General features: G+C 38.6%; 1 protein-coding gene across 1 annotated transcript; it reads left to right on the top strand.

The window, feature by feature from the left end:
- Nucleotides 1–17,625: 17,625 nt before the first annotated feature.
- On the top strand, nucleotides 17,626–71,035 carry LOC127809824 (protein MAEA homolog). The gene is made up of 7 exons (XM_052348955.1): nucleotides 17,626–18,010; nucleotides 18,428–18,622; nucleotides 42,659–42,781; nucleotides 69,221–69,406; nucleotides 70,109–70,242; nucleotides 70,634–70,820; nucleotides 70,894–71,035. The coding sequence occupies exons 1-7, from the start codon at nucleotides 17,693–17,695 to the stop codon at nucleotides 70,993–70,995; spliced, it is 1,245 nt and encodes a 414-aa protein (XP_052204915.1). The 5' UTR covers nucleotides 17,626–17,692; the 3' UTR covers nucleotides 70,996–71,035.
- Nucleotides 71,036–72,089: the final 1,054 nt, after the last annotated feature.

Genomic DNA, 72,089 nt, shown 5'->3' with positions numbered 1-72,089 from the left:
CTTAGTTGGTAATAGCAATAGGTTCACCAACTTCTTTAAAATGAAGTTCTTTCAACTCCCATTGTCTACAATCACTTCACACACTTTATTCTCGATAGAACAAAGCGAACAGAAAATGTTATGACATTATCCCTCTTCCTTAGGAGATAAAAGGACTTGTTGCAACACCAAATTCAGTCTCTCCATTCCTTTTCAACAACAAACTCGACCCTATCATATTCATCATCCATTATTTCATTTTCTTCTTCTTCGTTTCTATGAGTCTTGAGTAAGTTAACCTACCTCCATTCTGGACAATTATTGGAGCGATACCCAGGCTTGTGGCACCTATAGCAAATATCTCTGATGGGTTTAGCTTACGGGTTCTCCTTTTGAGGTGGATTTTAGGCTGGACCTCTATTAGTAACCCTATTATTACTCTTAGCAACACCTTTACTAGGGTTGACTTGGGTTTGTTGTGGGATCTTTCATCTATTCCTCGGAAGGGACGATAATTGTTTAGTAGGTTGAGCAACCCTTTGATAATTGATTGCTCTCTTATCGGACTCCATCATTTCAGCCTTTAATGCAATATTAATGACTTCTTCTAACGTCCAAATATTTTGCATACCAACTTTATAATGCATACCATTGCTATACCTAGCTACCGTCTGATTTTTGGATTTTAACAGATTGTTACTTTTTGCCGGTCACATGAATTTGTTGGTATAGTCTAACACTGTACAATTGCCCTACATGCATCCCAAGTACATGCGATACAAAATATGTTCATAATCTGTAGGTAGTATTCGATCCATCATAAGTTGTTTCATCTGTTTTCCAGATTTGAATCCTACTCTTTCCCTATCTTTGGCAATTCTTCTGCAACATGTCCCACCACATGACAACCACAAATTTCAAATGAAAGCCACCATCTTAACTACTTTCTCCTCCAGAACCTCCAGGATCTCAACAAATCGTTCAACCTCCACTAGCCAATCTAAGAAATCTTCAATCTTTAGATTTGTCGAGAATAGAGGAATAGCCTTAATCCTACAATCATCTTAGGCATTTTGATTTCGACAATTGGGGTTTTAGGGAAGATCCTCGAGATCATCATCTAACTTCAAATCACTCTCTCCTATCGTAGGCCTCCTATTATTTCCTCGTGGACCATCAACATTAACAGTCAACTCTTTGATGTTTCATTCATTATATCCAATAAAATGTAACAATAATTGACAGATCTCCCCAATTTGAGTAGTGAGATCGTCAATCCGCCTATTTTAGGCATCCAAATTTGCCCTAGTTATTGGTAGTGGTGCGTTACCCTTGGGGAAAACTCAATGAAATGCGATGTAACGGCAACAGATTTGGGAAGAGGAGGCCAAATTTGGGTGAGTTAGGCAAGAATCTGAGTAGTGGTGGTCGGATTAGAGTGAGCGAGGCATGGATCTAAGTAGTGGTGGTTGAATTTGGGTGGTCGAATTTGGGTGTACGAAGTGGCAGCTTGCAACGGATCAAAGGTGGTTGTAGCTAGCTATGGTGGATCTGGGTAAAGCTGCTAGCGACGATGCAGATCCGAGCAGTGGTGACTAGCGGTTGCAACTATGACGGATTTAGGTAGAGCCATTGACGATAATGCAGATTCGAACAGTGGTAGTTAGCAGTTGCAGCGATGATAGATCTAAGGTGGTGACCAGATTTGGGTGAAGTCGCTGTTATTGGCACAGTTGGGCATTGCAACTAGTAAAGCACTTGACAGAACCGTGCAAGGAGATTTCAAGCAATTTGGGTGGAGTCACTAGTGACAGCATGGATCTAAGTGGTGGCAACGTGAAATCAGAGCTGAGTGGAAAATCTGAGGTGGTGGCATGTGGTTGCAATGATGGCGCAGATCGGCATTTGGTAAGAGGACCACTGGCGCTGAGGTGACGAGGAAGGCAAGATAATGCAGTAGATCTAAGCAACAGCGTGGAGATCTTCAGCCATGGTCGAATAGAGATGGTCCTTGCAACAGATGAAGTTGTGTCTTGGATAGAGGAGCTAAAAAAAAGAGTTGATGGTTTGTGATATCTCCTCCACCTTCACCGACGATGTGGCTACCACTTGACGCAACACGAAGCACAAGATTTCCAGTGAAATCCTTGAGAACACAGAAACTGGAATCCACTAGTAATGAAGAAAAACTCAAAGAATAATTTTATTCAAGCTACCCCTTATGAAGAGGAGAACATGTTTTAAATACTATTAGCAACCCTAAAACCCTAAAATGGACATAAAATTAAATAGAAAAAAATGTACATAAATTAAAATACTATTTGACTAATATTATAAAGTCTATTTTGAGCTTGAGCGCCAAATCCATCCCACATCACTAATGCATTGAGGATATATGGAATATCCCTTAGAATCCTAAGCATATTGGAAGAACATGCCTCAATCACAAGAAAAGCATTGTAAGGTTATCAACACAACCTTAACAAGCACATGATAACTAAGAGGATAAACATATCCTAAAGAATAAGACAATCTAAATTCTACAAATCAAAACTCAAATACCATCACTTGAGTATATGATCATTTACTTAACAATTTTGATGTCTAGCACTTAAACATCAAATATGAAATATAGAATACATTACTTTTAAACAATAAGTAATGTTTCCACATAAAACACATAGAAAATCACGAACTCCACAAACCACTCATGCATTATCCTTAGGATGACCCTAAAGAAAGGCATATACAAACATATCAATAAAACACATGGCCAAAACAATTTTAGCACATATGAGAATATTAATAGATAAACTATACTAAAAGACAAACCTATCAATATTCCTTGACCTTAAATATTCTCAAGGAAACCTCAACATATAATTTATCAAGATAAGCTTAACATATTCTTAATCAATATTCCAAATATATTAATAAGCCTATGAGAACATAACATAAAAAGATTTCTTAAGATAATTCTCAAAGCATCCTTAACAAAGAGAAATCCTTACATTAAAGTTTTGCATAAGATAACCAATCATCAAAACATTCAAGAACATAAAATTCAACACAAAAGAAAAGGAATATTGCTTCAGCAGGCTACCAACCCTTGAGGAACAAGTCAACAAACTCTTGAAAGCATGGTTCATTCGTGAGGTCTACTACCTTGACTAGCTTGCTAACATTGTAATGGTAAAAAAGCCCAATGGGAAATGCCGTGTTTACGTAGATTTCACTAACTTAAGTAAGGCATGCCTGAAGGATTCCTACCCGCTACCACGAATTAACCGCCTAGTGGATGACACTTCAAAGGCTAACCCAGAAAACAATTAAGCTATTTTGGATATGCAATGTCCCTTAGCATAAAAGGAGTTTAACAATTAACTAGTCGTTTTGTAGCCCTTATTCGATTTCTCTACAAATCCACTGAAAAGAGCCTACATTCTTCTAGGTATTAAACGGAGGAAGCAATTTCCAATGGGATGATAAATGTGAACAAGCATTTTAGGCATTAAAGGATTAGCTCCGGGAAGTACCTATGCTTACCAAGCCAAAACCAGGAGAGACATTGTATCTTTACATCAGAGTCAGCCAAGCAGCGATCAATGTAGTGTTATTAAAGACAATTGATCAGGTAGATTGCCTTGTGTATTATGTCAGTCGAGTGCTCCGTGAGGCCGAAATCCATTATCCCTATGCTAAAAAGTAGCATTTGCACTAGTTATGGCAGCTAGAAAGTTTAGGCCTTATTTTGAAGCGCATACTATTATAGTGCTTACTGATCAACCGCTACGACACATTCTTCAATAACTTGAGCACTTGGGGAGGCTCACTAAATGAGCCATCTAACTTAGTGAATATGATCTCTAGTACGAGCCTTGGAGAGCTATCAGGGGTCAAGAGTTGTCCAATTTCATAGTGGAATGCACTCACTCACCAAAGCTTGAGAAAGAATCTCTGCCTGAATGGAAATTATTTGTGGATGGTTCCTCAAATGTGCAAGGCAGTAGAGCCAGTGTTGTATTGATTTCCCTTGAGGATGTAGTTTTGGAGCACTCTTGGTGATTCACCTTTCCTAGTTCGAATAATGTTGCAGAGTACAAGGCCCTCATTGTCGGCCTAGCTATTACCAAAAAATTGGAAGTATAAAAGGTAATAGGTCACAACGACTCCCAGCTCGTAGTGCAATAGTTTCAAGGTACCTATGAAGTTAGGGATCCCAAGCTCACTTGGTACCTATAGAAGTTACAAGAGTTAGTGCAATTTTTCTATGACTTTCAATTGGTTTAGACTAATCAAGTCTTCAACCACCACGCGAACACATTGTCTAAGTTGGTAGCAGCAAGAGACACCCTTAGGTGCTTAATCCACATGGAAATCTTGCAAAGACCCAACATAAAAGAAAACAAAGAGGCAAAAGCGGTGCAGATCATTAAAACAACCAATGATTGGAGATTGCCCATCATGTAATATTTGCTCTCTGGGAAGCTTCTCGCTAGCCTCGCGGAAGCCAAAATGCTAAAAGTTAGGGTAGCTCACTTTGTGATTATAATAGACGATATTCTATACAAGCATGCCTTTTCTAAGCCACTACTAAGGTGCCTTGGTCCACAAGAATCATAACAAGCATTGACTAAACTACATGAAGGTGATTGGGTTAAACACCTTGGGGAAAGATCATTGTCTACCAAAATCAGGAAGGCGGGATTTTTCTGGTCTACTTTACATAAAGACGTCTATGTAAAGGTTCAAACTTGCGATAAATGCCAGAGGCATGTGCTACTGTCTTCTTTACCTGAAAGAAATATCCAATAGATTTTCCATCCTTTTCCTTTCGTGTAATGAGGGTTGGATTTACATGGTCCATTTCCTATCACTTCTGGACAGTGGAAATTTTTGCTTATAGCCGTCAATTATTTCACCAAGTGCCTAGAAGCAGATCCTTTGGCAAACATCACAGAAAAGAAGGTGGAGAATGTAGTATGGAAGGATATTATCTACCGCTTTTGAATCCCCAAAATCCTCAATACATATTGTTAGGATTTATGATTCAAAATGTATTTTCTCATATAATTGATATATGTTGTTTGTATGCATTTTGTTATATATTTGGGTTTCATCTTATGTTCATTTAACTAACATTTAAATGTGTAAATGATCTGCTGTTTATATTGTGGGCCATTAGCTATTGGGCCGAGATCTATTTTCTGAGCCAAGGCCATTTGTCATGCGGCCCATGCATTTTTTGCCCCAGCCCGGTTGCCTGCTGCAGCTATTTAAGGGCAGCTTCTTACCCTAATCTCAATAGATCTGCTTCTACTCTCTCATTTGAAACCCTAAAATCGGCCCTCTTGAAGTGAGACTCTCTCTCGCTTGTGAATCCTTCTCTTGTTCAATTGGCTTCGGTTTGTTGGTAAGATCACTCGGTAAGGTTGTATTGCTTTAATCTCTGTTGTTGAATCGCCTGAGGCGTGAGAGATTTGGTGTAACTGATAGATCAGATTCTTAACTCGATCTTGAGATCGGTAGAACAAATTCTATACTTGTTCTTGTATTTTGTTTCTGATTTCAGTTGATGTATTTGCAATACATTTTTATTCTTGCTGTGATCTTGTAATCCAGTTGTAATCGAAAGCTATTATTGGATTGACTAGAGGCAGAGCCTCTACCATGAGTAGGATCTATTGATCCGAACACGTAAAAGCTTTGTGTTCTTGTGTTCTTTCATTTTCTCGATTTTATGCTTGTTCTTGGTTGGTTTGGCCGATTAAAACAGGGTTAATACATTAACACATATCATGGCACATAGTTTGATTTTGATGCTTTATGTACCTTTTGTGGCAGATGGGGAATCCGCCTTTGTATGGCGTTAGTTTCTTATCCATAGGTGAAAGACCAAGCCGAAACAACTAACAATATCATTCTCTGCGGCCTCAAAACCCAATAAGATAAATCAAAAGGTGTTTGGGTGGAAGAACTCTCAATTGTCCTATGGGCCTATCGTACCACCAATTAGCGTCCACTAAAGAGACCCCTTTCAACCTCGTGTATGGAACTGAAGCCATCATCCCTATTGAGGTAGACATTCAGTCTCCACGCATCCTAGCCTTTGATGAGTAGAGACATCCAAAGCAACTGTTTGGTAACTTAGGTTTAGTGGATGAGTTAAAAGACCAAGCTGGCATTCGGTTGACAGCGTATCATTAGAGAATAACTAACTATTACAATGCCCACGTTCGAAACAGACCACTGTAGTAGGGTGATTTAACGCTTAGAAAATATGTTATCATAAGCACTCTCCACAAAGAAGGCAAGCTTGGGGCAAATTGGGAAGGTCCCTATAGGATTCAGGAAATGTTGGGCCCGAACACCTGTGTTCTCCAAATCCTCTAAGGAGAAACACTTGGCAAAACTTAGAACGCAACACACTTAAAAAAATACTTCACCAGGTAGAGTACATTCCATCATATTCTTGTAGGTGCGGTCCAAACAATTTGAACTGTGAGGGCACCATAAGAAACAATGCATGACACAAGCAGCACAAAATGTCAAGAATCCATAATTCACCTACCAATGTAACTATAAATGACTAGGTATAAAGCTACATTTGCCTCTATTCATAGTCATATATGTTACAGGTAGTGAGGGAAAAAACTTATTTTTGCATAACACGATGGGGTGCTTAATGGACACTACTGCCCTTCCTTGAGGTTGGCCTTTTCTTAAAGAAATTTTACGGGTTTCGTTGTCCTCCCTCCCACATACCACAAGGGCACACACTAGACGAAGAAATTTTCGAGCTCCTTAGCAAAGAAAAAACCAAGGAATAACGGTGATAACTGATAAACCCTAATGATATCTAGAAGTTTAAGGCAATTGAGAAAAAACATGGTGTGATCCATTCCCTCAATGGCCATTAAAGTAGCAATAACCCTCGTTAGCCTCAAGGTTCTTGATATAGTATTTCATCTTATAGCACGCAGTTCATTATCTATGCAATTGTTTTATCCCTTTCTTTTTTAAGGGGAGCGATGAGCCGGCATCCCAGTCATTGGGGAGTGGGGTCTCGCTTATGTGTGTACATGTCTATATGAGTACAGGTGTGCACAAAATGAACAGTTGTCGCTAAGGATAACTACAATCTTGCGAGTAGCTGTCAATATTGGGGGTATTCTATTCCTATATCGCACTACACCCATTCAGGATTAGACCTTTCTTAAAGAAATTTTACGAATATTGGTGTCATTTTTCCTATATTCTACGAGGGCATGCATTGGAAGAATAAATTCTCAACCTCTTCTGTGACAAATAAGTCAGGGAATAGTGGTAACAATTGTTAAATCTCGATAATATTCATAAGATAAGATGATCTCAAAGGTTGGGGTAAGATCCATCCCTCTAGCTGCGGAAATGGCAATAACAACAATCGCTAATAACGAAATACACGAATGCCGATGAAGTAATAGTCCTTGCATGCCCCTGGATGGCATAAAGGTGAGTAATCAGGTACCATCTTTCTAAGTACTCACATCTCTTATCACATATCCAAGTCTAGCTTAAGTCAGCCCATATCCTAATTCTCGGGTGTCAGGCACCCACATTTTTACTCTTTCATTTGTCTTTCAACCTAAGGTAGGAGTAGGGAGCCATTGTTGTAGGGTGCCCTAGAAAAACCACAGAAAATAACCTATGTATTCCTGAAGACCCAGATGACTCCTAAGAGTCTCCTGGGGTGGTCAAGCCATGGCATTTCATAACCCAAGGACTCCCTTAGAGTCATCCGGGACTAAGTTACTCGGTAGCTCCGAAGACTCTTCGGACCCACCCGAAGACAATCATCGGGGCACCTTCAACCTAAAGATATCTCCAAGCCTTCTTGCCTCATCTGATGCATCTTCCTAAAGAGTCTGAGGGCTCTCATCCATGGGCCCAGCCAAGTGTCTATAAATATTTTCCCATTCCATAGAAAAACGATCTTTTGGGGGGTAATTTATCTATAATCATACATTTTCTCTAAGATCTTGGTCCTAAAGACTTAAACTCTGGACTATGCCCTACCCGGTGAGGGGAAGATCTCCTAAAGACCCACAACTAACATATAGCTCACATACTATAATACCCGAGAAATTCTTGAGGTTATAAATGAAAGTTTACAAAGGTTATAAATGGAATTTTTGGAAGAGTTGGGCTATAGGGTACATTATCACAGTTTTGAGTGACTGAATCGATCGTAGGGAGTGCCTCAGACCCTAAATGTTTAAGAAAAATGATATAGTATCAACAAGTAATTCGAGACATGATTTTAGGTGTTAAAAGAAGTTGGATTAGGAACTGTTTTTGGTACAACTATGCATCAGGCTAAAAAACCAAATCAACGTAGGAGACTTCTAAAAAATCAATAGAGTGCTTTAAGAACCTATATCTTATATGTAGAATAACCCTTAAGCGATTTCGGGTTGAAACGAAATGACTTAGGGTCAAATTAATCAACCGGGCTTAAGTGTAATTTGCCAATTTTGCCCGATGGAGGTCAAAAAGATAGTTTTTCAAAAAATTTGAGGATGAAATGAAGAGTATAAAACTTGTGGGCCTTAGTGGTATTATTAGAAAGATCAGAGGCTTCAAAGAAATGGGCAAACTGAGATTGGAAGTAAGTTGGGAGGGCTGAAGTGATATTAATCAAAATAGGTGTGAAACCTACAAAATCGACAGTTGACTTTCTTGCCGCCGTTTCCAGCGATGGGATGGCCGAGGGTGGCTTGGGGGAGGTTGTATACGGCATGGGGAAGCTTAGGTGCCTAGCCTTGGCCTCTGATTGACCGAGTTGTGCCCGGGTTTTGCTATAAAATGGGGGTCGAGGGTTTCAATTTTTGGCACACAAATTGGTTAAGTTTTGGAGTGTTTTTTAAATATTGGTTAAAGGAATTTTAATCCTTGCATCAAGGGGAGGAATTCTGGAGATTTTGGAGGGTTTTCATCAAGGTTTGAAGCTGTTCGAAGCTTGGATGGAAAACCTAAGGCGGATGCTGGGGCCAAACCTGTAACCGGTCGTTTGAGGCCTTTTCCAGTGAGGTTTCAGGCAACCAAGGATGCCATCAGGATCGACTGAGGGAGAGCTTTAAGGGGGTGTAATCAAATTGGGCATCAGAGCAGTCACTGGTGCCTTGAAGCGAGGAAGAAGATCGATGCATGAGCTACGCGCGTGTGTGAGGCAGTGGGAGTGTTGTTCTCGAGGTTGACTATAAGGATGGGTGTTTGAGGTTGGCACACAAATCGATGTTATGCACGAGAATCAAGGTATTCTAAATACATTCAAGGTGAGTAGTTATATCCTAAAAACTAGGTATTTGTTCTACTTAAACATGTTATGAGTTCATGCAAAATGGTTTTGTTGGATGTGAACGATTCAATCGGTGATGGTTAGTTTCAAGTGGGAGGTTGGTCCCAAAACGTTTTATACATGTGTATTGAATTTTGTGCTATAAATGATGTTTATAAAATGTTATTTTATTTGATGCATTGAGTTGCGGTATGTGACATTGTCATGTGTTTTTGTTGTCCATATGGGATGTCAGCTTAGGATGTTGTTTGGATAGTGTAGCCGTAATTCCTTAAGGGTGTTGCCGGAATAACGTATAGGGGTATCTCGTGCTAGTGTGCATGCCGGGATGGCCACCTAGGGTTTCGTGCTAGGCCGTATGGCCAGAGAAGTTACACTAGGACAACTGGTTGTCCACATGGGATATGCGTTGGGAATGGGTAATGTTTTCGGAATACTTTTGAGTGGGAACCTAATCTCTGACGTGATTGTGGTAAGCCAGGTTCCTGCATTAATGTTGACCCTCCTGGGCTGGGACTAGTAACGATTATTCCCAAGCTGTCGGGGAGATGCGTTGACTTTGCCTCTCTTAAGCTAGGACTGAGTTATGTCAATGTGTCAATGTGTCAGTGTGGTGATGTTGCCTTTAGAGAGATTGCTCTTTCCCTTTGATTGGGTTAAGCGCTGTGAGGGATTTTCTTGGGGTAGGGCTTGTCGGGTTGTGTCGGTTTGTTTTATGTCTTGCATGCATTCATAGAAACGTATTTTGAACTCTCATTTAGATGATTCATCATCTAATGTGTACTATGTCCCTGGAATATTCGAACATTTCAGGTGAATACAGTGGTGCAAAAGGGAAAGGAATTACCGAGGAGTGACGATGATTAGTAAATGGTTTATAGTATGTCGTTTTTAATTATGTTGTACATTTTGATGACGTCATGTAAAACGATAGTTTGACTTTAAAGTTATGAATGAGATGGTTTTGGTTATATACCATTCGAGGTTTCGATCTAGCTTCCGTAATTGAGATGTTATACTCGTCTTAGTTTATTAGTGATTCTAAGTTAATATACTAAGAAGGTGTAACGAGATTATCCGGGAAGGATCTAGATGTTAAGTTTCTGTTGGAAAAAAAATATATATCCCCGAAATCTTATGTTATCTAACACCCTAGGAAAAGTGGGGTGTTACACATATCATCTACATCCTTGTATATCTCATTTCGAGCATCAGTGTCTGACTTAGGCATTGGAGGGCCCATGAGGGGAAGATCCTCTCGTGCCTTTTAACTATCTCTTTGATTACATACCCATCCGACGCAGTCGCCAAGGGTATTGTAACGCCCTACTTTTCAATTACACAATGAAGCAATATGATTTTCATTCTATGCTAATAACCACCTCGGGCGTTAATGGAAACCCTTAATCAACGGAAGCGTTGGATCGAACTTGCAAGCTTATCAAAGCTTAATAAAGGGGTTTCCACTAGATTTCCTTTACAAGCATAAGAAAATGGATACGACTTTCAATACTCCAAAAAAACACAACACATCACTATAGGTACTGAAAGTAAAGCAAGATCGCTACGGGGCAAGTAGCGTAGTTCAAAATTTTGAACCTTACCCCGATCTCGGGGATTGGATCAACGTCGAAATCAAATCATTCACAAATAAATAAATAAATCTAACCTTTAGATTATCGAGTCGTTCGCGGATTCGAGCCGTCCAAGCGTCCGGCCTCTAACTCGTGATACGCGGCACGCGTCCATTGGCAAGGAGAGCGGAATAGGAGTGCTAGCTCCTTCTCCTCTGCGCGGCTTGTGTATAGACAGTAAAAAAACGCCCACGTTTCAAATTGATGCCAAAAAGAAACAGGAATAGTGAATGGCAATACGTTTTTCAACTCTTGAAAAATGACACCAAAAATCACCATCATTTTGGGCAACCCATAAAATGATATTTATAAGGAAATATCCTAGGGTTTCTAAAACCCTAATGGATTGGGCTAGCCCATTAATTCTAATTTAATTAGAATCTTAAGTGGGCTTATTCTAGTCCAACTAGAAATATAATTAAATGGCTCAATCCTTTTATAGGTTAAATAAAATATTATGGCCCAAAACTAATTCAAGCCCAAATATATTTTATTTAATATTTGGCCCAAATCTAATTTGGTCCAAATATAATATTTAATATTTGGTCCAAATCTAATTTAGTCCAAATATAATATTTATTTTAATATTTTGCCCAAATCCAATTTAGTCCAAATATAATATTTAATTTAATATTTGGCCCAAATCTAATTTAGTCCAAATATTAATTTAAGCCCAAATATATTTTATTTCCTATTTGCCATTCCAACAAATAGAAAATTATTAAATTGATAATGATCACATGAGTTTTCTTCGGTCTTCTGGATATCTTCACTTAATAGAAAGTAAATCAATAACTCTTTATTGATCTCTTTTACCATGGCCATGGATTTAAAGTGAATATCCACCGAATGCGCCTTAGATACATCATCCTCTATCAAGGGATAGACGAGTCCCATCTTGGCTATGCACCCATCTCCATAAGCCTCACGATATGCCCAACGATCACCCACGTGCAGCCTTTATCTAGGCCCATCGAAACGATGTCAAAGCATATCGGTCTTCTTATGAGATGACCGTGACAACCTCAGGTCTAAGGATTAGTTACACCCATCTCGTATGAGAATTCCATCAACATTTAACCAAAATGGATTCTCATGGCGAGTCATGTCCAGTGACATGTTCTCCAACATTAGTCACCTATGTACTTGTCTAGGCATCCCCATGCCTATGGGTGTGAGTCCCCCATTGCTATCACATAGCAAAACATAGCACATACAAGTCTTACCGCAATTGTCAATGTCCATTCTTGACATTGCTACGACTTGGGACATTTAATGATGTCGAGAAACTGTGATGCATCATCTCACATCTTTATAGATTAATCACAGTATACATCATATGGACTTCTATCTAGTTTCATTCGGTTATTACAATAATAACAAGAAACTAATAGAATGACTTCTTGTGAATTTGAACAACTCCTTATTCAAATAATAAACATGATTACAATTGTCAGTGTACAACATGCCCAATCTGATTGGGTCTAGAGCACCTACACTAACAGGTACAACAACTGTAGGACACTTACACACACCTCTTACAATCTTGAGTATCCTAACAGTTATTTACAATACATCATTTGAACTACTAGGGTATATAATGAAATACAACCCAGAGCTAGTTGCAAAACCCCAAGCTAGCCAAGCATCACCTTTTTGCCCTTGCTCGAACTGGAACCTGGATCACCTGATACGTCTAATATACCTGGGACATTAAATATCCCAGGGGTATGAAACACCCGAGTTAGATTGTTACATCTAAGTGAGTGACACAAGAAAGGAAACCATGCATGCAAGAGCAATATGCAGTTATGCCAGAAAATATGCAGAAATAAGTATAAATCTTCCAAGATCATATCAATATAAGACCTCCCCGAGTCACCATCATCCCTGCCAGCACTCGTGTCAAACATCTCAGCCTTACCTCTAGGCTAAGCCCCACCTCTAGGCACATGATCGTGGTCTAACTCCTCACGCCTCACCTTTAGGCATAGCCCCACCTCTGGGCACAGGATTGCCCCCCCAATCATCGTGATGTTCCACCAACAAACTGCTAATCATCATGTTCAAATTTTAGACCCATTAACTAGCCACAAATACAAACACCGAGATGCGTATAAAATGGGCAAGATATGCTCAAAACAAGGAAACATGAGGTGTAAGGCACCAACCATGACATGTTGTATGACAAAGTAGAAGGAATATGATATACAAGTCACAACCACGCACGAAAGCTGTCATGGTCATACTCGATGCAACAAAGTAGAAAGCATATACTCGAAACAAAGGAAACATAAGACGTAAGCAATAAACCATCCACAAGTGAAATAAAGAGTGCTCAAGAAGGAGTAAGAAGCATGCACAAGAACCACTTACTTTGATTAGTTACCTTTGGAAGCATGGCTTATAACAAGCGAGAAAGGTTTTCTCGTGGTTTTAATGTCGTTTGGCACGATCTATGATGGTGGCCTGAACTTTCTGACGTGGCCTTTTTCCCCTCAATTCTCCACCGATTTCCTTCTTTTTGTAGAACTCTCCCCTCTTTCTCAAGAACAAGACCTTTCCATTTGCTTCCCTAAATTTGGCAGAGATACTTTTTTAGAAATGCTTGGAATGATTTGTAAGCAAACCCATGGCTTTATTTATAAACTTCCTGGTCCAATCACATGTTGCCACCATGCAAGGTCATTATGAGAATTCAAATCCTATCTCCAAATGGCCAATGAATGCTTTCCACATGTCCTTAAGGATAAGGTTTGAAGACTTTAGCAAATTTAGAGGCTAAGTAAACTTTTATGGCCAATCACGCGATGCTACCTCAGGGGGGTCATTATGAGTCATCATGTGACCTTATCTTATCTTCCAAGTGCCTAATGGTTGCTTGCCATGTTTTTTAAGGATAAGGTTTGGAGACTTTAAAGGCTAAGTAAAAGACTTGGAGAAGACCTAGGGAAGACTTTAAGCAAAGACTTAGACTTAGACTTTAAAATGATCCAAAGCTACATTTGATTGAAGTTTGAAATCCAAATATATTTTAAAGTTCATATCTTTTACACTAATTCTCAAGATTTTTGGTCAATTGCACTTGTACCTAAACTTCCATAATTACGACTTTACTCATTGCTTAGAAAATGAACTTTGTCTCAGGCATTACGTCATATTTGATTTCGAAAAAATCTCGGGTATTACGAGTATTGTTTAGGACCCTTCTTCAAAAACTCTTTAGGACAATCCTAACCTTAGTCCCCAAAGACTCTTCGGATACAACTGACCCCAAAGACCCATTTGGGTCCCCGAAGCCTTAGCTCTCTTAAACAATGGATCCAACCCAACCTTTATTAATAGATGTGTGTAATTAGTTATAATTGAATTGAATTGACCGAAATCACTAATCGAACCAAATTGAATTGAACTGCATGTAATAATCAAATCAAACTGACCGACTAATTCCAACTAACTGAAACCTAAACTGTGATAATTTAATCGAACAGAAAACAGAACTAATGCATAAAATAATCGAAGGGACCAAACATTAGTTCGGCCTTCCAGTTGTAATCGACCGATGATTCTAATAATCAGAACCGATCATTGGATTCTCACATTCGCAGTGATTCATGTATCCAAAAATGAGATTGATCTAACAGTTGATTTTTTGTAGATCTTAAAATTAATTTTATGGCAAAAAAACTCAAAAACATGTTTCTCAAAAAATGTCGCTGGCCATCATCCATGGTGGATTTTGACGATCAAAATCGACCATCAAATTCATTTTAGCTCAGTTACCCATATTCCCAAAAATCAAAAGCATCTAATGGTTGGATTTTAGTAAATATAGGTTTTAATGTAAAATAGAAGTTCCCGAAAAACTTACTGAAAGGCCTGAAAGTAAAGCAAGATCGCTACGGGGCAAGCAGTGTAGTTCAAAATTTTGAACCTTACCCCGATCCCGGCGATTGGATCAACGTCGAAATCAAACAATCACATACATAATAAAGTAAATCTAACCTTTAGATTTTTAAGTTGTTTGCGGATTCAAGCCGTCCAAGTGTCCGGCCTCTAACTGGTGATACGCGGCGCGCGTCCGTTGGCGAGGAGAGCTGAATGGGAGTGCTAGCTCCTTCTCCTAACAAGGCTTATGAATGGATGGGAAAATAATTGATTTTCAACTCTTGAAAACCAACAAAAATAAGAGGCATAATTTGGGCATCCCATAAAGGGCTATTTATAAAGAAGCAACCTCCTAGGGTTTTTCCAAATCCTAGGGGACATGGATTGGGCTAGCCATTAATCATAGTCCAACTAGAAATTAAAGTGGCCCAAATTCATTTATAAATATGTGGCCCAAATCTAATTCAAACCCAAATAATTAATATTTAATATTTGGCCCAAATCTTATTTAGCCCAAATATAATATTTATTATTTAATATTTGACCCAAATCTAATTTAGCTCAAATATTTAATTTAATTTAATATTTGGCCCAAATACTTTATTTGGCCCAAGTATTAAATTAAGCCCAAATTATTAAATTAGAAACTTCTTTCTAATTTAATCATTAAGTTAGAAACTATTTTTTAATTTAATCAATTGCTATTTTAGGAAATCTTTTCCTTTATGATGACCTCTCGTCATATCGACGTCATTACGTCTGTTTGTTCTTTTCCCGTGAGAACCTACGACGGCACAACTTCTTGCCGAAGTGTCCCACTTAACCATACGTCCGCTTTCCTAGTTTAAGCCAGGGACCATGCCTATTGCGTATAACTCATTAGGCTCTCGAATATGTTGGCAATGTGTCGGTACGAACACATAAGACAAGATTGGCCTCTAACAAGGCATCATGCCTACCCAATTATTCAGAAGGATTCATAATCCGCAAATAACCTTTCACGAGCATGGTTACCGTGTAATTCGATCCTCTCGTCAATGTATCTTATGTGATCTCAAGTTGGCAATGTGTTGCTTGATTATGATCACATAAGTCTTTCTTCAGTTATCCGGATATCTTTACTTAATAGAAAGTGAATCAATAACTCGTTATTGATCTCTTTCACCATGGCCATGGATTTAAAGTGAATATCCACTAAAGGCGCCTTAGATACATCATCCTCTATCAAGGGATAGACGAGTCCCATCTTAGTTATGCACCCATCTCCATAAGCCTCACGATATGCCCAACAATCGCCCACGTGCAGCCTTTATCTAGGCCCATCGAAATGATGTCAAAGCATATCGGTCTTCTTATGAGATGACCATGACAACCTGAGGTTAAAGGATTAGTTACACCTATCTCGTATGAGAATTCCATCAACATTTAACCAAAATGGATTCTCATGGCGAGTCATGTCCAGTGACATGTTCTTCAACATTGGTCACCTATGTACTTGTCTAGGCATCCCCATGCTTATGGGTGTGAGTCCCCAATTGCTATCACATAGCTAAAACATAGCACATACAAGTCTTACTGCAATTGTCAATGTCCATTCTTGACATTGCTACGACTTGGGACATTTAATGATGTCGAGAAACTATGATGCATCATCTCACATCTTTATAGATTAATCACAGTATACATCATATGGACTTCTATCTAGTTTCATTCAGTTATTACAATAATAACAAGAAACTAATAGAATGACTTCTTGTGAATTTGAACAACTCCTTATTCAAATAATAAACATGATTACAATTGTCAGTGTACAATATGCCCAATCTGATTGGGTCTAGAGCACCTACACTAACAAGGCCCATTTGCGTAAACGAGAGAGTACGGTGGTGTAAATCGGAGGGAGAGAGCGATGTAACCATCGTCAACGTTGAAGCCTGCGTCGCGATTAGTGTCTGAGGTAAAGAAGAAGGGTCGGCATCGAAGTCGGCGTTGGCGTTGTAGAACCCTTCGCCTTCTTGTAGGTGGTGGCTTCGACGAAAATAGCAACTAGCAATGTCGGAGGTAGAAAATAAGTGTCGTGTCGACGTCAGTAGGGGTAATGATGCCTGAGAGTCAGAGATGATGGGGAAGGGAGAGGGCTCATCGAAAGAAAGGACTGAACATCGGTTCGGTTTTTCTATTGGCGCTAGGTTCTGGCTGTTTAACCTTTTACTTTTTCTTTTATACTACACACAAAATGATGTTGTTTTGTAATTTTGGTTCGGTTTGGTTAGTTCGGTTGCTCAAAAAACACTAATTGAATTGAATCCGATGACCAATTTTTCACCCAAACACTAACCGACACCTAAATAACCGAATTGAACTGGTCGATTCAGTTAGTTTGGTATAACCGAACCTTTGCTCACTTCTATCTATTGATCTTTTAAGTGGCGTCCCGAACCTCACCGTTCTCTTAGGAAGTTTTGTTCTGACTATCCTCAAGATAAATAATTTTAATTGTTGTAATAAGATAACAACATATCTTTTCAAATTCTAACCTAAAAATTGAACCGAGATATACTTGATCCTAGATAAAAAAAATGACTATTTTTGTTCCATTCGATTTGATTTTTCGATCTGGACCCATATTTGAACAACCTTAATATGGCCATTCTATAAAGTTTAATGAAATGTATAATACAAATATATGCATCACAATTAGTCGAAAACGATGGACTTGATATGCCAAAAGGAAAACGGTGTCGTTTGGCTACCATCGAATATCGCTTCCTTCGCTTCCCAATTAGAATACCTCTGTCGTCGCGTGTTCTCTCTCTACAATTTGCCGATCTAACTCTCTCTCTCCAACCCGATGGAAATGGAAACGCTCCCCAACGGCAACTCTGCCGCTACCACCGCCCCAACCGCCGCGCCGCCTGCCCCCGCGGCGGCTGCTCCGTCGACAAAGTTGAGTCAGCTGGCGGAGTCACTGAAACTAGAGCACCAGTTCCTTAGAGTCCCCTTCGAGCACTACAAGAAGACTATCCGCGCCAACCACCGCATCGTCGAGAAGGAGATCTCCGCCGTCATTTCCGGCGTCTCCGACGCTGCCGAAGCCGATTTTTCCCGTGACGATGCTGTTCATCACCTCAATTCCCTGGTCTCCAGATTACAAGGCCTCAAAAGAAAGGTAAAATATTTATATATATATATATATATATACACACACGTGTATTACGCCAAACCCTAATCTTATTGTTGTTGCTGAGGAAGCGTCAAATTTATGACTGAAATTTAAGGTTTTTTTTTTTCCATTGGAAATTGAACTGAAGATTGGTTGGTTTAAGTTTTGTGGGCATTGAAACATGGCCGAAGTTGAGATCCAACAGTAAATTTCTTTCGATTCCCTCAGTTCTTGGAGAAATATAATTCAAACTCGGAGCAGCGGATAATCTGATTTATGAAGAACTCCAATTTTTTATTATTTAGTATTTATTGCAATCTCATTCTGGACATGCTTATCCGAACGTTAAACAAGGATTTGTGGATCTCAATTATTATTATTTTCTAAACCTTTCTACTGCATTTCAACATTTTTGTTAATCAGTTGGGGGAAGGAAGCCGTACAGAGAACTTGCAGGCACAGAGGTGCCGGGCTCGACTTGATCATTTAGAATCAGCAGATGCAGAGAATTTGTCAGAATGGCAAGGCACACGGATGAAGCGGATTCTAGTGGACTACATGTTGCGAATGTCTTATTACAATACTGCAATAAAGCTGGCGGAAAGCAGCAATATACAGGTAATGTTTCTTGCCATTAGATTTTTTTGCTATTATATGTGGGTGCTTCAAATGAATTAATTTGGTGTTCGCAGGACTTAATGTAGGTTAACATTTCAAGCATTACTAACTGCATCAGAGTTTACATATATGTATGTTCATATATCTATTTTGAGGACCCTGCTATGAGAAATTGTTTGAATTATATACATACATGCATACATATATAAACCTTTCAAACTTATTCATCAACATATGAATGAAATATGGATTTTCCAAGTTCTTCACATTTTCCCAACTTATTTTGAAAATCAGAATGAATTAGCTCATATCTTCTAGAAACCTGACTTCCAAGAAAATAAGCTCACCTAACCATTGTACACCTCAGGTTCACGCCCTTGCTGATTGTTAGATTTTACAAAATTTGGTCACTTGGACAATGACAAGTGCTTTTTCCCTAACTTATTCAACTACTCACCTAGGAAATTCAACTGTGAGATCAATTTAGGAAACCTGAGAACTTAGAGGGTTCACTGTGCAAACATACCTTCACTGACCAGGGCAAAAGTAAACTTAAGGATCAATTATCGAGTTTAGTAACTAGTTCACCTTGACTAACCAAAGGAAAAGTTGATTATTAAGTTCAGTAACCAATTACCTCAACTAATCAAAAGTGTTAAGAAGAATAGGAAAAATGCTTCTCTTCAATTTATTCATCTCTCACGAGAGGAATCCAATTTATATAGACTTCCTTACAAGATTAGGAAGTTGCTAAAAATTAGTTTAGGAAAGATTTCTAAACCTAGATTAGGAAACTATACAACTTTAGGATACAACAAATCAACCGGAGATATACTAATCTAGATCTAGAAGATACAATTCTAATTTTAGAAAATATATATAGCCCATCAATCGACCATCAATTAATCAATCAATCAATACCGATTGAGTCTTGTTCGAGATTGGGAACAAGGCTAGAATCCTTAATTACTGACACTCCCCCTCAAGATTGGTTATGGATATCATGCATCCCAATCTTGCTTGTCATCCTTCTAAACACTGCTGGAGGCAGACCCTTGGTTAGCACGTCTACTAACTGATTATGTGATGAAATGTAGGGTGTGTATATCAAATCACTATCCAATTTTTCTTTTATGAAATGTCTGTCCACTTTAACATGCTTTGTTCAGTCGTGTTGAACTAGGTTATGAGCGATACTGATTGCCAACTTGTTATCACAATAGAGCTTCATAGGTGCAGTCCATTCAATCCTGAGATCATTTAGTAAATTTTTTAGCCACAATAACACATACCTAGAGCCATGGATCGGAATTCTGCTTCAACACTTGACCTAGCAACCACGTTTTGTTTCTGGCTTCTCCATGTCACAAAATTACCTCCCAACATGGTGCAATAGCCAGAAGTTGATCTTCTATCTACAACAGATCCTGCATAGTCAGCATTTGTGTAGGCCTCTAGTGTCATGGCTTCTCCTTTCTTGAATAGAATGCCTTTCCCAGGTGCTCCCTTCAAATAATGAAGTATCTTGTACATAGCTTTAAGATGACTTTCTTTTGGATTGTGCATAAACTGACTTACCACCCCTACAACATAGGCTATATCAGGCCGAGTATGAGCCAGATATGTCTACTTCCCAACTAACCTCTGATAAGCTCCTTTGTCAACCATATTGTCTTCTAAGCTTCTCCTATGGGTTTCAACTGCCTTGCAGCCTAGCAATCCGGTTTCATTCTGGAGATCCACTATATATTTTTTGCTGGAAATGAATATGCCTTCCATTGAATGAGCTACCTCTATTCCCAAAAAATATTTTAATCTCCCCAAATCTTTAATCTTGAATTCCTTCACTAGACACTCTAATTTTGTCATACCTTCCTCATTATTTCTAGTAACAATAATGTCATCCACATACACAATAAGCACTGTTATTCCCCCTGTGGTGTATAAAAAGTGTATGGTTTCCTTGGCTTTGCCTATACCCCATGTTAAGCATTACACCTGTAAATCTACCAAACCAAGTCCGTGGGGATTGTTTCAGTCCATACAAGGTCTTTTTTAGTTTGCATACAACTAGTTCTTTTGTCCCATAATCTGGTGGTAATTTCATATATACCTCTTCTTCTAGATTCCCATGCAAAAATGTGTTCTTAACATCAAATTGATGCAGTGGCCAGTTTAGGTTAGCAACTAAGGAAAGAAGAACCCTAACTGTATTTAGCTTTGCCATGGGTGCAAATGTGTCCAAATAATCCACCCCATACACTTGTGTGTACCCCTTGGCAACTAATCTTGCCTTGTATCGATCTATAGACCCATCAGATTTATATTTCACAATATCGACCCATTTTCAACCTACCAAATGTTTTCCTTTAGGTAATTTCACCAAATCCCATGTCTGATTTTTTCCTAGGGCTGCCATCTTAGTTTCCATGGCATCCTTCCAATTCTTATTCCCTATAGTTTTAGAAAAATTTCTTGGGATAGGAATAATGTGTAGGCAGGTAAGAAAGGCTCTGTGGGAAGATGATATCTTAGAAAAGGAAAGAAATAGATGCAAAGGATGTTTAGTACATGCTCTAGTTCCTTTTCTAAGTGCAATAGGCCAATTCAGATCATATGTATCTGTTTTGGCTATGGATACAATACATGTTACAGGGCTATTATCAATAGTATCAGTTGAGGAGATACCTCGAGATGGCTCTGAAATAGTGGCAGAATTGTCAGTGTCACTTCTGGCTATGGAGATTTCAGGACTGGCAGGACTTGTAAGGGATGCTCGGGCTTGCATAGGGTTAGATTCAGGTTTCTTTCTCCTTGAATATACCAGTAGTGGGTGAGGAGTAGATGATGGCACCTCCTCTGATGACACTCCTACTGAATCCTTTAGATTAGAAGATGGGTTCAAGGAGAGTGACAAATCATGGTCAGAAAGAGATAAAGGAGAAATCCCACTAGTTACGATTAGATTCTGTTCTTGAGTACTAGAGGTTTTGAAGTAAGATTCATTCTCAACAAAGGTCACATTTGCATATACAAAAAATTTCTTTAAAGGAGGGTGATAGCACCTATAACCTTTTTGTGTAGAAGAATATTTAGTGAACACACATTTTAAGACATGAGGATCTAGCTTCCCTCTATTGATTGTAGGAACATGAACGTAGGCTGTGCACCTAAATATCTTGGGCTGCCAACTACTAGCCACATGAAAATCAGAAAAATGGTTAGTCAACAATTGAATTGGGCTATGAGATTCAAAGGTTTTTGATGGAAGTCTATTGATGAGGGAAGTGGCTGTTAGAGTTGCTTCCCCCCAATAATGTTTTGGTACATTATGGTGAAAGAGAAGGGCTCAAATAATAGCTAAAAGGTGGCCATTTTTCCTCTCGGCCACTCCATTCTGTTGAGGAGTGTAGGGACAAGAGGACTCATGAATGATCCCTTTTTGTTGAAAGAAAACAGATAGAGATAGGTTGAAAAAATCTCTAGCATTGTATACAACTTTAGGATACAACAAATCAACTGGAGATATACTAATCTAGATCTAGAAGATACAATTCTAATTTTAAAAAATATATACAACCATTCAATCAACCATCAATTAATCAATCAATCAATACTGATTGAGTCTTGTCCGAGATGGGAACAAGACCAGAACCCTTAATTGCTGATAAAAAGGAAAGTCAACTTAAGGGCCATGTCAAGTGTAGTGACTAATTCTCCTCAACCAACCAATAGGAAAATCAACTTAAGGGTCAATTATCAATTCTGGTAACTAATTTGCCTCGACTAACCAATGCAAAGTCCAGTATCAATTCTAATAGGGTCCCTACCCTGGCTACTCTTCACCAAACTTGTTAATTCTGAAGGCTTTACAGCTCAGTTTAGAAAATTTTGTATCCTGTTTTCATTATAACCAAATTTGTCATTTCAGCAGGAAGGACTTCCTTGATCACCTCATCCACTCCAAATTCTATTTCCATGATGGTAATCACATTCATAGATTATTCAACCACAAAATCAGACAACAACAATTGATAACAACTGGTCATTAATTCAGCAGTGCCACAAAAGCAAACTCTTCATTTTGCTCTTTGTATTGCCAGTACATCAACAAGTGCGATTCACGTTGTTTCACACATTGCATTGAAACAACTTAAAATTTGTTGACAACATTAATTCTTGACATATAAACTGATTGCGACAATAGTGGAAAAATGAGTAATCACTCAATCTCTTCATTGTTTTCAACAAGAAAATCTAGTCTGCTACTTGAAACCTGAAGTCTCCTTCATGATTCATTTCTCACATATTTTTGATGCATATACAATCTCACAAAATGGAATGAGCTTGAAGCTTAATATGATTCCTTGGGAACACACAATCAGATCATCAGTTTAAAAATAACATGTTCCATGAGTTCATTTCAGTATTGCAGTAACCAATACATCTATACATTCACAATTATATACATAAGGAAAATATATACAAGAAACATCCTAATTACAGCTTATATATATTCACAATTATTTTAGATTGATTGCTTTGCTGTCTTCCTTGATTACTGCCATAGAATCAACCATTTGCAGCCTTGCACCATTATGGTCAGCCTTTCCATAATAACCATATTTTTACAGCTGTAACAACTGCCTTTCCTACTATCTTTATTTGAGATTACAACACTCCCCCTCAAAATGATGTATGAATATCCTCCATACCTATCTTGGATATCATAATCATGAAGTCCTTGCTTTTAAAGGCTTGGTGAAGGCATCTACTAGTTGATGCCTTGACTGAACACATGGAATGCATAGTTGTCCATTGACTAGTTTCTCTTTTATGAAGTGTCTATCGATCTCAATGTGTTTAGTCCTATCATGTTGAACGGGATTATTAGCAATGTTGATTGCTGCTTTACTGTCACTATATAGTAAGAGTTGCTCCTTTTTAGGCAACCCTAGGCTCCTAGCTTTGTCATAACCATATTGACCTATAATAGTTCACTTACACCTAGGGCCATTGCCCTATACTCAGCTTCAGCACTAGACCTAGCCATAATTGATTGTTTCTTACTCCTCCATACAACTAGGTTATCTCCAACAAAGGTGCAGTATCTTGAGATTGATCTTCTTTCATTTAGGGATCCAAGCTAATTTGCATCCGTGTATCCCTCTACGTCAAGATGGTTATGGTTAGAAAATAGTAAACCTTTCTTAGGAGTTGTTTTTAGATACCTTAAAATCCTGTAGACAGCCTTCATATGAATTGACTTATGATTCTGCATGAATTAGCTTACAATCCCTACTGCATAGGCAATATCTTATCTTATATGGGACAAGTATATTAGCTTTTCGACCAGCCTTTGATACCTGCCTTTATTAGCCTTTTCACCTTCATCAGCTCTAAGTTTGTGATTTACTTCAATGGGTGAATCTGCAGGCTTACATCACAGCATACCTATCTCAGTCAATAAATCTAGAACATATTTTCTTTGGGAAATAAAGATGTGCTTGTCTGATCTGGCTACTTCAATTCCTAAGAAGTTCCTTAGCTACCCAAGATCCTTGATCTCAAATTTTTCCCCCAAGTATTCCTTCAATTGACTTATTCCTTCTTGGTCATTTCCTGTTGTTAACCTTAGGACTCTTAGATTATACCCTTAGGCGAGAAAACTCTCTCATAAACCCTCTCCAACACTCATAGATGTTGTGGAATTATAAGAACAAAAAATGAACAACAAAAAGAAATTAATATAATTGAAAAGATCAAACCATAAAGGAGACAACAGATTTATTCTAGTTCAAGCCAATTTAATTGGCTCTACATCCAACAGTCCAACACCCCAATCGAGTAGCTTTTGTTGAGAAGAAACTGATCAGTACAAAACCCAAGCCCTCGTACAATCTTATCACTCAAGTACAATCCTTTGTTCACTCTAAGAAAACCCAAGAACTCAATATATAAGTCTCATTTTCTCTAGAACAAAGATACTCACAATAGTAATCGAGAACTTGAAAAGAAAGAAGAAGATGATGCTCGACTGCTGCCTTGCCCTCTTATTTATAGAGGAAGGGAACCCCTTTAAAACTAATAACTATAGGAATTTATAGTTAAGACCCCAAAGTTTACATTAATTACACTTTGGCTTAAAAAACCCTGTCTAATAGCTTCCACTGATCTTCCAATCAAAAAACTCTAGGCCAACCTCAACACTTGTCACCACTATGACATCAACATAAACAATAAGAGAAGTTAGCTTGTGTTCCTTTCTTTTAAAGAAAATGGTGTGATTAACATTTCTTTTCTAACCAATCCTTATTACAACCTTGCTAAACCTATAAAACCAAGCTTTGGGGGGGACTATTTTAGACCATATACGGCCTTCTTTAACCTGCAAACTTTCCCTTGCTTCTCTGAATTGTTGAAAGTTGGTGGGATTTCCATGTATAATTTTTCTTCCAACTTTCCATGTAGAAATGCATTCTTTACATCCAATTGATGTAGGTCCCAGTTTAGAATAGCTGCACATGATAGAAGAATTCGTACTGTGTTCATTTTTGCTATCGGGGCAAAAGTCTCTTCATAGTCTACTCCATAGGTTTGAGTAAACTCCTTAGCCACCAGTCTTGCCTTGTATCTTTCAACTGTTTCATCTGTCTTGTATTTAACAATGAAAACCCATTTACAGCCAACTGGTCTCTTATCAGGTGGTAGTTTAATGAATTCCCATGTATTATTCTTCATTAGGGCTTTCATTTCCTCCACCATAGCATGTTTCTAGCATGGCCTACTGATAGCATGCTTCCAATCTATGGGTACTGTTACTAATTCTAAAAAGGATAGAACATTTTTATAGGAGGCAACAACAAACAAGAACAACATATCCAGCCTTTATCCCATTATATGGGGTCAGCTACATGAATTCTAGACTTCCATGTATTTTTGTCTTTTGTCATATCTTCATTTAGGCCTATACACTTCATATCAAACTTTAATGTCTCTCCCAAAGTCTTCTTGGGTTTGCCTCTATCTCTTTTTTTGACTAATTGTTCAATTTCATCAACTCTTCTCATATGAGCATCTCTTGATCTCCTTCTCATATGACCAAACCATCTTAGTCTAGTATCTCTCATCTTCTCCTCGATTGGCACTACTCCTACCTTATTTCTAATTTTATCTTTTCTTGTATGGTCACGCATCCATCTTAGCATCCTCATCTCCGCTATGCTCGTCTTTTGCTCATGCTGGTATTTGACTGCTCAACATTCTGAGTCATACAACAAGACTAGTCTTATAGCTGTCCTATATAATTTTCTTTTCAGTTTTAATGGGATTTTACTATCACATAACACCCCCGATGCATTTCTCCATTTTAGCCAACCTGTCTTAATTCTATGCATGATATCCTCATGAATTTCTCCATCTTTTTGAATCACTGATCCCAAATATCGAAAATGGTCTTTTCTTTGTAAGATTTGGTCTTCTAGTTTTATTATAACATCATCCACTCTTGCATTCTTACTAAATTTACATTCCATATATTCTATTTCCCTTCTACTTAACTTAAATCCCTTAGATTCTAAATTGTTTCTCCACAATTCAAGCTTAGTGTTCACTCCCTTTTTTGTTTCATCCACCAACACTATGTCATCTGCAAATAGCATACACCATGGCACTTCTGTCTGAATGTGTTTAGTGAGTTTATCCATTACTAAAGCAAATAAGTATGGACTTAGTGCAGAACCTTGATGCAATCCCACTGTAATTTTAAACGGTTCAGTATCCCCTCTGCATGTTCTGACCCTTGTCTCTGCACCGTGATACATGTCCTTAAGGGCTTGTATATAGGCTATTCGGACTCGTTTCTTCTTTAAAACCCTCCATAATACTTCTCTAGGAACCCTATCATAGGCCTTTTCTAAATTTATAAACACCATATGCAGGTCCTTCAGATGATTCCGATACCTTTTCATTAGGCGCCTCAGTAGGTATATAGCTTCCATTGTTTACTTACCAAGCATGAAACTAAACTAATTTTCGGAGACATTTGTTTCTTTTCTGAGTCTCTACTCTATTACTCTTTTCCAGAGTTTCATGGTATGGCTCATTAATTTAATTCTTTTGTAATTTTCACAATTTTGAACATCTCCTTTATTCTTGTATATAGGAACCAAAGTACTCTTCCTCCACTCATCTGGCATCTTTTTTGATTTAAGGATCGTGTTAAATAATTTCGTTAGCCAGGAGATGCCCTCTTCTCCCATGCATTCCCATATTTCTATTGGTATATTATCTGGTCCCACTGCCTTATAATTTTTTTATCTTTTTTAATGCTTGTCTTATTTCATTTGAATTTATCCGTCGATAAAATGTATAGCTCACATTCCCTTCGGAGTTATTAAGATGTCCCAACTCAACTCTTGTGTCCCCACCATCATTGAATAATTTTGTGAAATACTCTTTCCATCTCTCCTTAATCGCTCCCTCATTTACTAATACATTTTGGTTTTCATCTTTTATGCATTTCATTTGGTTTAGATCCCTTGTTTTTTTTTCTATTACTTTAGCTAATTTATATATATCCCTTTCTCCGTCTTTTGTATCAAGTCGTTTATATAGATTTTCATATGCTTTTGACCTTGCTTCACTAACAGCTCTTTTTGCTGCATTTTTTGCTTCTTTATAGTTTTTTAGGTTTTTTTCATTGTTGCACTAATATACAGCCTTATAGCAAGTTTTCTTATTTCTAATTTTCAATTGTACCTCTTCATTCCACCACCAAGACTCCTTAAGGTTTGGGGCTTTACCATTTGTCTCTCCAGAGACTATCTTTGCCGTGCTTCTTAGGGCAGTAGCCATTTCCCTCCACATTTGGTTTGCCTGTCCTTCTCCATTCCATTCCTTTTTACCCCTTAATTTTTCTTTAAAAATTAGTTGTTTCTCCCATTTTAAATCCCACCACCTAATTTTTGGATTTTGTTTTATGTGATTTTTTCTCTTCCAATTTCTTACTTGAACGTCAAGTACCAAAAGTCTATGTTGAGTTGTCAAACACTCCCTCAGTGTCACTTTACAATCCCTACAACATAACCGATCCTCTTGTCTCATGAGGAAGTAATCTATTTGGGTGCTTGATGTGACATTTTTATATGTGATTAAGTGTTCATTCCATTTTTTGAACCTAGTATTGGTTATGATGAGTCCATATGCTATAGCAAAATCTAGAATAGACTTATCCTCATTATTAATTTCCTCGAATCCATATCCTCCATGTACCTCTCTATAGTCGTTTCCGTCTCTACCCACGTGACCATTTAAGTCACCTCTTATAATCACTTTCTCTCCTCTTGGTATCATTTGTATAAGTTCCTCTAGGTCTTCCCAGAATTTTGCTTTTATCTCCTCACCTAACCCCACTTGTGGTGCATATGTACTAAAGATATTCATAGTCATTTTTCCTAGACCAACCTTCACTATAATAATTCTATCCCCTATTCTCTTTACATCCATTACCTCATCTACTAAGCTTTTATCCATAATAATCCTCACTCTATTTTTCGCTCGATTTTACATCTAGTTTCTGATAAGTTTTTGCATTTTTCCCTACCCATCTCGTCTCTTGAAGGCACATAATATTAATCTTTCTCTTAATCATCACATCTACCACTTCCATAGCTTTGCATGTTAATATTCCTATGTTTCATGATTGGATCCTTAATCTATGATTTTGGTTTTGGCTTTGACTTTGAATTTGATTTTGTTTTTGATTTTATTTTTTATTTTGGTTTTGATTTTGGACTAACTTCTTTACCCACATTCGTCCAAGCAAATGTGAGGACCCTTGCTCATTTGTCACTACATCCGGGCAAGGGTCCTTGCATTTGCTTGGACGGATGTGGGTAAATAAACTAGTCCAAAATCAAAACCAAAATAAAAAACAAAATAATATCATCAACATATACAATCAAGATGGATATTTTACCTTTCATTGACCTCTTCACGAATAGAGTATAATCGGCTTAACATTGAGAGCAACCATGAGACTTGATCACTCTTGTGAACCTATTGAACCATGCTCTTGGTGATTGCTTGAGACCATATAGAGATCTTTTCAACTTGCATATTTGATTCTTTGTGGTTAAGAGTCTCAAAACCTAGGGGAATCTTCATGTATACTTCTTCTTCTAAGCCACCATTTAGAAACACATTCTTTACATCAAGTTGAAGTAGTGGCCAATCTAAGTTTATTGCTAGAGATAGGAGAACTTGAACAATATGGAGTTTGGCAACTGGTGCAAAGGTTTCTTGGTAATCAACACCATAAAACTGGGTGAAACGTTTTGCAACGAGGCGAGTTTTATACTTGTCAATACTCCCATCTTCCTTATACTTTACAGTGAAGATCCATTTGTATCCAACTGGATTTTTACCTGAAGGCAAATTAGTGATTTCCCATGTTTGGTTCTTCTTTAAGTCATGTATCTCATCTAAAATTGTAGCCTTCTATGAGGGATCTTTCTAGGCCTCTTGGATGTTGTTGGGAACCTAGACTATATCCAAACTGGTAACAAATGCTCGAAATTTTGATGAGAAGCCCTTGTGCGAAATGTAATTATGAAGAGGATGTTTTCTGCATGATCTCACTCCCTTCCTGAGTGCAATGTGCCATTCCAGATCATTCTCAAGCGCCTCATTAGGTGTATTGTTAGGAGTAGTGTTACCTTCATTATTGAATCTAGATTGGACAGTTGATTAGGTTCAGTTATTAATTGGTGTTCTTCTTGATCTTGAGCATTTCCTCTCCTAGAGTAAACACGAAGTTCTATATTTTTTGGTAAGTGAACATCGGTAGGATTAGATGGAGGATGAGGCTCAATTAGTAAGGTAACATCAGTAGGGTTAGATGGAGGATGAGGCTCAGATTGAGGAGTATCGGTAGAGTCTGGAGACAACAAAGGAGTATGAACAAAAAGATTCAGAGCATCCCAAGACTGACATTCCTTGGTAAATTCACTCCCCCCTTGAGTGGTAGGATTGGGATAAAAGGGATGATGTTCAAAGAAAGATGACTTCCATGGAGTGAGTACTTTTGCGTGGAAGGAGAAAAGCACTATAGATAAATGTATTAAAGGATGTAGGAGAAGCAAGAACAATTCTGTATTCTTGATAGATATGCACGGTATTACATTCCCTATTAATAGTGAAGAAGAATACAACATAGGAAAGCTACATAAAAAGGAAAGATATGCTATACACCATACAAAGAAGTAAAAGATACAAAACAAGAATAGGAAATATCTAAAACAGGGCTCCTTTCTAAATTCTAGAGACAAGATTTGTTCTGATTTAGGAAACCAATTCCATTATTAATTCAACACTTCCTCTCAAGCTGGTGAATGAATATCTATCATTCTCATCTTGCTTACAAGTTCTTCAAACCTCTTGATAGGCAGACCTTTTGTTAATAAATTAGCTAGTTGGTTTTTTGAAGTAACAAAGGGTAGACAAATTTCTCTAGCTTCTAGCTTCTTTTTGATGAAATGGCAATCAATCTCAACATGCTTGGTGCGGTCATGTTACATTGGATTGGTTTTTTGAAGTAACAAAGGGTAGACAAATTTCTCTAGCTTCTAGCTTCTTTTTGATGAAATGGCAATCAATCTCAACATGCTTGGTGCGGTCATGTTACATTGGATTATGTGCAATGCTGATTATTGATTGATCGTCACAAAACAATTTCATTGGATCATGACTAAGAATTCGTAGATCATCTAGCACAATTTTCAGCCACAATAACTAAAAACCAAGAGCCATTGCCCGAAACTTAGCTTCAACACTAGACCGAGCTACTACATTCTATTTTTTCCTTCTCCAAGACACTAAATTTCCTCCCAAGAATACACAGTAGCTTGTAGTAGATTGTCTATCCACAAGAGAGCCTCCATAATCAGCATTAGTGTAGCCTATAACTTCCAATTTGTTCCTTGATTTGAATAATAGACTTTTCCCCAGTGTTGATTTAAGATAACAAAAAATTCTTTTCATTGCATAAATTGACTCACCAAGTTAACATCAAATCCAATGTCAGGCCTGGTGTGAGATAGGTAGATTAATCGACCCAATAACCTCTGATATCTCCCCCTATCGACCACTGGATTGTCAGTTGGTCCTAGCTTCAGATTAGGTTCCAAGGATTTACTTGCTGTCCTGCCACCTAGTAGCCCTGTCTCTTCCAATAGGTCCATGGTATATATTCTTTGGGAAAGAAATATACCATCCTTAGAGTAGATTCCCAAGAAGTACTTAAGTTTGCAAAGGTCTTTAATGTCAAACACACGGGCCAAATTCTCCTTCAATAGCTTCTGTTTATCACCATCATTTCTAGTGATAATAATGTTATCTGCATACATAAGTAAAGCTGTTAAGAGTATCTTTCTTTGAATGCTTGATAAATAGAGTGTGATCTCTCCTGCTTTGCCAATACCCCATTTCCTTCATAGCTTTTGAAAACTGATCAAACTCGGCTCTCGTGGATTGCTTCAGCCCATAAAGGGTTTTTTTTTTTTTACTTTGCAAACATGACCTGATACTCCATTAGTGAAACCAAGTGGTGGCTCCATAAAGACTTGTTCCTATAAATCACTATGTAGGAAGGCATTTTTTATTTCTAATTGCTTCAACTCCCAGCCATAACAACTAGCTAAAGATAGGAGGATTTTCACGGTAGTGATTTTTGCCATGGGTGCAAATGTCTCCAAGTAATCTATGCCATAAGTTTGTGTATACCCCTTAGCTACTAACCAGACTTTATACCTTTCCAATGTGCCATCAACATTGTATTTCACATTAATTACCCATCTACACCCTACAGATTGAATGCCCTTAGGTCTAGCACCATTTCCCACATTTGATTTTTCTCCAAGGCCCTCATTTCTTCATTCATAGCTTGTATCCAATTCTGATTCTATAATGCCTCTTCTACAATTTAGGAATAGCTATGGAATCAAGGGAAGACAGGAAACTTTTGTGTTTAGGGGAAAGCCTGTGATAAGAAATGTAATGGGCTATGGGGTGCTATGTGCAGCTCTTAACACCCTTTCTAACAGCAATAGATAAATCCAGATCACTGTGTATAGGGTCAGAAAAATCAGAGGACTGAGTTAGTTCCAAACCTGACCTTGGGACAGATGATGGGCCCTGCTTGGCACATGAATTAGGTTGATCCTTCCTCTTGTACACATATTGTGAGCCTTTGAACCTAACAGGAGATGTTCTTGGCTGGACTGATATTGGAGAATCAGGAGGTGTTTCCAAGTCTCTTGATTCTGCTGACTTGGGGTTAGGAGAAGTAGGAAAGCCAGAGGAAATAGGATCTGGAGAAGAATGTGGCTGATGTGGTAGAGATTCTAAAGAAGAGCCTTCCAAATTAGGTAGATCATGGTCACCAGCTATAATTTCCCCCTGAGGGCCGGAAGTAGGAGACTTACAAAAGGACTGATTTTCAACAAACGTCACATCTTTAGACACAAGGATCTTTCGAGTGGAAAGCTGATAGCACTTAAACCCTTTTTGGGTAGGAGAATAGCCAAGAAAGACACATCTAAGGGCTCGAGAATCAAACTTATCCCTGTGATATTTAGAGACATGAACAAAAGCCACACACCCAAACACCTTGAGAGGAAGAGAGTTATGGAGACCAATTTCTGGAAAGTGAGAAGAGAGACACTGAAATGGGGTAGGCTACAGTTAGCACTGCTTCACCCCAAAAAGACTTTGGAATAGAATGTTAATGCAAGAGAGCATTTAGGACATGCCTCATATTTCTACTGGGGGTTTTTCACACGAGAATTCATGGATAATCCCCTTTTGCTGGAAAGATTGATTGAGGTAATTGTTAAAATAGTCCCTTGATTATTAAAATATTATAATCATCACTCAAATTCCTACATTCTAATCATTTAAACACTTGTGTAAGTATAAAAAATATTTAGAAGTGTGGTGTGATAATTAAAAATCGTGATGGCAATATAATCACTCTTGGATGAATATTGCCAATTGAATTAAGCTCCTTATACAGTATAGAGAAGAGAAGTAAAAAAATATAGAAGAAAAGTAAAAAAAAAAAATGGTATTGGAAAACTGTAACAGTACTTGAGATGTATTGCAACTGTTGGTGGGAAGAAATAAGGATTAAAGATTATTTTTACTGGAAAAGTAAGACGGTCAACTTTATACTTTGGTCTAAAGAATTCTGATTACATTTTTATTTTTTGCAAAATTAGATAACTAATATTTGAAAAGACGTTAATTAAAGTTTTCCTTATTCTGCCCATTGTAGTTGCTAGTTAGCTTATAACATTAGAAAAAGGTAACTGACTAAAAAAATAAATAAATTAAAAATGTCAACCAAGATAATTGAATAAAAAATAAATAAATTAATAATGTCAACCAAGATAATTGAATAAAAAATAAATAAATTAATAATGTCAACCAATTTCGTTAGACTGTATTGATTGAAATTAGAAATTTTAAAAATTATTAGGACTTAATTGAATTTATTTGAAAGATTGGGATATTTATTATCTAATTTTAATTTGAAAAAAAGGAAAATTGGAATAAAATAAATCATTAGGGACCAAATTGGATTAAAATAGGAAGTTATATAGATTATGTGGGACTCAATTGAATTATGTTGTAAAGTTTGGGTTATAGGTGAAAAGTAAAAATGTAAAAAGTGACTTTTGCCTTTGGTCTTTCATGCCTTTGTACGGACTATACGTTTATAGTTAGCTCTTGTGTGTTAGCTCGTTGGAATAGTTAGAATACTATTGGTTGTTAGACATGTCCCATATTTAAAGAGAAATCTTTTATCTCTTGGAGAATTAGACAAAAATGGTTACTTTTATAAAGGAGTTGGTGGAGTCTTTAAGGTAACAAAAGGCTCTCTCATATGCATGGGAGTTGATCGATTTTGATTCCAGTTCTTGAAACTAGAATCGTGGGTACCCAAATTGGAACCAGTTTATCATTTCTTTAACTAACTATTTATTTTGAGTGTTTAAACGTTAGAAGGTGAATAATGATTAGAATGTTGGAATTTGAGTGATGATTATAATGGTTTAAAATTATAATCACTCAAAATTTCATTATGATAGAGCAAAAGACTCATTTGTCCTTTGTATTTTTGAATAAGCCAAAAAAAAAAAATCCAAAACTGTGAACAAGTATTTATCTTTCATTTTAAAGAACGTTAATAAAAGTTTTAGACAAAAAACGTTATTAGAGATGAGATGTGTTAGTCATTGGAATGTTAAAGATAAAAATGCAATGAAAATAAAAATTGTGGACTTAAATGTGATAATTGATAAAAGCAAAGGACATTTAATGTGATTTTTGTGTGGTGCATTTATAAAAAAAAATGTGGTGTGAATATATTTAGCCTTGATGAAATAGTGCACTTGAAATTTTGAAAATGAGAATATAAAAAAAATTGACATTGTGCATTTATTTTGAATATTTTGAAACCGAACTAGAATCGAAATCAAATTGAACGGTTCAATTTCAATTGGTTAGAACTTTTCCTTACATTACAAAATAAAAAAAGACTTCAAATCAATCAATCAATCTACTAGAACTTTTCCTTACATTACAAAATAAAAAAAGGCTTCGAATCAATCAATCCGCTGGAACTTTTCCATCTTCCCGCACACTCGACTGAAACTTCTGTCTGCTATTCACGCTCGCTCTCGGCCGGAACTTTTCTGTGCTACTCACGCTCGCTCTGACTGGAACTTTTCTGTCTGCTCTTTCCTCACACTTGCTGGAACTTTTCTGTCTGCTTTCCCTCACACTCAGCTGAAAGTTTTCTCTCTACTGTTTACTCCATCAGACTCGCTGGACTGCTATGGATAACTGTTTAATTTACTCCAACTCCAGCATATGTTTCATCTATTTACTTCTTCAATGTGGTTTTTTAGAATGTTTAACAATGTTCTTCTTTGTTTTGGAGTGCATGTACAGCTATAGAGCAGTTTTTATATTATTGTTGCTGATAGTGATGATTCTGATATGTGGCTGCATACTAGCATGGGTTCTGAAACTGGAAAGGCCTACCCCGATCATTCTTGTAAACTCGTAGCGCTTTGAGCTGTTGGGGACCCCTCCTTCTCCAGTCGAAAGGAAACTATTCTATCTGGATGGAGAATGTAAGCTAAACATAGCAGTGTAATTGGGGGGGGGGGGGGGGTGGCGCTGTAGATGGTTTTCTTTTCTTTTTTTTTTGTGAAAAAATGCAATGTCCATCACAACATCTTTTTTTGGTTGAAGCCAGCTGTTGATGTTTGTAAGAAGATTAAGCACACCATGTAAATGGTGATGGATGTTGCATTTTTGGATTGGACTCAAACATGTACCCCAATGGGGGGGGGGGGGGGGTGTCGGGGACCCCTCCTTCAGTACTTATCTGTTAAAAAATCCATGCTTGGTTTGAAACTAGTTGGACCAATTTTGAATTAACCCTTATTTAAGAAAGAACCCACATGTGGGCACAACCATATACTTGATACATTTAACACAAGTCAACATAACACCAATATAAACATTAACATTACTAACATGTTTGAGTTCAACCCAAAAATGCAACGTCCACCACCATTTACATGGTGTACTTAATATTCTTATAAACATCAACAGCCGACTTCAATCAAAAAAAGATGTGATGGATGTTGCATTTTTTCACAAAAAAATACGAGTTCACAAAAAATTTTAACAAAAAAAAAAAAAAAAAACCATCTACAGCCCCCCTACCCAAACCCCCATCCCATTGGGCTACATGTTTGAGTTCAATCCAAAAATGCAACATCCATCACCATTTACATGGCGTGCTTAATCTTCTTACAAACATCAACAGCTGACTTTAACCAAAAAAAGATGTTGTGATGGACATTGCATTTTTTCACAAAAAAATTCGAGTTCACAAAAGAGTTAGACCAAAAAAAAAAGAAAAAAGAAAGAAAACGATCTACAGGCCCCCCCCCACCCCTCCCCCCAACCCCCCACCCCATTAGGCTGCTATGTTCAGCTTACAGTCTCCATCCAGATAAAATAGTTTCCTTTCAACTGGAGAAGGAGGGGCCGCCGCCAGCTCAAAGCGCTGCGAGTTTACGAGAATGATTGGGGTAAGCCTTTCCAGTTTCAGAACCCATGCTAGTATGCAGCCACATATCTGAATCATCACTATCAGCAACAATAATATCAAAGTTGCTCTATAGCTGTACATGCACTACAAAACAAAGAAGAATATCGTTAAATATTCTAAAAAACCACATTAAAGAAGTAAATAGATGAAACATACGCTGGAGTTGGAGTAAATTAAACAGTTATCCATAGCAGTCCAACGAGTGTGATGGAGTGAACAGTAGAGAGAAAAGTTCCAGCCGAGTGTGAGGGAAGGGTAGACAGAAAAGTTCTAGCCGAGAGCAAGTGTGAGTAGCACAGAAAAGTTCCGGCCGAGAGCGAGCGTGAATAGCAGATAGAAGTTTCAGTCGAGTGTGCGGGAAGATGGAAAAGTTCCAGCAGATTGATTGTTTTGAAGCCTTTTTTTATTTTGAAATGTAAGGCAAAGTTCTAGCCAATTGAAACTAAACCGTTCAATTCGATTTTGATTCTAGTTCGGTTTCAAATTATTCAAAATAAATGCATAATGTCAATTTTTTTTATACTCTCATTTTCAAAATTTCAAGTGCACTATTTCATCAAGGCTAAATATATTCACACCGCATTTTTTTTATAAATGCACCACACAAAAATAGCATTAAATGTCCTTTGCTTTTATCAATTATCAGATTTAAGTCCTTAATTTTTATTTTCATTGCATTTTTATCTTTAACATTCCAATGACTAACACATCTCGTCTCTAATAACGTTTTTTGTCTCAAAATTTTATTAACGTGCTATAAAATGAAAGATAAATACTTGTTCACATTTTTGGATTTTTTTTTTTTTTGGCTTATTCAAAAATACAAGGGACAAATGAGTTTTTGCTCTATCATAATGAAATTTTGAGTGTTTATAATTTTAAACCATTATAATCATCACTCAAATTCCAACATTCTAATCATTATTCACATTCTAACGTTTAAACACTCAAAATAAATAATTAGTCAAAGAAATGATAAACCGGTTCCAGTTTGGGTTCCCACGATTCTAGTTTCAAGAACCGGAATCAAAATCAATCAGTTCTCATGCATATGAGAGAGCCTTTTGTTACCTTAAGAACTCCACCAACTCCTTTATAAGAGTAACCATTTTTGTCTAATTCTCTAAGAGATATAAGATGTCTCTTTAAATATGGGACATGTCTAACAACAAACAATGTTCTAACTATTCCAACGAGCTAACATGCAAGAGGTAACTATGAACGTATAGTCCGTACAAAGGCATCAAAGTCCAACTTGAGTGAGAATCATGCTATGAAACAAAGGTAGGATGTTACTGATGGTTGTTTTATCTTTAAGTAAATATACCCAAGTCATTCTAGTGCAGTGATCAATAAACGAGACAAACCATTTAGCCCCAGAACAATTGAGAACTTTAGAAGGCCCCCACACATCAGAATGCACTAAGGAGAAAGGAAATAAAGAGAGTTTATTTCTAATAGCATAAGGCACCCGATGATGTTTAGATAATTCACACACATCACAGTGAAAATTATTGATATCTAAACCTTGAAACAGATTTGGGAACATGGTTTTTAATAAAGAAAAAGGTGGATGCCCTAATCTAAATTGTTGAAGCTAAACATCAGATTGAGTAGAAGTGAGCAGGAAGAGCAGGCTAGGTTAGGTTGATCTCTTACAGGTGACTCACTGCTCCTTTGTAGGTAGTACAACCCATTTAGTGCCTTAGTGGCGCCAATCATCCTCCTTGTGGCTAGATCCTAAAACACACAATCATGAGGTGAAAATATCACACGACAATTAAGGCTTTGAGTAAACTTATGAACTGAAAGTAAATTAGTGGAGAGGCTAGGCACATAAAGCACATGTTGGGCAGGTAGAGAGGGGTTCAAACATACATTCCCTTGCCCAACTATAGGAATAGTGGTCGTTAGCTACTGTGATATTTCTGGAGCAGGTTTTTGGTTCATAATTTTCAAACACTTTCAGGTTAGGTGTCATGTGATCTGTAACTCTAGAATCTAAGATCCACAGTTCATTCCTAGGTGTATATGAGGTAATAGAGAGTTCAGAATTAAAGCACATACTTGCTTGAGCCAAAGAACATTCTCCTTGAAGAGTCTTTAAGAAAGATTTCAGTTTCTCGATTTCCTCCGCATTCAATTCTCCTAGGTCTGAGAAGACAGTAGATTTAGCTTTCTTAGTTGGCTCCTTTGCTTCTTTGGTTGAGAGGTATGCTTTTGCTTGGTTCTTAGGCTGCAAGTTCTTGAATCCTTGTTATGATGAGGAGCACTAGGATCCTCTCAATTCAATGCTAATCTCTCACACTCTTAGTCGAAATCAAAACCAACAATAGAAATAAGAAACTAAAATGCAAGAACAAAATTTAATTGAGATAGAAACAACCAAACCACACAAGTAAACAAGCGCAAGTTATCTTGGTTCGGATTGCTTGAAAGCAACCCTACATCTAGCCTCTTCGATCCAAGAGCAATCCACTAGAATGAATGAAACCAGTACACTCCCTTTCACACATACACACGAGTATAGTCAATCTTGGAGATTACAAAGTCTATCTTTCTTCTAGCTTTTGTTTGCACACACTGCACTCGTACACCAGAATGAATGGTCACCCTCAAACGGCTGCCCTATGACTTCTATTTATAGACATTATGGGCGGATGTTACAAGGGAAATAAAAGACTACACATTTCCTATTATAACCCCCATATATAAGTACTTAACTATACTTGGAATAATTTGTCGCTTGACGTAGCGTGTAGCTCGTGTGTGAAGAAAACACCAAAATAAACCCTTGAAAGAACAAACTTCAATGACCAAAGCTTGGCTTTCAAGAAGAAACAAAAACAAGACTGTTTTGCTAAGAACACCCAAATAGGTTGCTGAAATTTGTATTGAGAAAACTTGATTACAAACTCTAGATCCTAGACATATTTATAGTATTTGGATAATCCAAATCCATCTAATATTTGTAAACAAAATCTAATTAAAATTCTAATAAAAATAAATCCTAATCAAACATGAAATAGAATCCTAAATTAAGTAGAAACATGAAGTAGAATTCTAAATCAAGTAGAATCCTAAAACATATGAAGTATTAAAATACTATTCTGGTGCTACTATTCCGGCAATCATAAAGCATATGAAGTATTAAAATACTGTTGTGGTGCTACTATTCCGGCGTGGTCGGCTTAGCCTTGGTTTGGGCCGGGTCTTGATCAGTGTCTGTATCATTTACCTCCACTTGAGAAGAATTCGTCCTTGAATTATGATCCGGGTATGATAACTCAACATTGAATGTTTTGGAAATACCCATATGATTAGGCAAATCCACAACATAAGCATTATCATTGATCTTCTTTGTAATATTGTAGGAATCATATTTCTTTGGCTTGAGCTTGTTCTGCTTCCTTGCTAGAATCCGTTCCTTCTTTAAGAATATCACGACTTCATCTCCAACCGCAAATACCTTGTGCTTCCTATGCTTGTTAGCTGCTGCCTTGTACTTCTTATTCGCCTTGTGCAACTTTTGCTTGACATCTTCCTAAACTGCTTGAACGTGCTCGGCTAAGTCACTAGCTGCAACACTGAAACCTGGTACCTTTGGCAATTTTACCAAATCCAATGCATGATTAGGAACTTTCATATATACGATGGAGAATGGTGATCTTCCTGTTAAGCTATGCACGACATTGTTGTAGGCAAATTCCGCTTGAGTGATGACTAGGTGAATGGTTGTGGGCAAAATCTAATTAAACGTGAAATAGAATCCTAAATCAAGTAGAAACATGAAGTAGAATCCTAAAACATATGAAATATTAAAATACTGTTCTAGTGCTACTACAATCCTAAAACATATGAAGTATTAAAATACTGTTCTGGTGGTACTATTCCGGCGTGGTCAGCTCAGTCTTGGTTTGGGCCGGGTATTGATCAGTGTCCGCATCACCGCTTGATACTACGAACTTCACTGGTTTCTTCTAGGGCTTAAACTCAATGCAAACTACAACAAATCTCCACCATTACCAAGAGTGTAGCCTAATCTTCACTCCTGTGAATCTGTTCTTCACATGGACTTGCATAAGATACGCTCATTCACAAAGATAAACATGTAAGAGTCTCAAACAATGATGTAACTTAGACATAGGTATTGCTTTAGTAAACATATCCGCAACATTTTCTTCTCCTACTACCTTTATCAAATCTATTTCCTTTTTTTCAAGTATTTCTTTGATAAAGTGATACCTAATATCAATGTGCTTTGTTCTCTCATGGTGTGCTTGATTTTTAGCCAAGTGTATAGCACTTTGGCTATCACACTTTAAGATTGCCTTAATATCTCTCCCTAGGAATTCACTTACTAAACCTCTCAACCATAGGCCCTCCTTTATAGCTTTTGTAACAGTTGTATACTCAGTCTTGGTGATTGAGAGGGCCACTACCAATTACAAACTAGTTTTCCAGCTTATGGTTGCATTCCATAGCTTAAATACATACCCAGTAGATAACCTCCTTTTGTCCAAATCTGCTGCATAGTCAGCATTAGTGAATCCTAGTATATTAGGCTCATCTTTTACACTAGTTCCACCATAAACTAAAGCTATGTATATTGATCCTTTAAGGTACCTAAATATCCACTTAACCACAACCTAATGCTCCTTACTCGGATTAGCCATGAACCTACTAGCAACACTCATAGCATGGGTTAAATCCAGCCTAGTACACACTATACAATACATAAGGCTACCTACAACACTAGAGTAGGGAATCTTGCTCATTTCTCTCATGCTCTCTTCATCACTAGGTGAATGGTTGTGGGATAGCTTAAAATGTTGTGCAAAGGGAACATTTACCTCCTTTGCATCATGCATTTGAAATCTCTTAATCAATTTCTCTAGGTATGCCTTTTGGAATAGCTGGATTAACCTCTCTTGTCTATTCCTTACTATTTCAATCCCTAAAATCTTCCTAGTCTCTCCTAACTCCTTCATCTCAAAAGCTGATTTGAATTGCAGCTTTAACCTATGAATTTTCTCATTTGATTGACTAGCAATCAACATATCATCCACATAAAGGAGGAGATAAATAGAGATTTTAGATGAAGTATGCTTAACATAGACACAACAATCAAAGGCACTTCTATTGAAGCCTTGGTTGATCATGAATGTATCAAATTTTATATACCACTGCCTAGGGGACTGCTTAAGTCCATCTAAGGACTTCTTTAGCAAACATACTTGCTCCTTCTTACCCCTAACCTCAAATCCCTTAGGTTAATCCGTTAGAATTTCCTCTTTTAACTCACCATGAAGGAATGTCGTGGTCACATCCATCTGCTCTAGGCTTAAGTCGAAATGGGCATTCATAGCAAGCAAGATTCTAATAGAGGTATGTCTCACAATCGGTGACAAATCCTCATTAAAATCCACCCCAACAACTTGGGTGAATCCTTTTGCAATCAACCTAGCTTTATACCTAGGTTTTTGCTCCTGACTAGTCCCTTCTTTAATCTTAAAGAACCACTTACAACCTACCACCCTTTTATTTAAGGGTCTATCAACCAAAATCCAAGTCTTATTCTTAGTCAGAGATTCCATTTCTGATTTCATGGCATCCAGCCATAACTTGGAATCCTTTGATCTCATAGCCTCTTCATATGAAAGAGTTTCATCTCCAGCTGTCTCTTCTGCACTTAACAATGCATAGGAGACTAAATCTGAATACCCATACCTTATAGGAGGTCTAACCTCCCTCCTTTGCTTGTCCCTTGCCACATTGTACCTTCCTAAACTAGGGGAACTATCTGAACCTGAAGGTCCAGCACTACTTGAAGGTTGGAACCTCTGAGAACTTGAGGGATCATCACTGCCACTTTGCTGAAAGCTATCTAAGGTAGGGGAATCAGGATCAGCACCCTGCTGGTCCATGGACATAGGGAAATCAGCACTATCAGTGTGTTGATCTGCTGCCAAATCCATGGGATTATCCATGGCAGCATCATGATCTTGCTGTTCCACCTCAACAGCCTTGGCTTTTCCCTTCCTATCCTTTTGAAACTCTACCTTATCATCCTTTAAGAAAGAATCCTCCCTGAATGTCACATCCCTACTCACCAAAGTCCTTGGCAATCCTTCTTCTAGGTCCCATAACTTATATCCCTTAACCCCGGCTGGATAACCTATAAATAGACACCTTTTGGCTCTAGGCTCCAATTTCCCTTGCTTAACATGTGTATAAGCAATGCAGCCAAATACCCTTAGATGCTCTAAGCTTGGCTTATGGCCATTCCATACTTAGTAGGGTGTTTTAAACCCTATTGCAGCCAAAGGTGACCTATTAATAACATAGGCAATTGTTGTAATAGCTTCTCCCCAAAATGATTTGGATAACCTAGCATGGATTAACATGCATCTCACCCTTTCTAAAAGGGTCCTATTCATTTTCTCAGGTAGGCCATTTTGCTTAGGGTTACCCATGACTGTTAAATGCCTAAGGATGCCATTTTCTTTACACATTTGGGAAAATTCTTTTGTTGCAAAACTCAAGCTCATTATCTGTTCTAATGATCTTGATTTTCATACATTTTTGATTCTCTATTAAGGTTTTACAGGTTTTAAAAGCTTCAAAAGTACCATCTTTTGATTTTATTACATATACCCAAACCATTCTAGAGAAGTCATCTATGATTGACAAAAAATACCTTGCCCCACCATGTGTTAAAGATTGACTAGGGCCCTACAAATTTGAATGAATATATTCTAGAGGGGCTTCAGTTAATACGTACTTACTTTTCCTATTATGCATTTTATGTATGCCATTTAATGTTGATTTTCTTGGACCAGGATCTTGTTGACATTGATGTATTTTATGAGGCGAAAAAGGTGATTGAAGCTCTCCAAAATAAAGAGGTGGCTCCTGCTCTAGCCTGGTGTTCTGATAACAAGTCTAGATTGAAGAAGTCTAAGGTATCAACTAAGCTTCAGGCTGTATTAAGTGCTGAGATGGCAGAGTTTTCTCTCATTGTTTTTTCTTATTTTTATGAACATGCATAAGTGGTTTGTGAAACAGTATGTCATGAAAGTTATCCATGCTTTCTCAATTAAATTAGCTACTAAATAGCTTCTTTGACTTTCTGTCATAGAAAAGTAAGAATGGAAATAATACAAGTAGTTGTGGTGGTTGTGATACAACATTCAATATCGCAACTGAGGATAGGGTTTATGGAATGCGTTGGATTTATGGTGCACTTGTGGATTATTAAATATCTTGTGAAACATTCGAATTGAGTGGCACTTGAATGGAAATAGTACAAGTAATTCGAGTGGTGGTGATGATACACGTGAATGAAACTTTTCCATATGAAGATGGTATTGGAACTTTATTTCATCATTCATTTACTAGAGTGTTGGGTTAGGAATGGTCTGATGTAAAATTTGTCAACATTGTTCTTTTTCATAAATTTGCGTTCATGGTTGTCAATGGGGCGAGGCTCACAAAGGTGTAGCTCTATGTGCCTCATCACTATTGATGCGCCGCTCCATGCTTGAGGCATTGCCTAGGCGTGTGCCTCATGCAAGGCGTAAGGCTCGAGGTGCATTCTATATATATTTAAGTGTGTTAAAACTCCGTTTCTTGTCCATGTGCCATCTTAGATATTATTTCTTGTTGATTTGATTGCATATTCTTGTATATTGGTGAGAGGCAAACCTAACGGCCTAAGTTGGAGGTCTGTCTGATCTCCCATTTGTTAGGATTTTTTGACAGTGATGTCCACTTACTAGAGAACTACTCATGCCTGTGTTTTGCTTCATTTTTGTTTCTTTCTTTTAATTTCTTTTTCAATTTAGAATAAACTAATTCTATTTGTTGATGTTTTACCCGAGTTAATATGATGGAAGTCTAGAGGACATCGGAAAATATTAAGGATGATCGTTTGGCAGTTAGATTACAGGACTCAGATGTAATTTACTGTAACTAGTAGGGGTTTTTTAGACTTTGTAATAGTTAGTTATTTCCCCTAGGAAGGTCCGCCCTTTCAGTTTATAAATAGAAGGGCATAGGGACCTGCAATCATCGATCAATCAATTGTCATTCCATTCTCTTATATTGAGTGCAGTGAGGAAAGATAGAGAGCTGTGATTGAGTATAGTTCTTGGAGTCTTTTCATGTGAGGATTGTATTCGAGAGATAAGAGAAGGCGAGTGAGGGATTCTTGTATTGATTTCCAAAGTTCTTAGTGGATTGTTCTCTTCTTGGAGTGCTGGATGTAGTGCCATTTCTATGGCATGAACCAAGGTAAATCGGGTGTGCTGCATTGTGGTTTGCTTTCTTATTTCTTTTTTTAATTTTGTCTATTAATTACTTTCTGTTATTGTGAATGTGTGTGATTGGCTTTGGTTAGAGTATTTGAGCGATTATTGGGCCAGTGTTCGGTTCTCACATTATCTGTAATTGTTTTTCGTTGTGTGCTCTACTCTAATTTTTTTTGCTTTCTTCTAATTTTTGTTGCAATTTAGAAGAAATTAATTGCTAAGAAACAAATGTTTTCATTGTGTGATCTGCTGATTTTTTTTTTTCTCTCTTCTAATTTCTTTTACAATTTAAAAGAAACTAATTGTTTTTTTGTAACTTTTTGTGTTGTCTTCTGCTGTATTTTTTTTTCTTTCTTCTACTTGCAAAAGAAATTAGAAGAAACTAATTTTTTTTTCCTGTAATTGTTTTTTGCAATGTGTTCTACTAGCATTTTTTCTCTAATCTCTTTTGCAGTTAGAAGAAACTAATTGTAAAAGAAAGTAATTGTTTTTTTTGCAATAATATTAGTTGTTATTATAGAGTTGGTTAGTTGTCATTTATGATTTTATGAGTTTGCATCTATCTACCTCATGCATATTGAAAAGAGTAGTGTTTAAATATTTTGTAAGCATTTTGAATAAATGTGTGCCTAATGTGCCTGAGGCTTGTGCTTCGCGCCTAGGCCCTAAGCACTAATTTGGGTCCTATGCACCTTGCGCTTTGACAACTATGTTCGTGTTGTGACTGTGACTTTTAGGAGTCAATGAACATTATAAATGCCATGCCATATACCCTAACTTGGTTAGGTTGAGGTACAATTGATGATGATGAATTCAAGTGGTGGTGATATAGCATTCAGTATCACAACTGAGGATAGGGTTTATGGAATGCATTGCTTCTTGATGTTGTTTATGGTGCAGGTGTGGATTGTTTCATATCTAAGTTCAGCAAAATCTTTGAATTGAACCGCACTGGAATTATTTTACAATGCCTTCCTACTTAATTTCCTATATCTCTTTCTATGTCTTGAAACCTTGAAACTTATTTTATTGTAACTTTATTGTAACTTTTTTGTAGATTTAGGATTTCTCCAACTTCAATTAAAATTCCTTTATAAAAATTAAAAGAAAAAATCTTAACTGCTCTGTAAGACTTAAACTTTGAGGAATTAACCAATCCAGCTTCTACTAGATCAACCTAAACATTGGTTGCAGTTCTGGTAACTGTCAACTAATATTACCTAAGTGATTCAACACATTGTCAAATGTTTTGTTTTTTGTTTTTCCATGAGGGGGGGAGGGGGAGATTGGCTTTCAGGCTTTAGATTAAGAACCTACAACCATCATATAGCTGCTTTGCAGTACATGGGTCAGAATCCAGGCAATCAAGTGGATCAAACCTCAAGATGTGGTTTTTTGGTCCCTTATATTCTTTTTGATAAGTATATCAATGCTCAAGGTTGCTTAGGCTAAACAAAGATAGCGTGAACCTACTTCAAATTAGTACTTTAATGTACTAAATTAAGCTTCGCCAAATCATATGCATATACATTTTTTTGGTTCAATTTTAGTTCTTAGCATAAGAAATAACTTGATTTTGGACGATTACTTGTGAAAAGACCAAATTTTTGAGTACTTGGTTCATTAACCATCTAAAACTCCTTGCCAACAACAATTTACTATGTCAGAATCCTAGTTGGATATATAGATTCTAGCTTTGAGGTTATCTCTACTATATTTTATGTAAGGTTGTTATTACTTATGTCTTACCTAACAGTTTCTCACCATGTTTTTCTTTGCTTTCCTTTATCCTTTTTACTACAAGCTTCTTCTGTTCCATTCACTCTTCTCACATGAGCATCTATTGATTTTCTTCTCACATGGCTAAACTATGTTGATTGTGTCTCATAATTCTTGTCCTCAATAAATGTCACAATGATCTTATTACAAATAATGTCATTTCTAATTGTCTTTCTTGTATGGTCACTATTGGATATTTGAATTGATTACCAATTTGAATTGACTAGGACATCCCAATCAATCTCCTTTGATTGTGGGATTCGTTGTTAGAATCTTTCCATGTTTATTAGTTTCCTTTTTGTACAGATTTGATTAGGTTTCCTTTCTTTATAGTTTCCTTCTTGTAATCTTTCCTATTTTATAAGTTTCTACATGTATATGTAGGGTGATTTACCCTATGATGTAAATATGAGAAAGCAATTATGGTAATCATCCTAAGGTGTTATTACCTCCGGCCTTCATTGTCATCCATTTTTCCAAGTGGTCTCCAGTTGTCTCTGTCTCTTCGGCCTTCACTACTAGTTTTTGGGCTTCATTGCCATTACCTTCATCACTACTAACATTGTCCCTAGGGTTTTTGCCATCAAGCCTCCATCTTCGCATCGTCTCTAGGTGCATTTTTTCTCGTCGACCTTAATTGCCCATACGTCGGCGATTCTTGATGGAGAAGGTGTCCCCAATCATTGCATTCGTCCATTGCTCTCGACTGTTGGCTGTTGCTCGACCCTCGACTGTCGCCTATCATCTTCAATCGATGACTATCAATACTTGTTCTGGTCTCTAGATTTCGGTGACCTAGATCGAGAAGGTGCCTCGGTCGTCGCTCAGCCCTCGCCCTCGATCATCGCTACTCATTCTGTTATCTTTGGTTCTGGCAACCTGGTAAGTTTGGCCTCCTCTCTGGCATTGCAATGTCCTCGTTCTGGCGGCCCCTTGATTTAGGCATCTATCTTTGTTTTTTGGACTCCTATAGTGTCGTAGCTTCCTGCTTCAGCGAGTTACTGTGTCCTTATAGTGAACCTATTTGTTTGGTGCTGATATGTTCGTTGACCCATCACTTTTAGTTTCTGAAAGATGTCTTCAATCTTTGAAACCAACAACCCTAGCCGCTCCTCAGTTGATCCTAACATCGACATGCTGACTGGAGTCACTCACAACATTGTAGAGAGTGACTTTTAGAATCTTAACTCGTCGTACTGGTTAGATGGGAGAAACTACCTATAGTGGTCTCAAAGTGGTGAGAACATTCTTGAAGGGTAAAGGGAAGCGAGTCATCTTGATGGAATGGGACCACTAAAAGAGGACTTGAGATTTGTAACATGGGATAAGGAGGACTCGGCAATTATGTCATGGTTGTGAAACTCTATGCAGCTTGAAATTAGCCGCAACTGCATGTTTCTATCCACTGCCCAAGAGGTATGGGAAACTATTCGGAAGACGTACTCGAAAATGCAGGATGTAGCCTTGATGTTTGAAATCAAAATCAGAATCACATCCACGAAACAAGCAAGTTTTTCTATGACTGATTATTACAATGGGCCTGTTTGTTGCAGCTTAAAAGTTGTAACTTTTAGCTTCTAGCTTCAAAAAAGTTGGGATGTAGTGTTTGTTTTAACTTATAGAATTATAACTTATAACTTCTACTAGCTTTTAGAAGGGGTAGAAGCTGGCTTTTTCAAAGCTGGGGTACCCCTACTTTTACAACTTCTGCTTAAATGATTACATTTTTGTGACAATTTTGCCCTTATTTTTAACAAATAATTACCCTCTTGTCTACGCAATCATGGGTTTTTCTTCTCCACCGCCATCTCCATTTTCAGATTTCTTCCTCTCTCTCCCCATCTTCCTCTCTCTCTATATTCTAATTAATTTTTTTATAACACTTGAAACTTATACATATACACTAATTAATTTTTAAATTATCATTCTATAACTACTAAGGATATTATGGACAATTATACAAAAATAAGTTATTTTACAGCTTATGATATCAAACACCACAACTACTTAACTACAACTTCTAAGAAGCTGCAACAAATAAGTTCACAACTTATTCTAAGTTTTAGAAACTATAATCTAAGAAGCTAGAAGTTATAATTTATTTAATTAAGCTGTAACAAACGGGACCAATAGACTGAATGGTTTGTGGTTAGAACTTGATCACTATCAGAATCTGAATATGAAAGACAACGAGGATGCCCAAACCCTAAAGGAGTTCATTGAATGAGATCGAGTATTTGAGTTCCTAGCAGGTCTAAACCTAGAGTTTGACCCTGTTCGAGTTCAAATCCTTGGAAGAGGAAAGTTGCCACCATTGGGCGAAGTCTTCTCTATTGTTCGGACCGAGGAAAGTAGGCGCCTGGTTATGCTTGAATCTTAGCAAACCGAAGGGTCTGCCATGGTATCAAGGAAGCCTAATGGAGGAAGGACAACCATAGGGAATTAGACTAACTATCTTAAGCCCTCCAATAAGGATGGTATTGGTGCACATTTTGTAAGAAGCCATGTCACATGAGAGAAAATTGTTTCAAGCTTCATGGAAAGGCTCAAGTTTTAAGTTGGATTGGTGAATTCAAGGGACAAGCACTATTGTGAGTCAAGGCTTTAATTATATGTATAATTGGTCAATATTCTGTAGATTTAAAAGCTGTAATTAAGATGTGATTATATCTAGGATAAAACTATTTGTACAGATAGGGTTTTTACAGGAGGTTTATAAGGTGTTGAAAAGATCATTTTGCCCTTTCCTCTCGTCTCTTCCTTCTCTCCCATTTCCCTTGCTGACCATTTTGCCCTTCCTCCCCTCTCTCCTCTATCTCCTGTTCCCCTCCAGCAACCAGGCTCTTGCGGTCTCCATCGAGTGTTGCCACCTCACCCCCACTTCCTCCTCGCCCCTCACCACCACATCTCGCCCCCTCATCGCTACATCTTCGCCCTCGACTGTTGCCGCCTTGCCCTTGCCACTGCATCTCACCACCTCGTCACTGCCTCCTCACCCCCTCGCCCCTCTGCAATTGTCGCGAGCAGCTGCAATTTGAGTTATCCAATTTATTGCGATAAATTGCTTCAGTTTAGATCCAAAATATGTTCAATTTATCGCGATAATATTGCCCTGTAACCCAATCTGTAGAAGTCTCCCTGTACAAATAGCATGACCCTTATATCTATGTTACTATAAATAGGAGATCACTCAATTAGGAGATTTGTTTCCATAGTTAGGTAGGCATCCCATGTGTATATATGTATCTACCAGTTCAATAAGAATTATTGCAATATTTTTCCACCTAGTATCAGAGTCAAGAAACCCTAGGACTCCCTTTCGAGTCTTTATTGTTGCCTAGCCTACCAACAACAGCCTTTGTGAGAAGTCAGAGTTAGAACTCCAACCTGAAAAGCCAATTTAACAAGTGGAGGGATCCTTCTCCTTATATATAGCCCAGGTCTCCTTTACTGAAACGATGTGGGATTCTCACACTCCCCCCATGTCGAAGCTTCTCCAGTAACTAATACATACCCAGGTGATCGGGCAAGGTACTGGTCCACGACCATGACCGAGGGTAGTCCCCCAACCAAAGGTTGGCTCTGATACCATGTGAGAAGTCAGAGATAGAACTCCAATATGAAAAACTAACTTAATAGGTGGAGGGATCCTCCTCCTTATATATAGCCAATGTCTCCTTTGCTGAGGCGATGTGGGATTCTCACAGCTTTCATTGTTGCCTAGCCTTACTTGCTGCCTAGCCTTACTTGCTACTACAACCATCACAAGTAGTCTTCATTATTGCGATGGTACCTTATTTATCTTTCTTTTCTTAGCCTCATTCTTTTCTTTGCCCTTCCCATTAACCAAAGATGTTAGTCACCACTGATGAAGTTAGTTCCCATGGCACAAGAGAAACATTGGCACCCCTGTTGCTTCATCTGTCGGGAGAACTGTAGCAAATCAGTGTTGCCTATTGGTTGGATGGGAGAAATTATCTTAAATGGTCCCAGTTGATTCGAGCCATTTTGAAAGGGAAAGGAAAGATTAGTCATATTATAGGGACCGGACCAATGAAGGAAGATCTAGCTTGTGCAACATGGGATGAAGAAGATTTCATGATCGTTGCATGGCTGTGGAGTTCGATGGCATCCGAAATCAGTGACACCTGCATGTTTCTATCAACAACAAAGGAGGTTTGGTAGTCTATCCAACAAATTTACTTGAAGGTTAAAGTAGCAGCCCAGATCTACGAGTTGAAGACCAAAATAGCTACTGTGAAGCAATGAAACAAAACTGTCACTGAGTATGCCAATTTCCTAAAGGGACTTTGGCAAGAGATGGATCATTACTGGGTAATTAAGATGAAGAACAGTGATAATGCAGCCACCTTGAAAGCTTTCATTGACAAAGATCACACCTACGATTTTCTTGTAGGCCTCAACATGGAGTATGATCAGGTGAGGGTTCAAATCCTAAGCAAATATGACTTATCTTCACTTAATGAAGTGATTTCAATTATTCTAGCCGAGGAAAGCAGGTGGGGTGTCATGTTGGACCCAAAACCAGTTGAGGCCTCAGTAATGGTGGCAAATGAAGGAAGTTGTGGGTTTAAGAAGGACCAACTGATTGGAGAGAATGGAAAAATAAGTCTCAAATCCACGGGTAGTGACAACAACCGTGAGAATATATGGTGTACTTTCTGCAAGAAAACCAAGGCATACTAGGGAGATGTGTTGGAAGCTGCATGGGAAGCCATTGAGCAAAGAATGTGGAAACAAAGGTGGACAATAGTAACATCGGAGCCAGGGGCAAGTCAATATGGCAACCCCACTAGGTGAAGAAGAGTCCCACAAACCAAAGGAATTCAACAAGTAGGAGATTGAAAAGCTACGGTACTTCCTAAGTACTCTTGACAAACCCTCTTCTTCAGGTACCTACTCATTGCTACACTTAGGGAAATCTTCAAATTCCCATGCTTTAAATGTCTCCAATACATCCTTTAAAGACTTGTGGATTATTGATTCCGAAACCACCAACCACATGACTCCTTCCTCGTTTTTCCACTCATACTCACCTTGTTCTAGCAATCGAAAAATTGCTACAGTTGATGGTTCTTTGATCATAGTAGTTGGAATGGGAGAGATTAAAATCAGCCCTTCCCCTGACCCTCAAAAATGTCCTTCATGTGCCTAAACTGTCCACCAAGCTTCTCTCCATATCCAAACTATCATATGATGTTAATTGCAAAGTGATTTTTCTCCCTTCTTGCTTTGTGTTTCAAGACAAGGACTCAGGACTGATAATTGGATATGTTAAGGAAAGGGATGGCTTATATTATCTTGAGAAATCTGAAAAAGTACTAGTTGGCAAGTGAAACCAGCCCTTAACATGCATTTCAGAACCACATATACCCCCTAAGGACACTATTTGGCTGCATCATTATAGGTTGGGACATCGGGCTTTTTTCACTCTTAAAATCCTATTTCCTTCTTTGTTTAAAAGCCTTGATATTAGATAATTTCATTGTGATGTCTGTAAGTTTGTTAAACACAACGTGCTCTTTTTCCTACTAGTAATAACAGATGTCATGCTCCTTTTGAATTGATTTATAGTGATATATGGGGTCCATCAACCATTCCAAATGATTTTGGGGCGTGTTGGTTTGTTTCTGAAGAAATTCGGTAGATTAATGAAAACTACCCTATCCTTCCTCCATTAGCAGCTAGAATTAAATATGCAAGTCTCCTAGTTCGATACAAACTTATCTCCTAATTTATAACTACTAGATAAACTCCTAAATTCTAGCACAAGATTACAAGATAAAATAACTTTAACTAATCTACAGATAATATACAAGATATACAAGATTAACTCATATATCAGCTTGAGGATCCCGAATTATCCTCCTCTCATCCCATCCACGGAATATCTCCTTAATCCTTTAGGATTGGCTGCATCTTTATCCTTCAACACCCCCTCTCAAGCTAAGGAATATATATCAAATATTCTTAGCTTGCTTCTTATTGATTCAAAGCCTTGTTTTCCCATTGCTTTGGTCAAAATATCTGCATGCTGATCTTTTGTTGGGACATAAGTCAGCTTGATGTTGCTATCCTCCAGCTCTTGTTTGACAAAAAGCCGATCAATTCGGCCATGCTTCATCCAGTCATGCTGCATCGGATTGTTAACAATGTTGATAGCTGATTTGTTATCACTATAGAGAAACTTAGGAGATGAGACTGGTATAGACAAATCTCTCATCAGCCTTTCCACCCATACCATCTCACAAATTGCTTGAGCAATACTCTGCTTCAGCACTGCTACGAGGTACCACTTGCTATTTCTTGCTCCACCAAGTTATCAAATTACCCCATAATTTTGTACAATAGCTAGATGTGGATCTGCTATCTTCCACAACACTTGCCCAATCGGAATCTGCATAGCCTACTATTCCTCTGTCTCGATTTTTTGTAAATAGCAGACCCTTACCTGGTGTTCCTTTAAGATATTTAAGGATATGATAGGCTGCTTCCAAGTGCCTCCTAGTTGGTGAATGCATGAATTGGCTAACAATACCCATAACATAGGTAATGTTCGGTCTTGTGTGAGACAAATAAATGAGTTTGCCTACTAACCGTTGGTACATGCCTTTGTCCACTGGATGCTCTTCTTTTCCTTCTTTGTTCTTCCAATTAGGTTCTAGTTGTGTACTTGCTAGTTTACACCCTAGTTTGCTCGTCTCTTTTAGCAAGTTAAGAGTGTACTTTTTTTGGTATACAAAAATGCCATCCTTACTTCTTGCTACTTCCAAACCAAGGAAGTATCGCAGTTCCCCCAGCTCTTTTACTTCAAAGGCCTGCCTTAACTGTTCTTTCAGCTTCTCAATTTCTTAGTTATTGTCCCCCGTGATGATGATATCATCCACATAGACTATTAAAGTTGTTCTCTTTCCATCCTTCCCAATTTTTGTAAAGAGGGTGTGATCCGCTTGTCCTTGTTTATATCCCAACTTGTATAGAATATCACTAAATCTTTTAAATCAAGCTCTAGGTGATTGCTTTAGGCCGTATAGAGATTTTTTCAATTTGCATACCTCATCTCTTGTATTCTTTTTCTCAAACCTCGATGGTATCCTCATGTAAATCTCCTCCTCTAAGTCTCTATTTAGAAAGGCATATTTTATGTCCAATTGGTGCAGTTTCCAGCCCAAGTTTACCACTAAGGACAGTAGAATCTGGATTGAGTTGAGTTTGGCCACGGGAACAAAAGTTTCTTCATAATCTAAGTCTTGAGTTTGAGTGAACCCTTGAGCTACAAGCCTTGCCTTATACCTTTCCAAACTTCCATCTGATTTATACTTCAGAGTGAACACCCACTTGTTGGCAACTGCCTTCTTTCCCTCCGGAAGATCCATAATTTCCCATGTACCATTTTTCTCCAAGGCTGCCATTTCTTCCACAATTGCCTTTTTCCAGTTTTCATCCTGCAATGCTTGATAAACATTTCTAGGAATAGCTACACTGTCTAAACTGAAAGTAAATGCCTTAAAAGAGGGAGACAATTTTGAGTACCCGACGAAATTAGTAATAGGATGCTTGGGGCACATCCTTTTACCTTTCCTCAAGGCAATTAGAATACTTAGATCATCAGCAAGCTGCTGCTGTATATTGACATCAATATCAACTGTCTTATCTAGACTTACCTCCAGGTTGGATAGGTTGGTTGGCTGAAAAGCAACCTTAGGTCTTCTAGAATAGACCTTTAGAGGTTTAGTCAGGTCTTGATCACCCTGTTGAGTTTCGGTCTTCTCTTTCTCCCCTCTTAGATGATATAGGAATGGGGAGATGGATGTTGGAGAATGGGTAGGGCTAGGCTGATGAGCTTCAGTGGAGGGAAGTAGGCTAGTAAGGGGATTGAGAGGTACTGAGATGACTGTACTCCAATTGTTTATTGGATTTTCATTTGGAGTGGTATTGTGGAAGAAAGGTTGATTCTCGAGAAAGGAGACATCCCAAGAAATGATGAACTTGTGGGTTGTCGGGTTGTAGCACTTATAGCCTTGTTGGGTAGGAGAGTATCCAACAAACACACATTTGAGTGCTTTTGGGTCAAGCTTGGATGGATTTAACTGGTTTTGGTGTACGAAGGAGGTACACCCGAAGACATTACGAGAAAGAGTGTTTAAGGCCCTGGAATAGTGAGGGAAAGCTTCAGCAAAGACATTTAAGGGAGTTTTAAAGTTCAAGGTCTTTGAAGGGAGACGATTTATGAGATAGGATGCTGTTAGAACAGTCTCTCCCCAATAAGAATTTGGGACTGATTGGGTGAACATAAGAGCCCTAGCTATCTCAAGTAAGTGCTGATTCTTCCTCTCAACTACCCCATTTTTGGGGGGGTTGTATGGGTAAGAGCTTTGGTGAACAATACCATGCTCATTTAGATAATGATTAAAGTCATTTGAGAAGTATTCTCGACCATTGTCACTTCTTAAAATATGAATGGAAGCTTGGAAAACATTTTTGACCATGAGATGAAACCTCTTGAAAACTATATAGGTTTTAGATTTGTCCTTCATGAGGAAGACCCAACAAACTTTTGTGTGTGATCATCAATAAAGGTGATGAACCACTGAGTGCTTGTTAGACTTGGAAGTCTGGCTGGTCCCCAAATGTCACTGTGGGCTAAATGAAATGGCTGAGATGGTTTGTAGGAGTGTTTCGGATGAGTGCTCTTAGTTTGTTTTGCAAGTATGCAATGTTCACAATAGAAATCCTGAATTTTATTGATAGAAATTGAAGGGTACAAGACTCTAAGATACTCGAAGCTAGGGTGCTCTAATCTTTGATGCCATAACATTAAATTAGATTCTGAAACTGCAGCTAAAGAGAATTGAACAAATGACCTAAACTCTTTTTGTTGATCAAGTTTTGAGATTTGATATAGACCTCCCTTCTCTTTAGCTTTGCCAATCGTCATCCTCGAAGATTTGTCCTAAAAAACACAATGGGAAGAAGAGAATATCACCGAGCAGTCTTTATCCTGAGTAATCTTGCTTACTGACAGAAAGTTAAATATCAAATTCGACACATAAAGAACTGATTCTAATCTTAGCCTTGCTACATAAGTTGTGCCCTTTCCTTGCCAAATCTAAATTTAGACCATGTAAGAAGTCAAATATCCTTTCTTTCTCCATCATCTTGTTATACTTTCTCCCATCATCTGAGCATTCCCATGTGATCTCATGGAAGAGATCCATCTCTTGCCATAATTCAATCAAGGTATTGTAATAGTCAGTTACTGTGTTCTTACCTTACTTTGTTGATTGAATGGTGGATCGAACTTGAAAGCTTCGTGCGGTATTCTCAAGATCTAAATAAATCTCTCAAATCGCACTCGCCGTTTGTAGAAGAGGTAAGTTCTTCCTACCTTCGACTCCATTGAATTCACTAGCCATGCCATGACAATGGCATTCTCAGCTTCCCATACTCCATATGCTGATGAATCTTGGCTAGGTTTTATGGTTTCTTCGGTTAGATAGCCTACCTTCCCTTTTCCTTTAATCACAAGCATAACTGATTGGGACCACTCTTGGAAGTTGGTTCCATTCAACTTGTGTAAAGTAATCTGTAGGGAAGATACATTGAAGGTTGCGGGAGGATGTGAAGAAGTTGTAGGGACTAGACTGGTCTTTGTTGGAAGAGGGATAGAAGTTTTCGTACTAGTTGTTGAATCATCAGCCATAGTGCAAGTTAAAGAGTTATTTTACAATTAGAACTCTAAATAATCGGTGGCCACAGAAACTCGGAACTGAGCTCTGATACCATGAAGAAATTCGGTAAATCAATGAAAACTACCCTATCCTTCCTCCATTAGTAGCTATAATTAAATACGCAAGTCTCCTAGTTTGATACAAACTTATCTCCTAATTTACAACTGTTAGATGAACTCCTAAATTCTAGCACAAGATTACAAGATGAAATAACTTTAACTAATCTACAGATAATATATAAGATATACAAGATTAACTCATATATCAGCTTGAGGATAATTCGGGAGAATTATCCTCTTCTTATCTCATCCACAGAATATCTCCTTAATCCTTTAGGATTGGCCGCATCTTTGTCCTTCAACAGTTTTGATGATTACACAACGATTACATGGGTCTTTCTTCTTAAATCAAAATCTAATGTGAGTGATATTCTCCCAATATTTTTTCTATGATCTATAATCAATTTGGGGCACAAATCAAATGGTTTAGGTCAGACAATGCAAGGGACTATTTCAACCGAACCCTTTTCGCCTATTTCCTTCAACGGGGAGTTATTCATGAGTCCTCATGTGTTTCTACCCTTCAACAGAATGGGATTGCAAAAAGAAAGAATAGCCATCTCCTAGATACTACTAGGGCATTGTTGTTTCACAAAAATGTGTCTAAACAATTTTGGGGGAAAGCTATCCTCATTGCCACTCATGTCATCAACCGATTACCCTCCCGAGTGTTACATTTTCAAACTCCAATGGCCATTTTATCTCATTTCTATCCTGCTCTTGCTACCATGAATTAGCTTAGTCCTAAGGTATTCGGGTGTGTTCATTTTTTCATGTTCATAGCCCTCAATGGGGGAAGTTGGATCATAGAGATCTTAAGTGTGTCTTTGTGGGCTATTCTTCTACCCAAAAAGGGTACAAATGCTATCATCCTTCGACTAAAATTTTTTTGGTTTCTATGGATGTTACTGTTGTTTGAACCCTATTTTATGCTGTTCCTTCCTAACTTTCTACTAGCTCCTAAACCATTGCCAGCAGCTCCTAAACCTCTACTCGACCAACTTGCATTTGAACCTAAACATCTGCTTGAACCTGCACTTGACTCTACTCCACCAACTCATGAACCTCGATCCTCCCTCCAACCTGATCTCCAAACTACAAGGGGAGAGACCACCATTGACAAACCTTTTTTTTCAAATTTACTCAAGAAAGAATAATCTAAGGCTGCACCTATAATCAGCTCCAACTGGAAATGAGGTCACATCTATTGGCTCACCTTCTAATGTTGATTTCATGACTGATATTGACCTACCTAAAGCACCAAGGAAAGGAATTAGAGAGTGCCCAAAATATCCCTTATATCCACTCTCTCACTTTGTATCCTTTAAAAGATGCTCTCCATCTCATAGAAGCTTTCTTACAAATATCCATTCTTACAAACATGCATACAACATCCATGAATGTTGAAATGTAGGCCCTAGAGAAGAATAATACATGGGAGATTGTGGATTTACCAAAAGGGAAGAAACTTGTTGGGTGCAAATGGGTCTTCACAATCAAGTATAAAACAGATGGGATGCTTGAACAATACAAAGCTAGGTTGGTAGCTAAAGGTTACACCCAAACATATGGAATAAACTACCAAGAAACTTTTGCCCCAATAACTAAGATGAACACAGTGGGAATTCTCTTATCCCTGGCAGCTAACTTTGACTGGCCTTTACTACAGTTTGATGTGAAGAATGTTTTTTTGCATGGAGACCTTGAGAAGGAAATTTACATGGACATACCCCCTAGGGTTCAACAAAAATAGACCTAAGACTAAGGTTTGTAGTCTAAAAAAGGCACCATATGGCCTACATCCCGTTTTCCAGTTTCCTTCAACAAATCCAGACCATATTTTCTTTGTGAGATGAAAATTCCCCGTTTACTCCTAGCAAACTCCATTTTCAAGAAATACTTTTGAGTTTCGAGGTCTTTCACTTTGAATTTTGAGTGGAGTTCTTTTTTTAAATTCACAATCTCGATAGTGTCATCACCTGTGATAATCATATCATCTACATAGACAATCAGAGCTGCTTGCTTCCCATTATCACTTCCTTTGACAAATAAAGTGTGATTTTGTTAGGCCACCGACACTGCAAACATACCAAAGGCGTAACAAGAAGCAAAGGAATATGGGTGACATCGCGAGAGGGAGTAACGGCCAGCATGTGCGCCAGGGGTAGAATAGGCACTTGGCTGGTTTGTGTAACAAACCAGCATGTGCATGGGCTGGAAGGATAACAACCTATAAAAAGGAGGTTAGAAGGGAGAGGAGGTGTGAAGAATTTAGAGTTTCTGGCAGGAGAGTTCTGGGCCTCTCGAATGCCCAGTTTTGTTGCTTATTTCCATTGTTTTCCTTGTAATTAGGAGTTGCAATATAGCAGTAACTCATCTAATTCTCTGCAAAATCCTACCTATTGTGTTGAATCCCATCAATTTGGTATCAGAGCATTCGTCGATCACCATGGTGAACCTAACTGAGAGGGTGGGGGACCTGGAGGAGAAGGTAGACACGATGAGGGGAGAGATTCAAACAATAAACCGCAACGTAGCAGAAATGCTCGAACAGTTCGCCATCTTGCGAACAAGGTGGGACGAACAGGAACGGGAGAGGAAGGCTAAGGCCCATGGGGGTGGATGGCCAACGGAGTTTACCCCAGATTCCGAAGTGACCCTGGGGGGCGGCATGAACCAAGGAATGGAGGGGGGCATGAGTGCTACATGGCGTCAGGAAGGGAGAGGTCGGCGACTGGAAATGCCAACCTTCGTGGGAGACAACCCAGACAATTGGATTTTCAGGGCGGAGAGGTACTTCTCGATCAACCAGTTGTCCGATGATGAGAAGCTCGAGTCTGCAGCATTGTGCTTCGAGGCAGGGGCCCTCGCTTGGTTCCAGTGGGAGTCTAGGCGCAGGGGGATCTGCAGTTGGGAAGGGCTCAAGTAGGGAATTCTCAACCGATTCCGTTCCCCTCAAGAGGGGTCGCTAGAGGAGAGGTTCTTGGCTCTACGACAAGATGGTGATGTCAAGGATTACCGGTTGATGTTCGAGACTTTGGCCGCGCTAGTGTTGGACATCTCTGAGGCGTTCTTGGAGGGCCATTTCATCAACAGCCTTAAGCCAGAAATCAAGGCAGAGATCAGGGTGCTGCAACCTAGGGGGTTGGATCGGATCATGATGATGGCGCAGTGTATCGAGGATAAAAATGCAGCCATGCTCAGCTGCAGTAGGGCGTTCGGTCCAGCGAGGAGCAATTTTCCTACCCACTCTACAACCAATGTTGTTCGAACCCCTCCCATACAATCAAGAAGCCTGACTCCTCATTCAAGAGTCTTTAGTCAGGTGAGCAACAAGCTGCCAGTGGTTAGTAGTGGCAGCAATGGCTCTTTTAAATGACTCAGTGAGACCGAGTGGAAAGCCAAAAGGGAAAAGGGATTATGCTTTCGTTGTGATGAGAAATATTCAGTTGGCCACAGGTGTAAGAATAAGGAGTTGCACGTTATGATGATTTACGATGAAGAAATGGAAGAGGAAGGAGCCGAGGTGGAAATAGGAGATGAAGAGAAGAAGAAGAGGAAGTTGGGCATGGCAGTGAGGTCATTGAACTCTCAATGAATTCAGTGGTGGGGTTGACAACACCGCAAACAATGAAGTTGCAAGGGGATATAGAAGGGCAACCAGTGGTAGTACTTATTGATGGAGGGGCAACACACAATTTTATAGCTGTAGAACTGGTGCAGCGGTTGGGGTTGCCATGAACAGAAACTACCGGATATGGGGTGATCATGGGGACAGGAATGGCGGTGCAAGGGGCCGGCATTTGCAAGGGGGTGAAATTCCACCTGCAAAACTTACAAATCGTGGAGGATTTTCTGCCCTTGGAGTTGGGTAGTTCTGATGTAATCCTTGGGATGAAGTGGTTGGCAGCAGTGGGGAAGATGAGAGTGGATTGGAAGGCTTTGACTATGAAGTTTCAGGTTAGGGGATTGGCCGTGACCTTGCAAGGGGATCCCAGCTTGAGCAAAAGCTTGGTATCCTTGAAGGCTATGATGAGGGCCTTCAAGGAGAATGGAGAAGGAATGTTGCTTGAACTTGGCACGCTGGCAGCTGAATACCATGACAGTCAGGTAGAGGTTCCACTGTTCCTAAAGGAGGTGTTAGCCGAGTTTGAGGAGGTGTTCACAACACCTGAAGGGCTGCCTCCTTCCAGAAAAAAAGATCATGCAATCAACCTACTACCAGGCACGGTACCGGTTAGTGTGCGGCCCTATCGTTATCCTTATCTACAGAAAAACGAGATTGAGGAGATGGTAGGAGAGATGCTAGCGGCGGGGATTATACAACCAAGTTCTAGTCCTTTCTCTAGTCCGGTCCTGCTTGTCAAGAAGAAGGATGGCGGGTGGCGCTTTTGTGTGGACTATCGGGCTTTGAATAAGGTAACCGTGCCCGACAAGTTTCCAATTCCAGTGATTGAGGAGTTATTGGATGAGCTTCATGGGGCCAAGGTCTTTTCCAAACTCGACCTTAAATCTGGATATCATCAAATTCGCGTTAGAGCTGAGGACATTCCAAAGACTGCCTTCCAGACGCATGAAGGCCATTACGAGTTCCTCGTAATGCCTTTCAGACTGACTAACGCGCCAGCCACGTTCCGGTCGCTGATGAATGACATCTTCAGGGAGCAAATGAGGCGTTTTGTGTTAGTTTTTCTTTATGACATATTGGTTTTCAGCAAGGATTTTGAATAGCATGCACAACACTTATGTTGTGTTCTGGAAGTGCTGGCGGCTAACCAACTATTTGCAAATAGGAAGAAGTGTTTGTTTGGACAACTGGAAATTGAGTACTTAGGCCACATTATATCACAACAAAGGGTTTCCGCTGATTGTAGCAAGATAAAAGCTATGTTAGATTGGCCCACTCCCACCACATTGAAGGAATTGCGTGGTTTCCTTGGTCTCACGGGATATTATCGGCATTTTGTTAAGGACTATGGCAGGTTAGCATGGCCTCTCACGGAGCGACTTCGAAAGAACAATTTTTTCTGGGATGAGGCAGCTGAGCAAGCTTTCCAACGGCTCAAGGCTGCCATGGTATCACTACCTGTTTTGGCTTTGCCGAATTTTGACAAGCCATTTGTGGTTGAGATGGATGCGTCTGGACATGGTATGGGGGCAGTTTTAATGCAAGATCATAGACCTATTGCCTATTTCAGTCATGCCTCTAATCAGTTGGGGAAGAGGAAATCAGTTTATGAGAGAGAATTGATGGCCATTGTATTTGCGGTGCAAAAGTGGTGGCATTATTTGTTGGGACAGAAGTTTGTGGTCAGGACCGACCAAAAGAGCCTCAAATTTCTGATGGAGCAAAGGTTGGTTAGCCCAGAATATCAGAAGTGGATGCTCAAGTTAATGGGATTTCAGTTCGAAATTCAATATAGGCCTGGAATGGAAAACAAGGCAGCAGATGGATTGTCCCGCATCAGCCACTCTGCTGCCCTCTTAACATTAACCATCCCTCAGGTTCTCCAACTTGATCAGTTGGCTCGGGAAGTAGAAGCAAATGAGTGACTGCAAGGGGTGGTCAAGGATCTCCAGCTTGATCCTACTTCTAGGCCCCATTTCCAGTTGGTGGACAGTCACCTCCTCTACAAGGGTAGGCTGTACCTACCGAAGGGCTCTTCTCTCATTCCATTGCTTTTACATGAGGGACATGATGGGAAGGTAGGAGGGCACTCGGGATTCTTGAAATCCTACAAGCGGATTGCAGCCAGTGTATACTGGCCAGGTATGAAGAGGGACATCCACAGGTATGTGAGTCATTGTGCTATCTGCCAACAGAACAAGGTACTAGCCTTGAAGCCGGGAGGGCTCCTGCAGCCCCTGCCTATCCCAAACCAAATTTGGGACGACATTGCTATGGACTTTATCGAAGGCTTACCAAGGTCGGGCAAAATGGACTCGATTTTGGTGGTAGTAGATAGACTCAGTAAGTATGGGCATTTCATCGGGCTTAAACACCCTTTTACAACTGGAGAGGTGGCAGGAATCTTCATCAAGGAAGTTGTGCGGCTTCATGGTTTACCACGGTCCATTGTATCTGATCGAGACAAGATCTTCATGAGCAAATTTTGGGAGGAGTTGTTCTGCCTCCAAGGCACCAGGCTCCACCGCAGCACAGCTTACCATCCACAAACGGATGGACAAACGGAGGTGCTGAATAGGACATTGGAGACATACCTACGCTGTTTTGCTTCCTCTAAACCGAAAGCTTGGTTTGTGTGGCTGCCTTCGGCAGCCTCAAGAATTACACCATTCCAGGTCGTTTATGGGCGCGAACCGCCAACAATATTGAGGGTTGAAATGGGATCCACTCCTGTTTCAATAGTGGAGCAACAACTGGTCGAAAGAGATCACATTTTGGAGGAACTTAAGGCACAACTACTAAGGGCTCAAGCAGTAATGAAGAAGGGGGCTGACATGAAAAGAAGAGCAGTGAAGTTTAAGGTCGGGGACTTAGTTTACTTGAAATTAAGACCCTATCGACGAAAGACATTGGCTGGTCGTTCCAATGAGAAGTTGGCTCCTAGATTCTATGGTCCCTTTGAAATGGAAAGGGAAATTGGGCTTGTAGCTTACCAGTTAAAGCTGCCTTCACACTGCAGCATTCACCCAGTCTTCCATGTGTCCCAGCTACGAGAAGCCAAAGGTGCATTGCAAGCCACTAGGGAGATTCCTAATCAATTAAGTGCAGAATTGGAAATGTTGGTTGAACCAGAGGCAGTGCTGGGGGTCAGGCCAAGAACATGAAGTAATGTATGGGGGATTGGATGTCCTACTCCAATGGAAGGGGTTACCTCCTTTGGAAGCCACTTGGTTTATAGCCTAATTCAGCAGCAATTTCCCTCTTTCCACCTTGAGGACAAGGTGAAAGTTAGGGAGGGAAGTAATGTTAGGCCACTGATACTGCAAACATACCAAAGGCGTAACAAGAAGCAAGGGAATATGGGTGACACCGCGAGAGGGAGTAACGGCCAGCATGTGCGCCAGGGGTAGAATAGGCACTTGGCTGGTTTGTGTAACAAACCAACATATGCAAGGGCTGGAAGGATAACAACCTATAAAAAGGAGGTTAGAAGGGAGAGAAGGTGTGAAGAATTTAGAGTTTCTGGCAGGAGAGTCCTGGGCCTCTCGAATGCCCAGTTTTGTTGCTTATTTCCATTGTTTTCCTTGTAATTGGGAGTTGCAATATAGCAGAAACTCACCTAATTCTTTGCAAAATCCTACCTATTGTGTTGAATCCCATCAAATTTGTCTGTCCTTGTTTATACCCAAGTTTCTTCATAACAGAGCTAAATTTAGTAAACGATACTCTAGGAGATTGTTTTAGATCATAAAGGGATTTTTTCAGTTTACATACCTTCGTTGATCCAACATGCATCTCAAATCTTGGAGGAGCTCTCAAGTAAACTTCCTCATCTAGAGTGCCATTCAAAAAAGCATTCTTAATGTCCATCTGGTGTAGTTCCCAATCCAAGTTTGCAGCTAGTGATAGCAATACTCGAATTGTATTTAGTTTTGCCACCAGAACAAAGGTCTCTTCATAGTCAACTCCATAGGTTTGGGTGTACCCTTGAGCCACCAATCGAGCCTTGTATCTTTTTACAGTGTCATATGATTTGTACTTCACTATAAACACCCACTTGCTTCCAATAGTCTTTTTTCCTTCACGCAACTTCACCATCTCCCATGTTTCATTTTGTTTTAGAGCTTTCATTTCTTCTATTACCGTCATTTTCCACTGTGGATCTTATAACGCTTCAAGAATAGTGTGGGGCACTTGAATCTCATCTACTTTGGAAATAAATGCCCTATAACTTCCTGATAACTGAGAATATGTGAGATAGTTAGAAATTGGGTGCTTTGTACAAGCTCTTACCCTTTTTCTAACAACAATTGGGAGATCCAAGTCATCTTCTTGTTTTACATCTTTAACCACACTTGATTCCTTTTCCATTGAAGGATCTACCATTGGTTCAGACTCATGGTTCTGTTCGAGAGTGTGTAGCCTGCGAGAGTAAACATGTTTCAGTGGTGGTCTAGATTGTGGGACACTCCCCCTGATTTGGGACCAGTTCGATTTGAGTGTTTGGAGAGGAAGAGCTGGGAAAATCAAGGGCAAGTAAGGTTACAGGATGCAAGGGAAAAGCTTGTTGCTCAGGGTTCAGTTTAACAAGTTCTCCTATGGCTATTGGATCCCAACAATGATTTCCTGATGAAGTCTTCCCCTAGAGAGTAGCTTGGGGATAGAAGAATTGGTGTTCCACAAAGGAAACATCACAGGAAATCAGAAATCTTTCGGAGGGAAGATAATAACACCTGTACCCTTTCTGAGAAACATAATACCCAAGAAAATACACTTGTAGGCTTTGGGGTCAAGCTTACTTGGATTGGGTTGATTATTCTGAACAAAGGTAAGACACCCAAAAGCCCGAAGTGGAAGAGAGTTATGAATGTGATGAAGGAAAGACAGAGAGTAAAGCACTAAGTGGAGTGCTAAACTTGAGAACTTTGGGTGGCAACCGGTTGATAAGGTAGGCTACAATCAAAAAAGCCTCTCCCCAAAGAGAATGAGGGACATGACTAGTGATCATGAGGGACCGGGCAACTTCCAGCAAGTGATGATTTTTGCACTCGGCTACCTCATTTTGCTGAGGAATATAAGAGCAAGAATTTTGGTGGAAGATATCCTGGTCTTAAAGGTAGTGATTAAAGGCGTGAGAAAAGTATTTTTTATCATTGTTAGTGCGGAGGATCTGTATAGAAGACTAGAAAACATTTTTGATAAGCTGGTAAAACTGTTTAAAGATCATGGGAACCTTAGACTTATCTTTCATCAAGTAGACCTAACAAACCCAGGTATGATCATCAATAAATGTGACAAACCACCATTTGCTAGTGATGGTGGAAACTTGAGATGGACCCTGGACATCACTATGCACAAGGTGGAATGGGCGTGATGGTGTATAAGTACGAGAGGGATAGAGAGAACGTGAATATTTTGCTAATACACAATGATCACAATGAAAGGAACTAGGGTCTTTATTAAGGAATAACTGGGGGTACATAAACTTTAAATATGAAAAACTTGGATGCCCTAATTGTTGGTGCCAGCGAAGGACATCGGATTCTAAGATAGTGTGAAGACCCACGGGAACAAAAGGATTGAATAGACTACTGTTGGATAGATAATACATGCCATTGTGCTCTCTAGCATTGCCAATCGTCCTTGCCAATGGTAAATCCTGAAAATGACAATGGCAAGGAAAAATAGTTATAGAGCAATGTAAATTAGTTGCCAATTTATGAATAGAGATTAAATTGATTGCACTGCAATTTGGGCACATAAAGAACAGACTTAAGTGGCAACCCAAACACCTTGAGATCACCTCGGACCACAGCCTTACACAAGGACCCATTTGCCACAGTAATACCAATGTCCTTTGTACGAGGGTGAAAATTAAGGAGTCCAGCCAAAAAGCCACACATATGGTCAGTCGCTCCAAAATCCACAATCCAAACGTCTTGGAGACCTTTGTCGGATAAAAGGGAAGTAGAAAAGCTGATTTTACCTTTGTGAGCCATAACTGCAGTGGAACTAAAATTAGGTTCCTTTGTAGGATGGAGGAGTTTTTTCAGCACCGCCATTTGTTCGACTATGAACGATAAGACACCAGGATGAGGGAGAGGCAGGTGGGGCATCAACAACATAAGTTGTTTTTGTGTGTCTTTAACTTTTAGGTTTCCAGTCGGCAAGCTTCCATGAAGGTCCCAACAAGTCTCATTGGCGTGATATGGTTTGTTGCAATGCTTACACCGTAAACGATCTTTCTGAGGCCCGAGAGACTGTTGCCTAGAAGGTCCTTTGGATTTTTCAGGATGATAAGCTACTAATGTGGAGCCTTGGGTAGTAGAATCCATGCTAGGATGTTTGGAATGAGGCATCATAATACGTTTGCGACTTTCTTTGTGATGGACAATTGCAAAGGCCTCATTGACAGTCGACAGAGGTTTTGGTCCCCAAAATACGGCCTCGTACCTCATCTAAATCAACATTGAGTCCTTGTAAAAAATCAAAGACACGGTCTTTCTCCTACATAGCTAGAAACAGTTGATCATCCTTGGTACAATGCCAAGTAACGGTATGATACAGATCAAACTCCTGCCACAACTCAGAAATGGTATTAAAATATTATGTGACTGACATATTTCCCTATTTTGTGGAGTGTAAGGCAGATCAGACTTCAAACAATTGAGAGACGTTCTCCAAGTCGGAGTACATTTGGCGGACAACAATCCACACTTGGGCAGTGTTGTAGAACAAATTTTGGCTTCCAATTTTGGGTTGCATGGATTAGATGAGCCAGGCCATTACTAGAGAATTTTTCGCTACCCATGTGTTGTATTTGGGAGATTGAGGGCTTGGGGCTGGCGGAACACCAATAAGATAGCCCATTTTCCCTTTACCAGTCATCATGAGCTTCATAAACTGGTACCATTCCCGAAAATTGGTCAAGGTAGGACGTCTACACAATGGCAGTGTTGGGATTGAAGGAAGGAGGCGTCGGGACAGTGTTTGGGTTAGTGTTTTGTTCGGTGTGGGAGTCAAGGGTTGAAAACATGGAGGGTTATGCCGGTGGAGAGCTGGTCAGTGAGTCCATGGTGGTCGCTGGATCAGTTGGCACCATCGTTGTTACTGGGGCAGGGGTTCGATGTTTGAGTCAGTGGGTACTGTAGGTCGGAGGATTCTTCACGGCTTTGATACCATGAACAATTGTGAGAAAACTTGGTATGTATTTCTCTAATCCTCACTAGAAATGGTTACAATATATATAAGAGAAAGAAATCAATCAAATCCCTATGACTAAGGAAAAAAGAAAGAATCTTAATTATATCAATTATTAATTTATATCAATCAACCAATCTCAATAATTAAGGTTGATTATAATCAATTCCATAGATTGTGGGATAATTGGGATTGATAATCAATTCTATAAATTGTGGGATTTGATTTTCCAACACTCACAATCTAGTCTAGCATGATCGTACCAAACATATAGAGATCAATAGACATTTCGTCGAGGAAAAACTAGATAGTGTTATAATTACTACTCCTTATATGCCAATTGAAAATCAATTAACTAACGTCCTAACCAAGGTCTTCCGTTGGCAAGATTTTAGGAGATTACATGCAAGCTGTGAATGGTCAACATTTACTCGTCAGCTTGAGGGGGAGTGTTGGAGATTTGAATTGATTACTGATTTGAATTGATTAGGACATCCCAATCAATCTCCTCTGATTGTGGGATTGGTTGTTGAATCTTTTCATGTTTATTAGTTTCCTTTTGTACAGATTTGATTAGGTTTCCATTCTTCATAGTTTCCTTCTTGTAATCTTTCCTATTTTGTAAGTTTCTACATGTATATATAGGGTGGTGTACCCTACGATGTAAATATGAGAAAGCAATTACAGCATTACAGCTTTGTTTACAGTCACACCTTTGCCATAATATTCTCATCTCGATTATGCTCATATTTTACACATGTTAGTCCTTTATTATTTGAGGGGGAGCTTTAGCAGCAATGGTAAAGTTACTCCTTTATAACCAGAAGGTCACAGGTTTGAGTGTAGAAAAAGTCTCATTGCACCAAAGCAAGGGAAAGCTTATGTACAAATACAACCCTCTCAACTTTTACAAAAAGGGAGTCTTGTGCCCTAGGGATTCTCTTTTTAGTGCTTTATTGTTCAATATTTTGTCCGTACAACAGAGTTGTCTTATAACTTACAAAGAAAAAAAACAGAGTTGTCTTGTAACCATTTAATAGAACATCCCTTTTAGCTTTAAAGGGATTTTACAATTGCACAAATTGCTTTCAGCGCCATCTAATAGAACATCCCTTTATTGTTCAATACTCGGGCCATGTAGTGAGTAGATAAGAGGGCTATGCCTCAATGGAACGATCTTTTTATTTATAATACATGATGAAATGAAATAATGGTTTCTAACTTCGATTGTAGCTTTCTAATACGACCACTTCCTTTATCCAAGCTTGGGTCTGGTTGTGTAAGGAGTATTACCTTTAACTGGAATTCTTAAACTCAATCACCGGTGGAGTTTCCAAGGAAGACATATCTTCCTGTCTCACATTCAACGCTCTTTCTTATTCTTCTTTTCTTCATTCTATTTTTTTTTTTTTTTTGTAGCATAAAGCTGGTATCTACCCAAGAATCATGGACATAGTGACATGAGACAGACATATCTTCTTCTTTTTGCTTGTGTAAGTGATGGATACATGTATTATCCAGGTTGGTGTATCTAAAAATTAAAAGGTTAAAAAGGCTATGCTGGGAAGTGGTTTTGACACTTGTTAGAAAGTATCCTCTTTAGTGTTGTGTCCATGTTGCACACAGGCACAGTACGTTGTTGAAGAATAAGTGTTTCTTTGGTTGTTACTGTATGCAGTAGATGTGCAGTGTTTCATCACTTCCATTGGCACATTTTGAATGCAATTCATGCAGATGAAAAAAAAAGTAATGCCTTTTTTCCCCTTTCCACTTCTAATTTTAGGTTTCCCTCCTCTTGCTAAACTTGTTTTCCTCGTTAAGCTCCTTCCTGCATCACCTTGCCTTCACTGCTTCCTCGAACAATTATCTGGGCTTACTTGAGCTTGCTATCTTGATAAAAATCAGCTTGGAGCATTCTACCAAGCATGCCGATCTATTTGGCAGCATGGTTCAAGAGACCAGCTCTAAATTGCAGTTTTGGAGTTTGTTCTGGTATCAGAATATCCTTATCAGCATTTGGTTGCATTATGTTTTTTTCTTTCTTCCATTTTGGTATACTCCTTATAATGGATTGTTTCTTAAAATGTAGATTACACCACAATGTATCCTTTTCTGTAATATATTCTTAAGGATGGCTGGTTATATTATTTTGCTAATATTGTTGATAGTTTATGAGGATCAAACCTGATCTTTGATTTGGGGATTGGCTCTAGGCCATTTTGACAAGTCCCTGGGGATGATATGTACTTTCTATTGTGGACTTTTATCTAGGAATGCATAAATATGCAGAATTCCTGGTGTCCTGAACATGAAAGAGGAGCTTTTCTACCAATATACAAGGGCATGCTAGCAAGATCTTGAAGAAATTTGCTTGTTAGAGATGGTTTTAAGTTAAAGATTGCTTTGGAAGATGGAATACTGAGTGGCAAAGTGCATATATACTTTCTGTGATATATTTTTGAGGAGTAGACATTGTATTTTATAGTAAAGACTATTATTTTTATTTTCCTAGTGCATAATGGACAATAAATTTGCAAAATCCTGTCACTAGGGATTGCTCAGTGTTGTTGATGCATTTATTGTCTCTCTTCTCATTATGCTTAGAGGGATTGGTTCTAAAATTTTAGGAACATAATACAAGCTTTGTTTAATGCCCATCCTTTCTTTGTGCCAGAGCAAATTTGAATTCCTGCTGAGACTTCAAGAATTTATAGAGTTGGTTAGAGCTGAGAAGCACTTGAGAGCTATTGGATATGCGCGGAAGTACCTTGCACCATGGGGGCCCACCCATATGAAAGAACTGCAGAGGGTCGTGGCTACACTAGCTTTTAAGAGCAGTACTCAGTGTGTGACATACAAGGTAAAGTGGTAAACAACATATTCCTTGTGCTGTATGTTATGTTAAACTGCAAGTGGCCTTTTCCATACTTCAGTGAGCACTAGCAATTGCAAGAATATGAATTATCTCCTCTAACTTGCAAAACTTGATTGCACAGTATGATAAGTTATCTAAATAAATAAGGTGTAATGCAGAACTCTGTGCATTGTGTTTGTCGCACCCTGAATCTGTATTGTTTATGACTAATCTTTGAACCTAACAATAAATGTTTGATTCCTGTGATAACTTAGCAGCAATTCCCTTTGTATGATTAAGTGTTCACTAATGTATATGATCTTTTAAAGTTTTTTGTGCAAATTTTCCTGATTTCCTCTGTAAGTTACTTCTATTTTTTGGCTTTGCTCAGACCTTATTTTGTTAGTTTGACATTTTAAAATTTTTCTCTCTTCACTGGTCGCTTGTAATAAGACTTTGGGAGTATCTTGCTCCCCCTCGCTTCTGGCAATTTGTCAGGAGCAGTTTTTATGAGGTGCTTCCTGATCCACCAATGCAGTCTTTTATGTCTGTTAATTATGTGACACTAGTTGTTTTCCATTTGTTCTTTTACACTAAACCTAGATACACATTTTTCATTTGATTGATGGATTTGTTTCACTTTTTAGGCTGATATTTTATAGGTTGATGCTTCATATTTAATTGCATTCTGTTCGTTATTATTTGCAGGTTTTATTTGAACCAAAACAATGGGATTTCTTAGTTGACCAATTCAAACAGGAATTCTGCAGGCTATATGGAATGACCTTTGAGTCTTTGCTGAATATTTATCTGCAAGCGGGATTGTCTGCTCTGAAAACTCCGTATCCACGCTTAAATCACTTCTTACCAATAATATGTTGTTACATATTTTCTCCATCTAGCTTAGAATAGTTTCGGCAGCCTTCATACTATCAAAAAAGAGTCAAGATTTTAAACCATCAAGTTGTTAAGGAGGATTGCTTTCTTCAGAAACTTCTTTTTCTATGTCATCGGATTGTTATACGCCCTTCAGAACAGCATAGCAGGTTTTATTTTGTGTCATTCCCTCAAATAGTACTCTGCCTTTTCCTCTTGGTTTCCATGTTTGAGCTAGTTGGAGATCCATACGTCTGATTTTATCAAAATGCATCTAACAATTCAACAATCTGGTAGACTTTTTAGCCGGCTCTATTTTTTCATTTTTGTTCATGGTTTCACCTTGACCTAATTTAGGTTCTGTTATGAAGACGATTGTACCAAAGAAGACCCTCTTTCTCAAGAGAGCTTTCGCAAATTAGCAGCGCCATTACCATTTTCAAAGCAGCATCATTCGAAGCTCGTGTGCTACATAAGTAAAGAGCTCATGGACACCGAGAACCCACCCCTTGTCTTGCCAAATGGCCACGTCTATAGCACTAAGGTCCACATTATTTCGATCAGGACTAACTTCTTTCTGTAACTTGTTATTCTAACGTGCTCTTCTTCCATGGCAGGCTCTCGATGAAATGGCCAAGAAGAACAACGGCAAAATCACTTGCCCCAGGACAGGTCTGGTCTGTGACTACTCGGATGTTATTAAGGCCTATATTTCTTGAATCCCATGGCCATGGCTATGGCTGACCAAACCAGCTGTACATTTGAATTCTAAAGTTGCTGCCTTCTCTCCATACCCACTGAATAGTTCAATTCTTAATTGAAGGACTCTCCCTCTAGTAGGTCCTGTTCCCCCCAAAATGTCTTCTTCAATCAAGGGTTGGAGATTTATTTCATGTACATATGCAACTCATTTCAGACTTGTAGTTACTGTTGTTTAGCCTGACTTAAGCTGGAAGATATTTTTATAGATCTATTGGTAGCTTGTCAAATGAGAGCTTCAATAAATAGTTCACTTTTAACAGCAATATATCCGTAATGACAAATTTGATAGAACTTTAATAGTGTTGTTATCCATGTTGGCATTCTTCTACTAATGACATTTAGTATCTTGTCTGGTAGTCGTAGGAACTCCATGGTAAGGATTCTTTTGCCACTGGGATTTGGGACGGTTGATCAACAAAGAAGATGATAATATATTCAGTAAACAATTCCTAAAACCAAGCCTCGGGTGAATTACATTTAACATCTCTGAGAGATTTGATAAAAGGATAAGAGCATCTCTGATATTTGAGAAATTGTAAACTTCTTTTATAACTTTAGTTAGACTTTCTCCCCTATTGTTATTTCACAAATGTTAAAAAATATTAATACCAAGAAAATACCTTTACATTTTTTCTTTTCCTTTTCATCTTATAGTGAATGGACGGAATTTAGTTATTTGTTAGTTTCTTTCTCCTTGGATCAGGGATAGTTTAGTCATCATTGAATTAGGAAGAGAGAGAAGAGATAAATAAATCGAAACATATTGATGCTAGTTCACAAGACAAAGGAAGATAAAAGAAAAGAAAAGAAAAAAAGAGAGGATATTTTATTATTAATATTTTAATAATAATAATAGGGGAAAAGTGTAGAAAATAGGAGGGTTTCACACACATGCATATATACATATATATGTGTATATATCATTTTTGTTATTAATGTGAAGGCCAATCTCTTCTTATGCACTAATTTCTCGATAAAAATACAGCCTTTATTTCTTGGGATGATCTTTGTTGTGGGACCATACCAACGGGTAGGGGGAGAAGGCAAGATT

Source organism: Diospyros lotus, chromosome 9 (genome assembly GCF_014633365.1).
Source record: "Diospyros lotus cultivar Yz01 chromosome 9, ASM1463336v1, whole genome shotgun sequence".
NCBI classification, from domain to species: domain Eukaryota; kingdom Viridiplantae; phylum Streptophyta; class Magnoliopsida; order Ericales; family Ebenaceae; genus Diospyros; species Diospyros lotus.
This window is presented reverse-complemented; position numbering and strand designations above follow the sequence as displayed.

What these genes read in the sequence shown, in the direction of transcription:
- LOC127809824 (XM_052348955.1), top strand. Translation starts at nt 17,693, where the DNA reads ATGGAAATGGAAACGCTCCCCAACGGCAACTCTGCCGCTACCACCGCC. An exon ending in CTAGATTGAAGAAGTCTAAG is followed by an intron (nt 42,782 to 69,220) that starts GTATCAACTAAG and finishes TCTTTGTGCCAG; the next exon opens with AGCAAATTTGAATTCCTGCT. An exon ending in TTGTCTGCTCTGAAAACTCC is followed by an intron (nt 70,243 to 70,633) that starts GTATCCACGCTT and finishes GACCTAATTTAG; the next exon opens with GTTCTGTTATGAAGACGATT.